We start from the raw sequence: 72,089 nt of genomic DNA, 5'->3' as shown, positions 1-72,089 counted from the left end.
CCATTGCTACGCGTAGCCTATCAGGATAGGCTACGTGTCCTGGTGGCACCGCGCCATGAACACTGGCGAACAACCCCGGAAAATCAGTAGCTATAACCATCGGCATACAAATCAAAGGATGCCTGAACGGCATTCAGCGCGGAAGAGAGGGTATTGCTAGCATCCTTGTTCTGCCAGGTTATCTTACTATTTGAGAAGAATAATTCTGGCCTAAGGTAAAAAAAAGGACACCGCTTGCACAACTTTTTGTGTATTTTTGGATCAAACTTTTATTGCAAAAAAGGAGGCCGGAAAGGATGGTGGGTGGGGTCCTCAGTCCATAACTCCACTAGCTTCCGCTAACTCTGGCGATGGCGACTAGCGCCTCCTCGTCTCCCAGGGTACCGCTGGCCGGCGTCACCTCCCACAGCTCCAGCGCCGCATTGGGCGGCTTTAAGTGGTTGGGTTTAAGTTGTTGGGCCGTGCATGTCCTTGTAATGTATGTGAATGTAGGAATATCACCACACCAGGGACATGTATCTGCGTATAGTATTGGGTCTTAGGTGGTAAGAGTCCGCCCGGGAAAGTTGCTTGTGTGGTGGGAGGTAGAGACAGCGATTTAGGCGGAAGGTCTCTAGGCGGGTGGAGAAAATGTGTTGAGAGAGGGTATAGGGTAGAATAGGTGTGAAAATGCTCGGTAGCTATATTCTCGAGCTAAGGCGTCGGCCCTGTTATTGCCATCGATACCTGCATGTCCTGGGACCCAGGTGATGGCTTGGTCAGAGTGCAAATGAGACCAGGTGCAAAGGACCGCTAGTCGGAAATGAGAGAGGAGGAAGGAAAAACAGTATAAGTTAGCATTGCCTACAAAGAGAAAAAGAGAGAGAATGATGAACAGAAAGGCAGGGAGGTTGACTAGCTCTCAGACGCCTACAAACAAAGGCCATTCTTAGGCCCTACCGATTATGTTTAATCACAAACGGTGAATATGACCCGGCATGCCCCCACTGCGGAGATAGGATTCACGCCACCCAAGACCATATATTATGGGAATGCGCTAGAATAGCCCCTCCGACCACACTTTCGCCAGCTCCCTCGGCGGAGGAATGGGACAAGCTCTTGGCCAGTTCAAGAAAAACAACGCATCTGGCCCTCATCACGCGAGCTCAAGAGGTCGCCCCCAACTGGAGGCCACCCTGGACTCGCCCCAACCCCAACTAATACCTTCCATTTTGGGACAATAAAGTTGTAAGCACCACCGCCGGGTGTGCACAGTTATATCTGAGATAGTTACTGCGCCATTTCCTTTCCTCCAAAACCAATTTTCAATTTTTATTCCGAAGCCCTCCACTACGCAGCTCTTTCTTCTTTCACTCGCTCCTTTATCCCTTCCCTTACGGCGCGGTTCGGGTGTGCACCGATACATCTGAGACATTTACTACGCCATTTCCTTTCCTAGGCGACGCCCAGTATGCACTGCCTACAGACCTTTCCATTGGGCGAGGGGAATGCCAACCTACCTCCTTTTTAGGCTGTTGCAAACCGTTTCCGCTGTTGCTTCCACTGTGCTGACGTCAAGTGCACACAAAAGCCCAGCGAGCAATATGGCGACGCTCACGGAGCACTTACTGGACCCTATAGAGCCCCCTGAATTCTTAAAACCTTTGTCCGTAAAATTCCGAGACTGCGTCTATTAAAAAATGCGTTTAGCTTTTGAAATCATTTTGCAGCACCCCTTCGAAATAGTCTCCCTTGCAGTCTATACACAGCTTCCAACGCTTCTTGAGGACTTGGAAACAGTTGGAAAACGCTTTTTTTGGCAGGGCTGTCAGCTCCTTTGTCGTGGCTCTCTTCATACAAGGAAACAGGAAAAAATCGCATGGGGAGAGGTCGGGCGAGTATGGCGTATGGGGAAGTACAGAAATTCTGGGCTTGGCGAGAAATTTTGTCACACTGAGAGCAGTGTGCAGCCTTGCGTTATCGTGGACAAGTCTCCATTGTCCAGGTGCCCATAAGTCAGGGCGACGGCGTCGCAGTGCATCACGCATGTGTTGGAGCACGCGGATATAAAACTCCTGATTCACCGTCTGCCCTTGTGGGACAAACTCGAGGTGTATGACACCTCTGGCATCGAAAAAAACTATGAGCATCGCCTTTCTTTTGGTCTTCTGTCGCCGCACCTTTCTCGACGCCGGAGAGCTTGTGGACCGCCGTTCGGCGCTCTGCCTCTTTGTTTGAGGATCGTATTGAAAACACCATGTTCCGTCTTCAGCAATGATGCTGCCGACGAATGCAGCATCCTTTTCTGCCTCGGAGAGCAAATCAGCGCTCACTGATGACCGCGTGTCCTTATGGTGGTGTGTGAGGGAGTGCGGCACAATTAAGTCTGGCATTCAGCTTTGATTTCCCGAAGTTCTCACGCAAAATTTAGTGGCATGTTCTCCTACTAATGTCGAGAGCATCTGATAGCCTTCGGACTGTAAGGGTGCGGTCGTGCTGTACGATTTCCGTGATCCGAGCCACGTAGTTTTCATTCCGTGAGGTTGAAGGGCGCCCCTGCCTTGTGTTGTCTTCCACCGACGTTCTCCCTGAAACGAACCTCTTGTGCCACTAGAAAACTCGCGCCCGCGATAATGTTTCGTTACCTTAAGCGTCACGAAAAAGCCCATACGTCTTTGTGGCTGTCTTGCCAAGCTTCTCAAAGTGTTTTATGCTTACACGCTGTTCGAGGTGGACTTCCATCTCTCCACATTCACGAACAGTAGCATGCGCAGACGATTAGTGACAACGTATTTTTATACAAGTAGTGCCACCTAGAGGCTGCCACAGCAATTAAGATAAATAGCACAGGTTAGCCAGAAAGGATGGCGCTACACATATGCACCAACATTTCTTTCGGGGAGTCATTTCTAGAGAACAGAATGAATCACTCTCGAAACTTTACGGACAAAGGTAGTATTACATCTCGAGATAACCGCCAAAATTCATGCCGCCTTTAACCATCGCAATGCTATTCTCGCCTTGTCAAAGGGTGGCTTACTGCCGTAGATAGTCCAATAAAGTGGCAGTTTGGGCGTGTTCGTAACATGTGACATAAAAAAAAAGTGCTGCACCACACAAGGACATGTGGGTTCTTTCTCATCCTTGTGTGGTACCGTGCTATTTTGTATGCCTTAGACAGTGTCCCTTACTATCCTCTCGACTTCCACAGAAAATTCATCTTGCCGCTGACTTGCCATTATGCCACAATAGACAACTGGCCGGCGTCAGATCATGAATAGAGGCAACGAGATGCGATACGGATCGAAAAGAAACAAGGGGACCAGACACTTCTGGAGCAAAAAAAAAAAAAAGCTGAAAGCGCTATGCCTGGCGGGCAGCACTTTTTGGTTATGCTTTGGCTGTTCTTCTTCACACATGTGTCACTGCGGGAAGTTTGACGCAGACTGAGCCGTCATTGCTTTCTGGGGTAAACAACCTTATTACGAGCCCCGTACCATCGTGATGGAAAGAAACGCGTACAACGCGGCGCATACGCACTGCACTGTTAGAATTTATTTTGATCGAGCTTTTACCTGGGCGGTAAGAGAAAGACGTTAGAATCGTCCTAGAATGCATCACGGACGACTCTAATGTCTTTTTACTACCACCGAAGTAAAAGCGTTATGAAAAGAAATCCAGACAGCGGAGCGCCTAGGCTCCGCTCTGTTCGCGTTTCTTTCCATCGCCTCTGTACGAAGGCTGTGCTGTGTTCAAGTGCAGCTCTGCAGCTGTAGTTGTGTCTGAACCACTCATAAAAATAGAGTCGAAAGTAAGTTTTTTTTTCCAAAAACAACAACCGACAAAAAATCCGCACTGTTTTCGTGTCCTCGTGCGCTCAAGAATCTTGGGGTCTTCTGGCGATCAGTGAGCATGCGACAGTAGCAGCCAAAGCTGTTCGGCCGGTTTCTAACTACATTCGAGCTTCAGCGAGCCTCCATTGTGATTTAGTTGAAATTGGCACTTGTACGCATAAAGTAGTGAGTTGGACGGCACAGAGCAGATCGCTAGGGGCGTATGAATGTAACGTTATCTCGCGTCGTTGATTCGGTTTTTCATTTTCCGGCAGAATACTAGCGTTCTTTGCATAAATGCAATAGAAGTGCACAGCACCTCCTCAACGCCTTCGTGTAAACTGCGAAATTTCGCTGGAATATTACATTCCACTCATCCCGCTGCATTGGGGTAGATCAGGATTGATAATGTGCCTTCGACTTGGTGCGTAATATACTGAGCACGACCGTGGAACGATAGACGCTTCCATAACACATTCCCACGACATCCAGGCACAAGGGCCAAGACCTCGGCAGTTCTGTAGTCATAGCTTCCTGTTCGATATTTAGAAAGGGACACTGAACTATTTTGGGCCAACGTAAACACTTTCCGTTTATTCTGTGAAACATAGCACATCATTTGCGCATACACCACGCGTATACTCTAATACCCACTCTCTTGGTTAGGTTCTAAACCATCCTCTTGTGAAGAAGAAGAAAAAACTAATGTGTTGTTGTTTTGAGTTTTACTTCATCAATCAATCGCTTGCGGCAAATCATCTACAGGTCAGTGCCGCAAAGTCACAGGGTCCTCGGTTGTCTCCGAATCACAATGACGCTGATGTCGAAGAAGCAAACCATTAATAACAAAGCTCACAGCAATGAATGAATGTGGACCGCTACGTGGTTTATGGGGGTTTAACGTCCCAACGCCACTCAGGCTATGAGGGAAGCTGTAGTGAAGGGCTCCGGAAATTTCGACCACCTGGGGTTCTTTAACGTGCACTGGCATCTCACAGCACACGGGCCTCTAGAATTTTGTCTCCATCGAAATTTGACCGCCGCGGCCGGGATCGAACGCGCGTCTTTTGGGTCAGCAGACGAGCGCCATAAACATTGAGTCACCGCGACGGCTGCTGTTACGTGGGTTTTGGATTCTGTTTTTCATTGTTCACGGGCTTTCTTTTCAACGCTGAAAAAACTGACCTGAAGCATATATCAAAACAAACAGTGATGACTTAAATGTTTTTTTTCCACGCTGTGAAAATTGACACTGCAATTTACGTCTGAAACGCAAAAGCAAATTTTCATTTATTCAATTTTTAATTTCTACAAGCAATGAAAACACTCGTTCTTAATATATACACGAGCGAACGACAAGGTTCAAGTTTCATTCTGTCACATATAATAGGGAGTCTAAAATAAAATTAAGAAAGAGGTGTGAAGAAGACGAAGAGGTTGGCGATAAGGATGACGTGGATTAACCTAAGACTAAAGAAGATGAAGAAGAAGCATTCGGTGAGGTGGAGAGAGATGATTGGTGGAGAAGAGAAGAAGGAGAAGACGACGACAAGGCTTACGTGGACTAACGTGGCGCTGCGGGGTAGTGTCTAATTGCCTGGTGGTGTTGCGCTAGCTTGCTAAATTTCTCCTTTTTGTCTGTGCCTGCTTGCTCCTGTTCTGGGGTGATTGGGCGCGGGAAGAGAGCTTAATGTCTACTTCCTCTCCCTGCCAGGGATTTTCCCCTTGGTCGGCATCTCTTTCCCAAGACCAGCTCCCGATTGACCTCTTTTTCCGCAGTGGAGTTTTGAGCATTCCGGTCGCTTTAGTGCCTTCCGATGGAGGCGCTATCCGACTGAACAAACCGGAGGCAGTCCAGGCGGCTCTTCAATGCACATCGAAGCACTTAATGCGCATTACTGATGTCCGGCAGTTCGGCAGGGGTGGTATTTTGTGCAGGTCACCGGATAAGACCTGTACTGAAGACCTGCTGAAGTGTACGTCCCTCGCCAACCACCAGGTGAGCGCATTCATTCAGCCTCATCTAGCGTGTTCCAAGGGCTTGGTCCGAGGGGTCGACTCTCGATTGAGCCCTATGGAAACGCTTCAGAACCTCTCGCCTGCAGGAGTGATTGCTGTCCATCGATGCTGCAGGATGGTTGACGGAGTAAAAATTCCTACGGAGTCCGTCATTGCTACATTTGCAGGAATATTCCGTCCGTCAGAGATTAAGGTGTCGCCATTGGTATTTCGAGTAGATGCCTTTAACTCTAGGCCCCTTCAGTGTCAAAACTGCTGACGATTTGGCCACAGCGGCAGAGCCTGCAAATCACCCTTGCGCTGCTGTGCTTGTGGGGAAGGTCATTGCAGAGAGGAATGTCCCGAGCAGCAAGAGAAATTTTGTTTGTGTAGTGGTGCTCACCCTGCTGATTTGCCTGACTGTCCTGCATGAGCACAAGAAGTTCAGGTGCTCGATCTTATGGACAAGCGCAGATGCACGCGAAGAGAAGCTTTTGCCGCAGTCAAGGAAAGAGCCTCAGGCTACTCTAGTGTGGCCGCCAAATGCCCACCCATAATGGATTCTAGTTGGTCCCAGGCTATTACAGCGGTAGTTGAGAAATCTGTGGCAGATGTAATGAATCGCATTATGGAAACCGTTTCCACGTGCATTTCACAGGTCATAGCTGCCCAGATGACCGATATGCTGCAGGTGCCCACCGCTCAGCTCTTGCCTTCATTGGCTTCAGAAGCTGTTCCTCCTTACGTGGTAATCAATTCCGCTCCACGGGGCCAAAAACAATATGAGCAACAAAAGACCTCTCAATCCTCTCCGAACAGCGTTATGAACGCATCCTTTATGGACTGTGTGGATATAGAGTCTGATCTCCGCGCCCAGAAACGAAGTGGTCTGCTTTGAATATTGCTGGTTCATCTTGCCCCCAGTCAAAGACAAAGAAAAGTAACACAAGTCAAGATCCTAAGACCAAGATTCTAGAAAATACAGTCGCGGCCGCGGCACTCCCGCCAAGATAAGGTTCTTAAGTGTACTCCAGTGGAATTGCCGATCTATATTCTCAGCTTGAACAGATTTAAATTGCCTATGCAATCAGCTTCTGCCAGATTTAGTTGCATTACAGGAAACATGGCTAACTACAAATTTCAATTATCATCTCAAGAATTACCGTTCGTTCCGGCTTGACCGGTCATCACGAGGGGGAGGGTTGTTAGTGCTCATCTCTGCAAATTTTTGCCACAGGGCATGCATTTCTTTCCAATATGCGGACAATGAATGTGAAATCCTTGCGGTTGACCTCAGTGTCCCTGGTCAACAGCCCTTTACGGTAGCTAATGCATATTTCCCGTCTGGTGTGCATGATACTCGGCCCCTTGAGTCACTCATGTCTAGTAGCCGTACTCAGGTTTTATTACTTGGAGACTTCAATTCGCACCATGTGACGTGGGGGTTTAAAACAGACAGCTTTGGTTCTAGACTATTTGATTGGGCTTCTGACAACTGCTTGATCTGCAACAATTCTAGATTGCCTACATTTGTTCGGAGTCAATGCCGCTCTTCCTTGGATTTAACTTTTTCCTCCTAAGGAGTCTCTGTTATGTCTTGGGCGCCTGTTGACTGTGCAACAAACAGTGATCATCTACCAATCAGTTGCAAGTTTGCGAGCAAATTAACTCTGCCTGAGCGACATCAGCGCACGTTAATAAATTACAGTTGCTTTAAAGATAAAATCAGTTGTCCAAATCACTTCCGACCTTTGCGCTGAGACAGATGCCGAAAGCAAGGCTACACATCTATGTTCAGTACTGGACCATGCAAGGCAAAAGTTTGAATTTTTGGTTAAGGGAACCAAGGGTGCAATCGCGAACAGTTGGTCGAATGCTGAATGCACGCGTGCTTATAGACGACGGAAAGCAGCTTGGAAGCAACTTCTGATCAATCAATGCCCAAAAAATTGGTTGGATTATAAGCATGTTGGAGCAACATTTAAGCGCACTGTCGCCCGTGCAAAGGAGGAGTATAATACAAATCATTATGATTTCCTTTCACAATCAGGAAATAAACGAGCTTTATTTAATTTCCTGAGGCGCAACAATGTGATTCCACCAGCTGTCAACATAGAATCCTTCGTTCAGTCCCCTGCTGGCATCGCAAAGGCCTTAGAGGATATCGCGTGTGGCCCAGAGCTTCGCTCTACATCTGCTCTACCTTCTTCTGCTATATTCACATGCACCTCAAGTGATTTCACTGAAGTTTCTATGCCTGAGCTGTCACAAATTGTTCTGCGTTTATCCCCAGCGGCTCCTGGCCCCAATAAGGTCACTTCATGTATGATCAAAATTTTGTTCAATGAATCTCCTGAAGACCTGTTGGCTGTAGTTAACCATTCCATTAAAGGTCCTTGGATACCTCATGAGTGACGTCTTGCTGAAATAGTTCCATTGCATAAAAAGTAAGGGGAGGGCTTAACTCTAGACAACATACTCCCTATTTCATTAACATCGAACCTAGTGAAATTGGTGGAAAGGGTCCTTCTCAGCCGTGTCATGACAATCATTTCGAAAAATGCTCTCTTGAATCCCTGTAAAATTGGTTTCAGGCCGGGTTGTTCAATTTGGTGTGCTCATACTGACCTAGAGAGTCGCATTAAATTAGCACGCAATAGAAAACAGTTTGCTGCGCTTGTCACCTTGGATGTCAGTAAAGCATACGACATCGTTGAGCACTCGACTCTGTTACTCAGATTACAGGAACTCAACTTGCCAAGCTAATTTGTAGCCTGGATTTCTGATTTTTCGGAAAATAGAGAATTTTATTGCTGCCAAAATGGTGTTTCCTCAAGGAGATTTCCACAGACAAGATGTGTTCCGCAAGGATCAGTTCTCTCACCTGTTCTTTTTAACATTTTTCTAAGCTCAATTCCATGCATTCAAAATGTGAAAACTTGTGTGTACGCCGGCGATATTGCATTTTTTGCATCAACAGGCGACATTCAAACTCTTTATCGAACCCTGCAAAATTACCTCAATGTTGTTGACAACTGGTTAGGAAGAATTCATCTGTCCCTCAATGTGAAGAAATGCGCATTGTTGGTATTTCTGGTTTATTTTGCTGTAAATATCTGCCTGGTTAATAGAAATAACATAATTCCTCAAGTTCAGGCGGTGAAGTATCTCGGAGTAATATACGACTCTACTCTTTCCTGGCGGCCACACATTGAGCAACTTTCTGCAAAAGGAGTTCGGGCCATTGGTATCCTGCGTAGGCTTTGTAGTGCTAGCCCAGGCATGAGAAGGCACACACTTCTGATGATTTATAAAATGTACGTCCGCCCAATTTTGGAATTCGGGTGTGTTTTATTCTCAGGAGCTCCTGCCTATAAACTTCGTACTCTTGTGCTCTTGGAGCGTGAGGCGTTGCGCCTCTGTCTTGGGCTTCCAAAATATGTCGCCAATGCTGTTCTGCACATTGAGGCGCGAATCCCATCGTTATCAGCTAGGTTTCGCCTTTTAACAGTTAAAACATTTTTAAAATTGTGCGACTCACCTCTTCACGCTTCCAGTACAATATTTCTTAGTCAACCTGCCGACTTTTTTAGTGCTGCCTGGTCTCGATTTCATACCCCGCAGATATGTTACGTGCAGTCCCTCCTTGATCGCATAAATATTCATTTCACAGATGTCCGCCAAGTATATAACAACTCATCATCTGTCCAGATTGAATTCGATGACATTTTTCCATCGAATGCAAAGCTACAGCCCTTACAGCTTCTTCAGGGTCTGTTGCAAGACCACCTAAGATCCTTTTTCTCTCATATTCTTATTGCTACTGATGCCTCGCAGGATCGCGAAAAGGCAGGTGTGGGAATTTTTTCGCCTTCACTGGGTTGGTCTTTTTCTCTCCGTCTTCCTGACTTCACTCCAAATTGTCTGGCTGAATTATTAGCAGTAATCTTAGCCTTACGAAAATTAGAATCTACCGTTTCCCAGGTCGTGGTTATGACGGACTCTCTGTCCATTTGCTCTTCATTATGCTCACCCACTGAGTATCGGACATTACGCTTCTAAGTTCCTGAGTCTGCTCCATCTAAATTCGGTAAGGTTGCTTTGGGTACCAGGTCACATGGGTTTTCACTTAAATGAGGTGGCAGATTCCTTAGCAAGAGCCTCTCTCTGCGGTCCAATTGTTGCTGTCCTGCCAACGTGTGCATATACAGCTGCGGGGAGGTTTCGCAGCTACACAATGTTTCCGGAATTTGCTGCCTCGGCTCTTACATCATCTCCCCAATATCAGCATCTTCTGCATCCTTGGAGTAGCAAAGACTGGCGCTCGCGCAGTCTAGAGGTCTCTTTCACGCGTTTACATTGCCGGGTCCCCCTTCTAAATTTCTACCCTCACAGATCTGGCCTGGCGGCTTCCCCATTGTGCCCTTTTTGTGCCGAACCGTAGACAATAGATCACTTCCTGCTGTTCTGCCGCCGCTTCTCTCATTTTAGGAACCGTGTTTTGCAAATTGCATTTCATCAACTGGGTTTGCCTGTGTCCTTCGCGGTTGTTCTTTCCATTGGCGCTTCTTTGCTTGGACGAAGCGACAAGAGTGTGCGCTCTGCTGTGCGAAATTTCCTTCAAGAAACGCAGCGCCTCCCATTCTAATTTCCTTTTCCCGCTCTCAGTCAGTACGACATTGGAACATTACAGGCATTGTATGCTATTATGCGCATTAAGCCATTGTCCCGTCTTCGATCTCAAAGTTAACAGGACCCCTGTTCTTGCGTCTTCCAATCTATCAGCCTACATACAATAATCACTCCTTTTCCCGTCAAAACTTTCCTGTATCCAGCAATTAACCGCCTGTGTCTTGGCCATTCCCCCGCAGTGGGTATGCGCCAGCAATGTCTGAGGCCTACCTACCTACCTACTGACGCCAAGGCTATAAAAAGGCGAGGGAGATCGAGGCACGGGGGGGAAGAACAGAGAAGCGGAGGCTCCGGAGGGTCAGGGACGCTTCGGCTGGAATAGAGCGACGCCGGCTACCGCTCCGGTGAGCTCGCGTTCTACGGCTTCGCATCGTGGACCTCCTGCCGTTCCTGAGCCCGTTCCGGGGAGTTAACTGAGGAGGCTACCACCTGCTACGGCCAGGGGTGTCTCCAGCGCTGTTGCCAACCACCCGGGTGGTGCCCCCAACGCCAACAACACCGGCATCACCTCCACGGGCGCTTGGACCTGGAGCTTATACGACGCAGCCAGCGACGCCGCCAGCGACGCCAGCCCAAGCACGTCGAACGCCGCCTCGACGCCGGCTACTGGATCCATACAACGCCGCAGCCGCACAGAACCAACCGTGAGCTCGAACGCCGACCGACCGCTAAGAGTATAACGCTAGTAGTAGACGCTGGTAGCAGTGTTCCCGGGTCGTGTGTATGCATAATCTTTGTGTTTTGTGTTAGCTTTGTTAGTTTTGTGTGCTTGTGTGTGTGTCACGTAGGGTGTATTAAATGTGCGTCTGTGTGGGTACACCTGTCGCCTAGTCCATTCTTTCGGTCCGGGTATTCTCCCGGGAGATCCGGGACAGATTCCTATATTTTACCCTGGTATAATCTTATTTATTTATTTATTTATTTATTTATTTATCCGCAGGGCCCAACGACATTGCACTGGGGACCGGGGCTTATTAAGACACAGAAAGCAGAAAGAATTTTAATGCAAACTGAGTGTCCTTAAGAGAACAATATCCACAGGTGTGCGAAGACTTAATCGCAAGAACGAAACCAGCAGCAATGATAACATTTTTTTTCCGACCAAACAATCTAACATAGGGCAATAAAAATAGTTCAGACATACCTCAGTTTCGGATAGAGTAGTTAGATTCAGAAAAACAGTAGCAGCAGCAAATAATAATAATAATAATAATAATTGGTTTTTTGGGGAAAGGAAATGGCGCAGTATCTGTCTCATATATCGTTGGACACCTGAACCGCGCCGTAAGGGAAGGGTAAAGGAGGGAGTGAAAGAAGAAAGGTAGAAAGAGGCGCCGTAGTGGAGGGCTCCGGAATAATTTCGACCACCTGGGGATCTTTAACGTGCACTGACATCGCACAGCAAACGGGCGCCTTAGAGTTTTTCCTCCATAAAAACGCAGCCGCCGCGGTCGGGTTCGAACCCGGGAACTCCGGATCAGTAGTCGAGCGCCCTAACCACTGAGCCACCGCGGCGTGGAAGCAGCAAAGCCTGGAAACCTCTTACAAAAATATTACAAAGAAGATTAGTTATTGCTGCGCGAAAAGCAGTGTCGTCCATGGCACGCCGAAGGTGATTCCAAATGTCGGAAGTGTTGGGTATGAGAGAGCCATGAAGACAATTCCAGCGAGTTGAAAAATTCCTACCTTTTCACAGTGACCAATGCGTGATGAACTGTAGGATCGTCGTGTTAAATGTTTCTGTCGGTGATGTAGATTATGGCGAACTGTTTTATGAAATAAGCATAGACGAAATGCAGTTCGGCGTTGGGGTAGAGGAGGAAATAATAGGCTGGCTTTCATGGCTGTTACGCTAGAAGTGCGATGATGGACTAAGTAAAGCAACATGAACAATTTTGCACTGTGTCCAGTTCGGTGATGAATGAAACGGCGCCTGGGTTCAAGACAGAGGCCGCATATTCCAGTTTTTATTATTATTTTATTTATTTATCAGTGTACCCACAGCGCCTGTACTGCATTACAGTGGGGGTGGGGGGAGGAAAATACAGGGCAAGACCGTAAATGCGGGAATTACATCAACAATCAGAAATATGCAGCAATAGAATCAATTCGGCATAGAAACAAAATAGCCATTTGATACGACAGTTGCAACAGCACTATCAAGTCGATTCCATTCCCTGATACTCCGGGGAAAAAATTACATTTTGAAGAGGTCTGTTCTACAGTATATTTCTTTCACCTTGTTCCTGTGATCTGTGCCCGACGAAATGTAGCTGGGACTCAGCATGTACCGACCGGGTTCTATACCTGTTTTGGAATGAAAGATATTGAATTTCAGACGAAGGATTTTCCTTCGTTTTTCAAGCGTTTCCCAGCCATGACTGTCTTTTGCAGTTGTTACACTGAAGTTCTTTGAGTAGTTCGAAGGACCAGCGCACAAAAACAACGAACAGAGTAGAAGAAGGACGACGTACGGACAGAAGCGCTTCTGTCTACGTCGTCCTTCTTCTACTCTGTCCGTTGTTTTTGTGCGCTGGTCCTTCGAACTTCATGGATAACCAACTAGCCCAACAGCAAGTGTTGAGTAGTTGTTGAAGACAAAGCGAACTGCCATGTTCTGTACTCTTTCTAATTTACGAATATTAGTCACTGTCCACGGATCCCACACTGTGCACCCATACTCAAGTACAGACCGGACGGACGTCTTGCATAACAGTGGTTTTGTTTCAGCAGGCAGCCGTTTCGTGTTTCTGCGGATGAACCCTAAAACTCTGCAGGCTTTAGCTGCAGTAAAATCAATATGTCGATTCCATGTGAGATTGGCTGTTATGTAGACGCCTAGATATTTGTGCTCTGTCAATGATTTTAAATTTGTTCCATTAATATTATAAGCATAATCATGAGATGTCTTTTTTTAGTGAATCACGTGTACTGTTTTGTTTAGGTTAATTTGCATGTCCCATGTATCGCACCATACGGCAACCCTATTTAAGTTTTCCTGTAATTGGATACAGTCCTTTGGATTAGTAATTTGCCTGTACATCCCACAGTTGTCCCCGAATAGTCGTACACAAGAGGAAATACAATCACAAATGTCATATATATAAATTAAAAACAACAGTGGGCCCAGAACGGACCCTTGCGGTACACCAGAAGATACACCTACACCATTCGACTGTTCTCCATTTATAATAACCGTTTGACTTCTTAAATTAAGATACTCGTTTATCTATTTAACAACTGCTTCATTTATGTTACACCAGGACAGCTTTTCAATCAACAGCGAGTGGGAAACAACGTCAAAAGCTTTTTTTTAAGTCCAAGAACACACAGTAAACAACAATCCCTTCATCTAAAGCATCTGCTATATCATAGGTTAATTCCGTAAGTTGGGTAATACAAGAAAAGCCGCTACGGAAACCGTGCTGTTCAGAATTCAACAGAGAGTATTTATTCAAACGTTGCACGATGCTAGTGTAAAACACATGCTCGAGAACTTTACAAGCGACACTTGTTAAAGAGACTGGTCGGTTATTGCTAACGAGATTCCGAGGTCCTGATTTGTGCACTGGTACAACATTTGTTACTTTACAGTCTAGAGGCAAAGCGCTCTCTTGCAGTGGTTTACAAAGCATAATGTACAAGAATTTGGGAAAAGAATTCGCGCAAGCGGAAAGCAAGGCAGATGGCAATTAATCAGGGCCGGTGCCTTTGGACTTATCGAGCCGTTGTAATATTGTCTCAATGTCGTGTTTATTGATAACAATATCATCCATTGGCTCACCGAATACTATACCGGAATGAACTAGTGTTCGGTTTTTGTTCCCATGGGCAGTAAACACAGACTTAAAGAACAAGTTAAAGCATTCGGCTTTATCTAGATTTTCATCAATAATGTCACCGTTCACGGCAAGTGGTGGAATGAAAACATCATCTTTACCATTTCTTTTGATAAGCTGCCACAGTTCTTTGGGGTGTTCTCTGACGCATAAATGAAAAGAGTCAAAGTATGTATCCTTCGCACGTTTAAGAACAGTGTTCAATTCTTCACTTATGGCTTCCAATTTTTGCTTTTGCTTTATTGAAGCACTTTTTTTTAAACCAGCATAAGCGCTTTTTTGTTTTTGGATTACTCTCTGTACCTCTCTTGCACACCAAGGTTTACTTTTGCAGCGCCACTGCGTCATTACCCAAGACGCCATATACAGGTCACGCAGCTCAAAAAACCTTTGTTTTGAATGTGTTCCACAATTCCTGCACGCTTTGAGATTCGGCTAATGTTTCAAAGACATCCAAGTACCTATCTAGTGAAAACTAGAGCTCTGCCGTGCGTGCTTTCGCTTACTTAGGGTAGGGCGGGGTAAAACGAGACGAAAATTTGCAAACTCATACTGTTTTTACACTTTTATATCAAAAACCGGAAAAGTTGTACAGGAGCCTTCCGTGGAATCTTATATAAGTGGTAAGCAAAACACAGAAAGCTTGCAACATCACAACTATGAATATTCATCAATTATAAAAAAGTCCCATTTGTGTCATTTTGCCCCAACCGACGGGGCAAAACGAGACAGAAGGTGGGGCAAAACGAGACACTTTGTCAAAACCAAACAAAATCAGTTCTTGCAATCGGCGCACTTGCAGTGCAATCCATGGGGCCCTGCGCACTCTTCGTGAGCCCACTCGTGACACATCGTGCATTGGATCCACACAGAACGAGGTTCTGTGTTGCTCCATAATTATTTGCACACGAGGCACTCCCAGTCACATTTGTCGCTTGTTAATCGCCTCGCAGAACGTTTTCTTTTCAGTGGGATATCCTCAGATTGAACTCTGCCACCAACAGCCCTTTCGTTCGATTTCCCGCTTCGTTTTCTTGAGGCCATACCTGACTCCTTGGGAGGTTTTGCTGCAACTAGCTTCGCCTTGCAAGGCGATGAGGTCAAAACGGTGCTTGTCTCCGACTTCCCTCTTTTTGATTTTTTTATAGCAGGCACAGGAGAAAGAACTTGAAAGGTCGTGTCACTATGAGCGGGCTCTGCATTGTCTTCGATAGAAGTAGGCGGGAAGCAGCTAGCGCGGGATTCTTGGCGTTGACCGCTAGTCTGATGTCCCGCTGTGCTTCCCAATGGCGTTTCATCGAACACAGGATCATCCAGCGGCGCACGAGAAAATGGCCAAACACCACACTTCTGAAATCCATTGGTTATGTTACTGATGTTTCCTGATCGTTCAAACGCTTTGCTTGCCAGCTCATCTACATTCGCCATCGTGATGCGACTCCCAATGTTGCTCAGCAGCCAATCCCGGCATGCGTGGTTGTAGGCAGCTTTGAAGGCTTCGAAAAAGCTTGCGTCAAGTGGCTGTAGCTTCTTTGTTTGATCCAAGCTGCTTCTTGCAAAGCACGTATGGACCATGCGTCTCCAGTCGTTTTGCTCGCCATCGAAGGGCACCCTTAGTCACAGAGAAGGCTTTCGGTGCAGCGCGAGCAGAACGTTTTCGCTGGCGCACGCTTTCTAGAACGTTCTTCATATTGGCCTCACTTTATGCAGCCCTCGTCGTCTTTCATTTGTACGTGCGGACCATTCTATAAAACGAAATAAAAAATCCGAGTGAAGAGGGCACTTTGCGCGAGCAGAGGCTGCAATTGCTTGCTCCGAGCGACGAACTGTCGCGTTTCGCCCCTTCCATAGGCTCCTACTCAATCAATTTATATTGATGAAGATTACCACATAGGAAACTGTAATTGTTTCCACAGCTAGCCAAGGGGATGCAGTAACAACACACATACATACCTTGTCGCTGTAGTTCACGGCTACGCTGCTGCACATGTCCAAAGAAAAGGGACGTCCGAATTTCGCACCGTTTTGGCGGGACAGCCACTCCACGAAAGTCGCTCCAAAATATTTTCCGGAAGTGAGCAACTCAAAATACCCGCCGTTTTTAACATGCATTTATTGGACAGTTAGCGGCACCTAATCGTGGTTTAAGAAACCTACTTAATCTAAAATGTTCTACGCTAGATGTCGCTAGACGAGACATGTCTCATTTTGCCCCATGTCTCATTTTACCCCGCTCTACCCTATATATGCTCCGCTCTTTCCGTTTAGCGAACCTTACATGCTGTAAATTCATTTCGCGCATAACCACCATATGATCGATTATACCCGGTAGTACTAGGGTAGACCGTGCTGCCGCGGGTTCTTCGGTCAGCACCAGGTCTAAAATATTGTTCCCCCTTTGTGGGCTCCTGGACCAATTGGGTTAGTGAAAAGGAACTGCAAATCTACATCATTTCTTTTCCGGACCCACTGTTTATATTAGTTAACGGGGTCTGCTGTGACCAATTTATTTCTGGCAGATTGAAATCGCCACCGATGATCAAACAGTCACTATTAATAGTTTCCACCGATTCTTTGAATTTGCAGAGGACATTTGTGTGACTTCATGGGAGTCTATGGAATGAGCATACCGACACCGTTTTTTCCGTTTTTCAATCTGATTTGTACCCACACTGCCTCAATTTCACCAACATCAAAATCAATGTTGCGGGAATATATGTGTTTACCGACTAGAATAAAAACGCCTCCGCCACGACCATCGCGGTGTTTTCGTTAGCATGTGTACCCAACCGAAAATACTTCACTGTCAGCTATATCAGCATCCAACCATGACTCCGAGCCTAAAATTACAGAAGGCTTCACCATGTCAACCAAATTTGCAAATTCATTAATTTTTTTAATACTTTGGCAGTTCACAATCAAGAATGAAAGTCTACATTGGTTTGATGGTTGCTGTCATTGGTCCCTGACGACCTGCAAGAGCGCTTCGTTGTAAACATATCTTTGTTCAAATACAGCGCGTCATACTTTAGATGCACTTTATCAGTGGGCTTTTTTTGCTCTTTGTCGTATTCCCACAAATACTATCTTTTTCTTCTCACGTTTTCAGAGTAATCCTTAGAAATGCCAACCCTCTTGCCCTTTAACTTCTTAGAATTTGTAATTACAGCTTGCTTATCTTTGTATGTCGTGAAGGAAACAACCATTGGTTGATTTTTTTCTTCGCTGAACTTCTCAAGGCGGTGAGCCCTTTCTAGCTGGGCCTTACCAACGCCTAAATCTTTTCTGCAGATTTCCAAGACGCTGTTTTCAGCCACATCAAATGTTTCATGTTCTTCGTCATCGTCAATGCCAAAAAAAAAAAGATTGCATCGTCTGCTCCTGTTTTCGAGATCGTCGACTTTAGTGATTAACGACTGAAGTTCGGACTGATTAATTTCGCACTGCGTCCTGCAGTCCGCAACATTTTGAATTTCTTCAAGTTTGGCCCCGCCGCGGTGGCTCAGTGGTTAGGGCGCTCGACTACTGATCCGGAGTTCCCGGTTTCGAACCCGACCGCGGCGGCTGCGTTTTTATGGAGGAAAAACGCTAAGGCGCCCGTGTGCTGTGCGATGTCAGTGCACGTTAAAGATCCCCATGTGGTCGAAATTATTCCGGAGCCCTCCACTACGGCACCTCTCCCTTTCTTCTTTCACTCCCTCCTTTACCGTTCCCTTACGGCGCGGTTCAGGTGTCCAACGATATATGAGACAGATACTGCGCCATTTCCTTCCCCCCCCCCCCAAAAAAAACAATTAGTAGGCCGTTCTAGACTCTAGTGTAGTTAATCGTGTATTGAGCAACACCATGGATGTCTTATTTTCTGCTTGGTGCGCTTCCATGGCAACTAATTTATCTTTAATTTTGTTTTGCCCAGACAACAGCTGCTGCAGAATAATATCATTAGGGACCGGGTTCAACTCTACGTCTCCACAAATGAACAATAACAAGTAAAAAGCGAGTCGACGCAAAAGCACAAAACGACGCCGTTGTCGACTCAAAAGAGTGCCGCGAACTGCGTGAGAGCGAACAGTAGCAAAAATCACAGGGGGTGGAACCGGCAGAGTGAAAACTGGATAGGCGCTACAGAAATTTGTGTAACTGACCTGCGTGAACAGCAAGAAGTGCGTGAATGCATCCCCGCCCCATCGATGCTCTGAAGCTTCGCGCCTTTTGTACACTGTAGTCCTCGTCAGCAGCCCATGGTTTTTTGACCGGAAGCTCGCAGCGTCCAAAGGCAGCGGCGTTGCACTGTCCCCAGTCAATATCTTGTTTCAGGTTCCAAGGCGGTCGGAGGAGTGATGCATTTGCCACCGTCGTAACTTCAGAGCCGGCTGGCCGATTGCCACAGAAATATTGGCATGAAGCGTTGCAAGAAATCATCTGCGTGAACAGTAAGAAGTGCGTGAATGACACCGCCATCGCAGAGCCGGTTCCACGCCAAAGAACCAAGGTTTTGTTAAGTTTTAGTGAGTAGTGAGTTTTAGTTTGTACTGGTAACCGCATCAATCGTACAGTTAGCATTACTGCATCGTCAACATGCGGTTTCTAGGACAAATTATTAAGCACATGAATACCGAAATATTCATAAGAAGACACAGGTTCAAGAGAAATATTGTTAAGATAGTAACTAGGAGCTGTTGTGCCAACTCGCGTGACAAGCAGATGCTTACAATTGTTAACGTAAAGCTTCATATTGCACAGTTCACGCGACTGGAACATGTTGCGACTGTCAAACTAAGATAGAGACGTCACATTCATTGATATTTTTGCAATAAATAACACAATAAACCACAAAAAAGACTGACTGATAATTAAGGTTTGTAAGTAAATTATTGAACCATGTGCAGAAAACTGAAAATCAATATCATTTTCTGCTACGAACTGTGGTCGATTGGTTAGAAATTATTGCAGCCACGAAAGTACATTAGCGTCTAATTTCAGTTTCCTCAGCTTAATGAAAAGTAGTTGATGCAGAACTTTAAAGAAATCTTTAGGAAAATCCAAGGACACGCAGTATGTCAGAGACGCTTCATCAAGAATGTAATGGAGGTCATAAGTGAAACATAAAAACTGAATATCAGGGACAGAGGGTGCATACTTAAAGCTTTAGGTTTATAGTTGGGAAATCAACGCCGAGTCCTTTAAGAACTTCAGGAGCCTTTTTTTTTTCCCTATGTTCCCCTCCCCACGTGCAGGGTAGCCTACTGGGAATCGCCTGGTTAACCTCCCTGCCTTTCTGTTCTTCTGTTTCTTTCTTTCTCTCTCTGAGTGTCAGGTGAGAATGTTTTTCGGAAATCTTGCTGAAAATTACTGAAAAAAAATTCCTTTCTGAAAACCTTGCAAGATGAGAGCAAATTGACGAATTCCACTATCTTACATGAAATACTAGTGAGCGATACCGGACGATAGTTATTAGCAGAGTGTTTCGCGTCAGTCTTGTGCCGAAGAATTACCTTGGCTACCTTCCAGTCCTAAGATACAGAACCTGTATCAAGGGACTGCACAAAAAGTTTAGTCAGGATCACAGTGGAAAACTATTACTCCAAAATTGTTTTCCGTTGTTAAAAATTAGTACTTTGCACTTTTAGGCTGTTCTGTAAGCTGCCGCTGCAATAAAATACACTTTTTCATTGACGGTGAGAATTCATTCGCTAGAAAATGTATAGTTCAACACCCTGGTTAAAGTTAGCGGGGACACCTGGTACAAAATTTCGTTCCCTAGCACGCCATTAGCTTGAAAAATCGATGCACGTAAAGTTCCCTTAGGAAGACGTTCATTTAGATTGCAGTAGGGAGGTTTCAGTTGTTGTAAACGGCTTCACAGTGCAGCGGAAGCCTCCTGCTGATGAACTGCAAGACGAAAAACGAAAGCTAAAATTTAGGTAGATGAATGCTTCTTTACATACGTGATCGAGTTCACAGCGCAAAAAAAAAAAAATGGACTGGAAAATGTAGCTTGAGCAAAAAGCGCAGGCATGACATGTTTGCATATTCCCACCTACTGAACTCATAAATTGGTGGTCAGTAATTTGTTAAGCTCTGAATGCGAACATCCTGCAACACGAACTATCCTAAGCTAATGCGTAACCTCGATTTTGTATAACCGGAATCTGACGCTATGAAACATTTGCAAACATATCCGAGAAAAAAAAAACGATATTCCGAAAATAGGGAGATGTAAACAGTGACAGATAATTATTATAAACATTTACTCTCACTGCAGACTGCCTCTTAAGAAGCCAAGCTGGTCTCGAAGTTCCTTCTCTGCTAATTATTTTTTTCGTATACAGCAGTCCGAATCGAAACGTAATCTGCGCATAGAGGCATCAGGAGTGTAAGCGGCGCGCCGACTTGGACTTGCTGTGAAGAAATTGGCTGCCTCAAGGCCGTACAAGCCATCGCTGGAAGCTAAAAGGCTACAGTAGATCACGAATGTTGACCTAAGGAGCGGCACAGCACAGAGAAATATACCGACCGTCTACTGTTGCCCTTTCCGGCGCCAGATAATCTGCTCCTTATTAAGCTTCACATTTATAATGTGCCCTATCAAACCCAATCAAAGCATTTCGGGGAAATCCCTGCGTACGCAGCCACTGCCACACATGCCGCCATGGTGAAGCCGCCTTGCGCCGGCGAATGCGGCTTTTTCCTACCATCACAGCCAGGGGCCGCGAGAGCCCAGGCAGATTGGAAGACTTACTGCAGGCGATGCTCGCCTCCTTTGTGCACTTGTTACTCCGCACCGCGACAGTCGCGTGGCCACGCTAATGGCGCTGCGCGCCTGCAGTTATCCTGATTACAGGACACGCGTCTACCGCACTGTACGTGCAGAGGCACGCGTGGCACGACGCACCTCGAGTTAAGCGACCACGTTCGTTTCCTCTGGCTTCTGAAGCAGCCGTGTTAAGGCATCTGGTTCCCGATTAAAGGCTAAGGATTGCAAGTTCCCGGCTGGCTTGTTAGGCAGGCTGTTGGTCTCCCACGAGGGCGCACTGTGAGGACACTCCTGCATTGTTTTCGGTTGAGGATTGAGTGTGTATAGAAACGGCGAAATCAAGCTCCAGGCTGCACACTATTACCTGTCAGATGTAACAAAAAAGGGCATAAAAAGCAGCCCGCAGCTGCACCTTGCTGTTATATTCTCTCCGTCTGTGAAGGATGAGAACAGCGTCAGAATAGAGGTCAAATGTGTAACTGGCGCCATTTAATCGCGACGGCAAGTGCATGTGCAGTTTTTTTTCTCTCATATCCCGCACAAACACGAAGTGTATGACCTTTGGCTTCCTGAGCTAAATTTTTTCTTTATATTGAATGCAAGTCTGTGGAAAAGATGTGGAGCCTCCGATATTGCGCATGGCAGCCTTCAGAAAACAACAGTGCTAGGTTGAAAAGAAAAATATTTACTCGGAGATTAGCAAAACGCAGACGTTTAGTTTTTTTATTATTTCGCAAACTTGCAAAGGCATAATTTGGGTTCGCTGTATAGTAAAGCAAATCATGTAAGGTGTTTTCATTCTGAAACCGGAAAAGACTCTCTTATTGTTGTCGGTTAGCCACTTGGAGAAATCGTTCTTCCTTGTCGCCGTTTGTCCATTTCCTGTAAAATTTGTGTCCTTAAAGCCCTTGTGCCTGCACAAGTCTGCAGCAGGTGGCGAACATCCACCTCTGCAGCCGGTGTGGAACAGGCTTGGGCAGGTGATGGGTCCTGCGTCTTCTTGTGAGTCCCATCGGCACGTGACCAACGGGGTAAGGGCCGCCCCAGTCCTGATCCAAGTGATACCTCTTCCAGTCTCGATAAGTTATGAGGGAGGGGGAAAGTTCACGTGGGGGGATTGAGAGCGCGCGTACTTTTCCTTAAAGAGGATGCTGAGATGAGGAGAGAGTGGAGCAGGCGTCAAAAGGGAGCCTGGTGAGGGATGCATTAGTGTTTGGAACTTGATGTGTAAGGTTGTCTACTTTTCTCAGCTCAGCGTTATCAGCATCGTCTTGTGTACTACGTAACTGGATGCGTATCTTTGTTTTCTTATTTAGTGTATGGATCTCCTGAGTTGCACCCAGTGTCTTTAACAATCTTTTGAATTGATTTATGGCTGCTAAGGAATATTTATAGACTCCTTACTTTTACCGCATTTACTAACATAATGAGCGCACTTCTTTTCCCCAAAAATAACTTCAAATTTGGGGGGTGCGTTCATTACGAGGGGCAGAATGTTCAGAAAGACAATTAAAGCGGTGAGAACCGGAAAAAAGAGTAGGCTGGTGAAGTAAATACTTCATCCGGTACGACTCACCGTCAAAATGACACAAAACGCTCTCTGCCCTTGAACGCGGTTTGCGTGTTCGGCAGCATAGTAAACAACTTTTATTTTAAAAGGACACTTAAGCTTCGCCTTAAGATTACACGCGATAGCGCCTTCTCCTCCTCTTTTTCTGTTTTTATTCCTTTTCTTTCTCATTTCTCACCGATTACCAATCCACCTTCACATTACCGACCACGGTAATTGATTAGAATCACAATTGCCGATCACATTATCGATTACCAGTCACCAATCACAATTATAACCCCAAAGTAGCATACCTCACAGTACTTAGCGCAAAGCCCTACCACAAAATTAAGCTGCACTCCTCAGTGAGGCTCATCAAACAGTGGCGAGGCGTGGTTTCTACTGGCTTTCGGATTCCTCGCGGGACATTCTTATAAGCTGTTTGTCTGGTAGCGTGAGGTATAGTAGATTTGACATTCGACAGATGCTGCTTTATAGTATTGCGCAGTTGTTTCGGCGTTCAAAAAAGGGCGCCTCTTATTGTTCACTACCGCCATCAGGAGACTGTGCCCCATAAGAAGGGGTGTGTTTATTAGGTGCAGAGAAATAGAAATCCACCTTCTGATAGCCAAGCTATTGGGTTGCGCTTATTATGCGAGTCCGTTCATTACGCGAATAAATACGGTTTTATAACGCTGTGTCTCTGCAGCACTGCGCTTCCTGCCTCTGCATCCATTACGGCATGGCAAGATGTCATTTCCAACTATCGTCAACCTGCCTTCTGAAATTGGACTGTCATCGATTCTATGCGCAATCTAGCAAAGAAAGCGATAGTACTTCCTTATAAAATGTAATTATCCTCCAGGTGATGTAGCGTGCAAGTTTTTACACTAGAATTTGTATGCCATTTTGTTCGTTCAAAAAATGCACAAACTGGCTTCATTGACATTATAGTGGGGCAGTTTTCTATTGCTCGAACATTTCTAAATACATGAACATCTCTTATTCGATGACGCTACGGCGTGAACGTTCAGTCCATGTTTTTTTTTCAATAATCCGCTGACAGTGCACGCTAGCGCCTGGTTGTAATTCGGTTCCTTTCATCAGCGGCATGAATTTCTGATACGTTACATCGGAAAGACACCATATACAGATTTTGACAGGATTAACGCCATCATAACCACCATCAACAATATTCTGCGCGAGCGCTTTATTACACTTTTGGCAGCATAACTAGCTCTATCACTGCTGCCGCCTTTTTCTTGAAAGGACCTGCTATGAGCCAGCACGGGAGGCAAAGCTATATGTCAGTGCTTTTATAAGATATTAACTATAAGGGGAACAAATGGGACCGCGATCGAAGAGCGTACTCACATAATTGTAGATTAGGAGGTTGCGGTACTGTGCTGCACTGATATGCTATGTGGTTGCTACGAATCCTGATCAAATTACTTTGGAATGCATGCTGTGTAGAAAATTCTTTATGAAGGCAAAGCGGTATATGGAAAGGACGATGGTTATGTGCATTATAAAACATTTAGAACGGCGTACCAGTCTGCCATGTTCTCCCCTAATGAATTCGTGCTCTATGTAAGCACGACTAGTACAGAATATACCAAGCTCAGCTGAGCCAATGAGGTGCAGGCACTGCCGGCGCCACGTTGTGCCATTTTAAGCGGCCGTTGTTTCTTGGGTAAATGTGAGCACAGTGCAACATTGTGAACCATGTGTGCATTGTTCATGGATGAAGCAGAAAGTGTGCGGGCATCTAGAAATAGGTGAAAACAATCGTTAGATGCGGGTAAGGGCAGCAATTTTTTTTTCGAAATTTCGGCTGGGTGTGGCCCCTGCCCAAGAGCGGAATTTTTAAGTTCAGTTTTCAAGCTGCATTCTGGGGAAACTATTTTATTGTCCATTACAGTTTGACGCTAAATATAGCCCGCAGTATAGCCCATCTCTACCTACTGCTTAATTCCACGGGACGCCTTCCTGCATTTGTTTCTTGCGGTGAGGTTTTATTTCTTACCACAGTACCGGTGCACGCACTTGTCGACGCCAAAGTTCCGGCCGGCTGCCCGCTTCCGTGTAATTCGACGTATGAGACAACTCAAAGCTTAAAAGTTGTATCGTACGGGGTTAAGCACCTATTTCCTAGCTAACGAAACGGACGGTTCAAGATGCAGCATAAATGAAATTGATGTCTAACTGCGCGGACGAAACTTGAAAATTCCCACAGATAGGACTCAGCAACACAGCTGTGTATGATCGAAATGATAACACTGATAAAAGCAGGCAGCTGTCATCATCTGGCAACTCCTCCGTGAACGCGAGCGCTCGTATAGAGCAGTTGATTTCAGCCGATTTTTTTTAAGATTATCAAATGCCAAGTTTGGGAGAGCGGCAGATACACGAGTGCGGCTCTTAGCCGCATATATACGGTTATTCAGCGCGCTGCGTATGTCACGTTCTAACAAGGAGGGAACGCGCAAGCCTATGCTGTTGACCTTGTGGGCTTTGCTGACGATATGGCAGCACTGTTGTCGGGTAGCACAGAGCCAAACTATTTTCGCGAGCCATTAAGTTCTTGGAGTATCTTCACGAGTGGTCAAGAAAAATAACAATCTCAAAGTGAATTCTGATAAGACGAAGACCGTTTTATTCCGAACAAGAAACAAAACTGTTCACACCAACTTCACCCTACCACTAGGCGGCAAAACAATTGCAATCGTGCCAAGCATAAAATGCTTAGGAGTAATCTTTTCAGAGTGTCTCACCTGGGACAAGCAGGTCAATCATGTTCGGAAACAAATGTATCGCTTCAACGGTCCTTTTTGCCAACATAGGGACACCCTTCCGTCTCAAGTAAAAGTCCTCATTTCTCAAACATTCTTTCTCCCATCACTGACTTACTGTCTCACAGTTTGGGAAACGATGACGCAGCACAACATATACAAATTAATAACAGCCCAAAATCTTGCAATTAGACTAATAGCAAACGTATCGGGGCATATCCGCGCACAACCATACTTCATTAAATTTGGCATTCTAAAGATCACTTCTTTGTTTCCTTCCAGACTGCTATCAATGTACAAAACTGCGGTTATTATTAACAATGAAACCACTCTCTCACTTCTAAAAAGACCTCGCTAGTCAACCGTTTATGATACCCGCTCTCATTTTTCTTGGTCATTGTCTCTGTCGCAACAAATACGGTATGCAGTCATTTTTTATTCTGCCAATATACCTGAACATTATATAAAATAACAACATATGGCTAAGAGGCATCAAAGTGAAGAGCCTAAAAGCCATTTTGTACCTTTTTGAAGACGTTTAGCTGGAACTTGCTCTGAACTGTGAATAAAACTGTAAAGCGGGTGAATTCTACTTATGTTCTACACTTGGATGATGTGATAATTTTGTTTTGAGTATCTATATCGCTTTTTGTTGTGATTGTGATGGTAAATTTTGAAATGCTACTGTACATATTCCATTCATGTTGATGCTTTAGTTTGTTTTTTTCAACTGCCTCACCTGCAGCTATCCTGTGAACAACTGAGGCAATACGTTGCCTCAGCAATGTGGGAGTAGGGTGCCTCTCAAGCTGCATTCAAGCAGCTTTTTCCCTGCGTCCTCCCTCTCGCAGTGACACTTGTACCACTAAGAGCGAGAAATAAACTTCAACTTAACTATGCTTGAAATGGGTAGAAGAGTATGATGAATGTCAGCACTCGCTGACGAATTTTTGAGCAAGCCTCAGTAGCTGTGGCACGGCGGTGGTGTAGTGTTGGCGATTTTTCACAGGCATGACATTTTTCACCGAGGAGGGAAAAAAAAGCCAGAAGGCTCCTTTTTTTTCAATTCAAAGGTTGACTGTTGAAGGACGAACGTAGTGACGGACGGCCACACGCTGATCGTTCTCTGGAGTCTGCATACGCGAATAGCTTAGTTCATAGTAAGGAAGCATTTGTGAAAACCTACACAGTCCAGAGAGGAGGTGCGTGAAACAAAATTGGTAAAATTGGTAAAATCTAAGGAAACTTGGCTATTTCCAGACTTTATATGCACAATACATAGACAACCAATTGGAGCTTCTGTAAGAAATGTTACTAGGCAGCGTAGTTTAGATTCTCGACAAAAAATGCAACAGTATCTATTTTTCGTGCTATCTATTTCATATTCTTCTGGTTTATACTTATGGTGGTCCTTATTTACAACTAAAACACTTACTTTCCGAAGTTGCATTTTGGCGCCAAGAAGCAGCCAAAAGAAGCACATCTTTAAGTGCTTGCAATGAATTATTTGGGTTACTGCCGCGAAATCTCAGCATAGACGCTCACTTACGCAGTTTACATGCAAGAAACTCGTTCCACATTTTACCGCCTACATTCAAAAATAATCGTATATGTTTCCCCGTTTCTCCCAATTAAACTCTTCTTATTTTTATTGTTTTGACACAAGCTGAACAAGAATGTCTCACTAACAGCGCGAACTATCCCGGTCTCATTGCTGTTTGTGAAACCAAACGAATGCAATATCAGTCTGCTGAGTCGGCCTTTCCAATGACAACCAAACAAAGGACTGCTCGACATGACTCTTTCAAAAGCGCACCCACCTGTGATATTGAGAACTCCTTTGAGACTCGCAGACAGACATCGCCAACGATAGCACAGTGAATAAGAGGCACAAACCAAGCGTCGTTTCTCACATTGCGTCGTACCCACCGCGAGAGAATGTACCGCCCTATTACGCAGCAAAATCAGGTGCAGCATCGTTTCGGCCCCGGCAATTGATGACCGGACGAGATTGGGGCGCCGCGGCGATGCGACCGCGACAACACCATTAAAAAGGGGCGCATTAGCTCCGAAATAAAGGGTCACGAGCAGGGCACGTAATTGTTCCAAGCTCGTCCTCATGTTCTGAATGATATCAGTAAGGCGTCGCCGAGCTCCTTTCCATTCCACAGTAAAGGGGAGCACTCACACGTAGTTGGTTGTTCCGGGCTGTGATTACGCTGCATTGATCACTGAAGGTAAGCGAATTGAAATGTATCGTGGCAGGTATATGAGGCATCATTGTAAAGGTCGGTAATTGAGAGCGTAAGAAAATCGCGGTAGTCAAATTATTACCTACGAAAGCATTCAAACCTAAATAAAGCAAAATAAGAAAAGGGTGTAAATAAATCATGGTACGCCGACAAGTTGAGAGGAAACAGCGCGCATGTGGAGGCTACGGTTCTGCTCTCGGAGGAAAAAGGAAAGAAAAAAACATACGCGGGCTTACAGAATACGGACAACAAAAGCGAGAAGCCGAAGGTGGACAACGTACAACCAATAACGAACATACAACAAACGCAGCGTCAATGAAGGTAAGCAGTGCTCGGAGCAAAAGTACTCGGCATTGTGCCAGTCGGCATTCAGTGGAAAATTGCTCGTTGAAAGTTCCCAGTCATCTTTATTGCCTGCAGGGCGGCTGTTTCTGGCTTTACCCCGACCATACGCGCTTATTTCGCTGCGCGTTGCATCTACGCTGTAGTGTATACTTTTTGGCATCTACTGACATGCGCTGTATACTTACTGACATCGGCTTCGCCAGCTTTATCTACACGTTTTGCAATCCTGTAACTTTTGCTGTGCAGTCGAGCAATTAGACAATTCTAACTTTTCACTATATTTCAAAACTCATGACCCGAGCAAAATTAAACAGAGCACTCACATTTTGTGCTATCTGTGATGAACCATGGCCGAATCGGCAAACAGTAAGAATGTATTCTCTACATTGCTGTGTACTTAGGGAACGGCAAGTAGGTGAAGCGCGCCTAATTCTTAAAGCTTTTTAGAAAGAAACAGTACGATGCGCATTAAAAAAAACGAACGAAATCATATGAATGAGAAGCTATATGCATTCAGCGCGAAGGTGTTCTCTCCAATGCCGTGAAAACTAAAACATTTTAAATGCGGAACACTGCCAACCTATATGTAAGTGATCTCGAAGGTGAATGAAGCATGTCGCAAGTATTAATATTTTTTTCGTTTATAGCGCAATGATAGTGTCTTTGTCAGCGGCATCGGTACACGGCCAGGAATGTGCTTTAAGCGTGCCCATTCCACTTTCAAACGTTGGCATTCTAGCTGCCGGCATTACTGAGCGCGGCATCAGTCATGCTTTGAATGCACTTTAGTCGAGGCAGTTATGAAGCTGTTAAGTGAAAATTGCTTGAGTATGCTAAGCTTTCTATAATATCTAGCAATTAACATCGTTCACAGTTATATTCAAAGACTTTCTGAATTACTTCTTGGTTTCTTCCTTTTGTTTCATAATATGTAAATAGCGAAAACCAATCTGTGTAGTTTGTGCGTATCCTCCGCATGCGTTTACACTTCATAAACCACCAAGCTTTCAACGAGGTATTCGCAAGAACAACATTTCGAAACCGCATTCGTTGTGCAACAATTGCGGGATTAGCTATGTTGGTCTTTTTTTTTAGCGTTATGCATAACTCAGAATACGGGAATACTTCTTGTACACATGATAATTCAAGAACCATCGTTCAAGTCGTCTGAAATGTGGGAAGCGCTATGCTGAAAAACGCATTGAAAAAAAAAAACAAATATCGCAGTGTCACCGAAGCTTAACGATGACCGAAAGAGGCAATGAACATTATTTCTGGAGTCAGAGAGTCTATGCTCCACGGTTCATGCATTATTTCCATCATCTATCAGTCCTCTAAACAAATTAATATCAGCGTAACAAAAATACAGCTTTCTGCTCTATGCAGTACGCAGCAATAATAAAGTCACTGAGAAGTCAGATGACGAAAAACGAAGCCTCTTTGCATTTAATGGTGCTTACGAATGTAAAGTCAAATTCATGGCAGACCACTCGCGGCAGCCTTATATTTATTTGTCGAGTAACTACCTGTTGACATGCCATGCGCACCGGACCATGTAGTAGCGATCTCTTCGAAGCGTGAACGGAACCCACGCTGACATGTCCATGGGAACTGCAAGATGGAGATCTGTCAAGCGCATGTCGCGACGGGGGGTACCTTCTCGCGAGCGAACAGACCGGCACCCTGTGGTCACCCTCTGTGCAAAAGCGCGGAAAATGCCAGCAATGCACCAGCCAAGTTCTTTCTTTCGCTGATTCGCCTCACAGAGATTTCATCGCAAAAAGACCACTGCCAGATGGCGATGGCGATAATGGCGATAAAAGAGAAAGCAGAGGAGGACCTGTAATCCAGGACGGCATCTTGTTGCCCTCTCACTGTTTTTCCTTTCCTCTCGCTCTTCTACACGCGCCAAAAAGAAGTGCGCTCTAAGAGGGAGAAAGAGACTCCGTAAATACAGGTAGCCAGGTTATAGAATTAAAAGAGTAAGGCAGAAACTACAAGAGAGAGGAGGCTACCTGGCAAGGGTGGACGGGTGACGCGCCCGGTGAAACAAAAGGCAGAGCGGATGGAGCCCGACCGGGCCATGCTCATTGGCCGCTGTGGGCACTTCCCCTCTCCCAAGGGTGGTGGTGCTGTTCCGCTGCCGGCGGCAAAGGTACCCGCGGGTCCTCTGCAAAAGGCGCCAGAAGCCAGACGGCTCCCGACGAGACGCGCCGCTCGCCCAAGCCCCGCATCTCGCATCACGCGGCGCGGCCAGTCCGGAGGAAACGGGCGCTCAACTAGTTCAGGGGAGTCGGCGCCTCGCTGAAACAGCCTCCTTGCCCGACAGTTACGCCGGGCCATTCACGGACTGGCGGCCGTTTCGCAATACCGCTTCTTTCGGCGACGGCGGCTTGTTTGAAAGCCCTTCCGCTGACAGGCCCACAGCTGACAGCAGCTTCCGCCAACCCGAGTCACACAGAGCTGCCGATCCAAGGCTTGTCGCCAGGACACATGGAAGGCCTGACGAACGTGGATATTGCCATGACCGTCAGCTTCCGCACGGACATGAACCTTTACGGACAGCAGCAGCTTCACCATGGCTTCGATTCATACTCATCGACAAAACATCACCACGGTCATCTCGAGGTCTTCTCCTGCGGCGTGCCGCTGTCGGACGGCTGCCCAACCCCTGTCTCAACTCTTTCGTCTCTCTCGCCCTGCTCAGCACTCTCCGAGAACTCCGCGACTCTCACAGAGATTTGCCCCGCACCTCGAGGCGGCTCTGAAGGACATTTCGACGCAGTGCTTCCCTTTCCGAAGACAGCGAGGGAAGAAGGCCGGTGCGAAGAATTTGACTCTGACGCTGAGAACGGCTGCCAGCTATTGTCACCTGACAGGAAGCGCTCTTTATGCGAGGGCGCAGTCAGTAAGCGGAAAAGCTCGGAGAAAACTCCGCCGTCGCAAGTTGTCATGAAGAAGCGACGGGTCGCCGCAAACGCCCGCGAGCGGCGCCGAATGCATTCTCTGAACGAGGCCTTCGACAGACTGCGGGAAGTGGTGCCTTCGTTAGGAAACGACCGCAAGCTCTCCAAATTTGAATCGCTGCAGATGGCCCAGAGTTACATTCAAGCGCTCAGCGAACTACTCCTTAGGCAGTGACAGCTCAAACTCCCGACGCTTGCCTGGCCACTTCAAAGTACTCGTTTCTACCAGCGCACGTGTAGCGCAACAGTGTCTGTGATGGTGTTGAGATCGTCGCGAGTGGAAGCTTATGCCGCCAACGCTCGGCGTTCGGAAAATGCCCTAAGTGATTCTGTGCATTCCTATGTGAGCGTACATAATACATGATGTTCGGAAGGACAGCTGACGGGTGATTGACCTCTCGTCATGCAAACGCTTGGGACAGCTTTCCTATTTGAGGGCAGTGATGATCCATGCTCAAAGGCAGTGAGAATTTCTGTCAATAATCTAGCTACCTGTTTCATGAAAGGGAATTAAGTCTACATAACCTTGGTAAGAATAGCGTGTTACTAGGCTATGAAATTAGAGCAAAACTTTGCCACGCGGCAGGGAATCGATCATGTTTTTTGTGTTACACAGTATAGCTCGCTAACAGTTCATTAATTGAATAGGACAAATTGCCGGGCTAGTTGGTAATGATCCATTCTTGTTGACAGCGCGTTAAAGCACAGGGACAGAAGAAACACAGAGGACGACGTCGTCCTCTGTGTTTCTTTTGTCCCTGTGCTTTAACGCGCTGTCAACAAGAATGGATTAATTGAAACTTTTAAGAAATACTGGCAATTGTTTATATATTTTCTTATTACGTAACGGTACCTTGATTTACAATGCGCATGTGTATTTAACGTTGCACAGCTATTAATGTAGCCAGTAGTTGTGGTTTTGCTGAGTGTCCCATTATCAATGTTTATCGACTGCCCTATCTAGTGTCTTTAGTTCAACATTGAACGTGTGCCTCTCGAACAGGTCTGAAAACATATTTTTAAATGTGCTAAGCGAGATGGGGATTAAAAAGAACACGCGCACTTAAACTGTGAGCAAGAAAACAGACGCGCTTTCACTCTCTCTCTCTTGCATCTCAGTATCAGCGAGGCTTTGCAGACTACAAAGTGGAAACTACATTCGGCTTTTGCACATAGCCGGTGAATTTATGCACAGGTTCATATTATTTTGCCCCACTGAAAATGTTAATGTTATTTCCGCGCGGCATTATACGAATTCATATTTTGCTAACACTTTTTTACGCGTACAGATCACAAAGCCCGAACAAGAAACCACATCGTTGGTTCTCTAGGCTTGAGCGGCTCATACTAGTCTCAAGATTACTTACGTGTCATGCCTATCTTTCAAGCCATGATAAAATACTCGTCTTGGAGATGAAGACTTCGTAGGATTCCCATCAGGTGCAAAATTTCGCTCAAGGGTCTCGCGTCTGGTGTTTTTTTTTGTCCTTTTCTCAGTGCCAAAGTAATCATATCATTCATGTAAAGAATTGAGAGCACTCGGTACATGTCGCACAAGCCGTCCATTTGATACTTTGTTTTGTTGTTTTGTTTTAGCGTAAGGGGGCGCTTGCACGCCATTACGTGCTTCGTGTATTTGATACCTTGTACGCATTTTCAGCGTTGAAAATAAATGTTACGTTGTACGACCGTTCTCGAGTACGCTTCCTAAGTTTTCACCTTATTGAATTCAACAACGGGACACGACATCACTAATGAGAAGATTGCTAGCATGGAATGCAGATTTAGGTATTTATTTCCTCCAAGTTTTATTGACATCGAACCCTGAAAAACTGAGAACTCCCGAGTAACATAGGCACTCAAACAGCTCTAAACCATTTCAGCCGTGCGTAACATAACTGTGTACCCGATGCGCAGGGTACTTTTACCATTACCATTCCATTTGGCGAAGCCTCCAAAACTACAGCTGTCTTTGATGTTGAATGGTCTGAAAAAACATTGCTAAAGTTATCAAGTTCTTTTTTCTTTTGAAAGCGTCCCTGCAAATGCTGAACTCATCGGCGAACTATATATTTAAGGCTGCCATTCGTCAAGCCGTCATGTTGTACCCGATATTATCACTGAAAGACTAGGCAAAGTGCCTCCACTGGCGCCGTACCCAACTGATGATTTGGCGTCTTCTTTGGCACGAGACGAGGACTGCCGTCATTATCGGCGTTGTCGTACCACAACATATGCTAACATATCAGGCTAAGCGTTCTCTCCTCTTGTAATCAGATAGGATTTGTGTAGTTAAACGCAGAGCTTAAGAAAATGTCAGCAATGAGCAGCTACACAAAATAAATTGGCCACCTTCTCCGCAGTCAGAAGGGTTAAAGCCCCGTGTATAAAAGAGGCCTCTCCTTGGGCTTTCTACCATTTCTACCTACCCGGTTACGCACCTGCATCTGCCATGCAACGGGAGCGCATTTTTGAAACGTTACCTCAGTCCGCCAGTTCCCCCTATCCCACTCTTGATGGTGCTTCTCTTTCTTCAGTATCCACACTGTCAATTTTGAAAATCACCGATTATTTATTTTATCACTTCCGCGCACTAGCTGATTTTAAATCTGCCTTTCAACTTCACTTGCAATGACGTCAAATCCAGAGTGATCTTTGTCTGTTAACGTCACTATTATCATTTTTCCTTTGCTCGTTGCGGTATCCTAAGTCTCTTTCGAGCGCAGCTTGATATTCCTCTCTTAGGTACACTTCTTTTGCCTCCCTCACACGCCTACATGTGAGTGCGAGTGAAAGTGTTAGGGAAACCCTGTTAGTGGATGTTAGTGGACGTGAGCTCCTGTGAGTGCGAGTACCATCGGCGTCACATTAAAGGTGAACAGCTGGGCACGTTACTTTTGGACAGGTTGCGTCGCACGGCGGAGCTATCGAGAACCATAGTATTCCAGGCAATGAGTGCGAGCCTGCTTCGTCATGAAGACGTACGGATTTCGGGTTCAGAGGCTATTTGCAGCCGCCTGCAGGAAATGGGCGGACAAGGGCCGACTACTTGTTTTAGGAGTAAATTCTGGTTCGGTAACAATCTTAATTATATAAATACTCAGTAATAGTTAATTATTTTTCCAATGGACATCAAATCTAACATTATCCCGGGACTGACGTAAACTACACGCCATAATATTATTATTTTTTTTTTTTTGCAAAGGCGCCGTTTGGTGGAAAAAATTCTCTACCCAGCATGCATGGTTAGTCAGACAATACACTCAAGATAATTGCGGGTTAGTGCTTATCAAATCGAGTTTTAGATATAGCATATAACGTCATATACCAATAATGGCAGATGTCGGTAAATTTTGAGAAAACTTTTTACGTTTATTACTCACCAAAAAATAAGCTTAATTTTAATTACTTGCATAACAATTTTCTTTTACTTAAAATAACAGAATACTACCTTGGGCTGTGAATATCCAAAAACCTCAAATGGCGTCAACACCTTGATAAAGTAGCCACTAATGCCTGTCGTGAATTGTTTTTTTTTTCTCAGGAGAGCCTAAAAACAGTGCACATGTCCCTTCGACTTACTAGCATAAAACACAATAATACGACCGGTACTACTTTATGCAGCCGTTATCAGGGATCCTTTTGCGCAAACAAACATCAAGAAGCTAGAACAGGTGCAGCAGAAGGTGGTTCAGTTCATTTATAATAGCTTCTCTTGCACCTTAGTAGCAAAACTTTTAAAGTCAGCTAACTTGCCTGCATTAACACAGCATAATTGAGTTTCCTTACTAAAATTCACGTATCGAGTTGTAAATCAACACTACTCTGTTAACTTCTCTTATATAATTATATTGTCCTCTGAATTTGCCACAAGGCAGAAGCGCAAGCTAACGATGACATCATTCTGCGTAAAAAACAATTGTTTAAAATATTCATTTTTTTCTAGGAGCGTAGCTGAAGAGAATAACTTGACTAACATTGAAGTTACTCCACCTTCCTTGTCCATATTTGCTGCTAATCTCGGTTAATTTTGTCACAGCTTAAATGTCTTTTTTTCTCTTTCGTGCCGCCTTTTATTGAATGACGACATTTTTGTGATGTCATTTGAAGTAATGTAGTTTGCATTCATTTTGTTTCGTTGCCTGCATTGATGTTCTGATATGTTCTATTTCCACTCTGCTAAAATTCATTTAATGGATTGCAGTTTCTGTGAATTAAAAAATAAAAACCACCGAAGCCTCGGAAAAACTCGGGAAATATCGGGGGAGCTCGGATAAGGTCGGAGGAGCGTCGCGCCAGCTGCAGCCGAGTGTAGAAAGGGAGGGAAGATGAAGAGCGGTAAACTCGGTTGCGTGCACGTGCAGATGCCAGAAAGAAGAGGCGGATGATGAAGTCTCCGGAGGACCCACCCGATTCTTGGCCGATCCCCCAGTGTGGGAATGCGCCATCTTTTGATAGGCTAACAACAACAACAACCTGGTAGAGAAGAAGAAGAAGGACCTGCTCGGCAGCAAACGGTAAATCATGAATGAAGCCGGTCCTTGAAAAGATTCCGAAGCCGAATGACGTGCACGGCGAGCTGAACAGCAACGCATAAGAGAGCGCCAACGTGAGTCAACCGATCCAGTGGATATGGCGAGGTGGCAAGCCGAAGCATAGCGGCGAAGAAGGTATAACCTTGCTAAAATGGATGCAGAATCAGATAATTGCGAGAAACACGAAGAGTGAGAAATTATTGTAGTAGGTGTTAAATTGAACAGCTGTGAATATCATGATCGCGAGCGTGGTGTAGGTAATCAAAGCGCGTCGCTGACAAATTCACATGACATGACTGTAATATAAGGGTGAATTGGCATATCTTCGGCCCTTTCTTGCGGGGCATAAAACTTAGCGATTCTGAATATGCTACTGGACAGTCGTAATCTGATGATGTGAATGTCATAAAATGAGATTGTTTCCTTCATGACGTCAAGTATGGCACCGGAATATTCAGAATCAGTTAGTACATTGGGAAAATCTATGTTGGGTGTCAAAGCGAACCAGTATTAATGCTATAACAGACTGATACGATGTATACTCACGCAGTTACATCACTGATGATATCACTTGTCGTGACTTAAATTACCGAATGACTCGTGTCTCTGCATATTATGAATCCTCTCATTTTGTGTATCAAACTGATTGGTTCCAAGTATTCTGTCAGACACCTTGTAGGCGGTCATTAGATTACGTCACTGATGATGTCACAGGATTGCTGAACACAGAGGGTGATGTCAAGTTGTTTCAATTTCCTTTCCGCATATATCGATAGGCTCTCTTATGACAGACTCTCTTATGAGCCCATCAACATATTTGAATGGATACCTGGGAGTATGAGCCTGAATTAACGTGACTGTGAGATTTATTCTGCTGCCTGGCACAAAATATCGGGTGGCCGGATGCTTGGGCCCTATAAGCATTTGGAATGAAGGTTATTTTCATACGTCTACCAACAACTACATATTAGGGCAAACGGATTAAAAGCTGCTGTTGACCATCATAACAATTATCTTTTCGAATAAAAGAAGCAAACGACAACAAGAAGAGCTAATTTACCACGTCAGCAGCAGAACGACTCCGCACTAATCCGAAAATATTTTGCAAAAATGTGATGGCTTCTCATATCGTTTAAGAAAAATTTAAGAAGAAATTGATTTCTAGTTTTCGCTTTTTTCTCATAATTCTTACATTATTTGCAAAATCTCCATAGTACTGCGCGTCACTTCGTGCAATGGCTGCTAGATTTCTTTTTTTACCTTTTTCCAACGCCAATACAATGAAGTAGGTAGAAGTTGCTTGCAGCGCTTACGTTCCGGGTTGCCGTTAATTCCGGCGCGCACAAAGCCTTCTTTGCTGCGCTGCCGTATACCTTACTATTGGGACCAATGTCTTCGAATATTTCTTTTGACCACGTAGGTTTTGGAGAAGCAAAATAAAAATTGATAGGATGTCCCGGACCTTCACACGTAGCTCAGTCCTATTTACACGTCGCAAGAAGTTTCCACTTGAAGTTGCCACGTAAATTTCTTCGGAATAAAACATGTAAAGCATGGAATAGAACGAAAAATATTGGCGCTTGATCGTGTACAACTCAGGGCTGCGTTTTTAGCGCTCATGCTCGCGCTCGGTTTTCTCAATAGCGTCCTCCGTCCGGAATCGTCCTCACCACACCTTTGTTCCCCTTCCCTCTTTGAGAAAGGGTGAGAAGAACGAACACGCTTCTAGTGAATCATTCTGCCTTTCCCCTTTTTTATTCTTTCCGACCTGTGGTTTAAGCCCAAAACTGCTGCTATGTGTGTTTTGTAAGACAATATTGGGGCCGGTGAGAGTAGGGGGAAACCGATGATAAAACTAGGCTTCGAAGCGGCATTTTCTATTTCATTTCTGGCTGCTTCTAAATGAACTTGGAACCCTCTGCGCTTTTAAGTACGCCCTATTCATTCACGGCTTGAACGCTGCCGGTGTAGAGATGTCCAAATATATATCATAAGAGTTTTGAGGCGCTAAAGTTGCAATGAATCATTTTTAATATGCCCATAGGTGTCTGTAGATGTCATGACAGCGGAGCTTTCTCGGTCAGTATTGTTCCTCTTTTTTAGGCAGCAAAATGTCTCAGCAAGCTCACATGTAACTCGCGTGTCATTAAACGAATATCAGTTTTGGACCCAAATGGGCGTCTTCACACAAATGCGCACTGTAACAAAAGAAGATAAGGTTAGGCTGCGCCTTGCAGCCTTAAAATTATGTTTCGCTGAGGGCCTCGTTTTCAAAATGCTAAGCACGTTCGCCCACATGGTCTAAGCGCCACATCTTAACAGCCTGTACGCATGGGCATGGCACGAACGACAACATTGGCACGCCGCGCATAGCTGAGACCACGGCCTGAATGCATGGCGTTCAAGCAGCCATAAGAGTGCCCTTGTGATGACCACAAATTGTTCGCGGTAGACGGATACACGCATAGACGTACGACGACGCCGCATCAGATGCAGTGACGTGTTAACAAGGGGCGTCATCGCTGAGACGGCTAGCATCGCACTCAGCGGACGCTCGCCACTGTAGCGATTCGCCGGATTCACGCGTCAGTCACGAGGGAAGAAAGAGGGGCGAAGCCGGAGCGCCACATGGCAGGCATGACGCCGGCGCCACTGTGGAATGAAGTGGGTCTGGGCGCGTCCTGTGTCGTGAGCATAATATAAAGTGCAAGCCCATTCTCCTTCGTCTTCCGCATTGCTCCGCAGAGAAGGGCCCATTGATTGACGAACAACACCCGAAAGAAGGCGCACGGCCGCCTCTTCAGACTGCGGCCAGGTCGCCCCAGAGGTCGGGGGTGCGTGCGGGGCGTGACGCATTGCCGCTCTTGGACAACCTTGTTCACACCCTGCTCCGTTCCTCTTTTCTTATCTTTGCACTGTGCGTCCATTTTTTTTTCTTCATGTACGGTGTTTGATTCCCCGCAGAAAGCGGGGCTATGGTGATGCCGAAGCTATACTCCATCTCGACACTTACTTGCAGCACTATGGAAGCTACAGAGCTCTTCAACCAATCAGGAAAGCGCACAGATCTTAAAGGTGTTCGTGCACGCCTCGTATTCTGCTTGTCTGCCCGCAGCTTTCGCTGGAACGCTGCGAGTGGAAATGGACAGAACAACGCTGTCTAGGGCCCACAGAGAAACACCAAAATAGTGGTAGCACGACTTACTGCCGGGAACACCTACCAACGCTGAGCCACTACAACGGAGATCAGATGCTGCGATTGAAGTATGTGTCGGTACGAAAGCAGCGGTGTGTTGCAGAAACCGGAACGCTACGCTAAGCATTGGTGCTTTCAGTCTTCTTATCGCCGAAAAAAGTGAACTCGATCACTCACGTGTTAAAGGTGTCCTGTGGAACGAGTCCGGTGAGATTCGTAAAAGAGACAACGGGAGCCATTTGGCGAAAGGCATAGCGTTAGTCTCTCTCATTAATCCATCCGCTTCAGGAATTCACGAGCCATTTTAAATTTAACTAATACATGCACAAAATTTTTGTCAAATGGTGCATAAACAATAGGCAGAGCATATGAAAGAATATATATTTTAGGACTTCGTCTAATAGCATATAAGGAAGAATGAAGAAAACTACATTTTATTGTTGCTGCTGAGGAACGAAAAAAAATTTTTGAAAATTATAGTTACGTCGCAAAACACTTTGTTACCGTGCCAAACATAGAAGCTTATAAACGCCTTTTCAAACACCCTTTGTAGGTCTCATGATTGCGCTATAACGGAAAATCCTTTTCATTCTGGCACTATATCTCGAACGTAATGGCCGCCTCCTCTGCACGCTTCGTTGCTTTTGCAACGCTCCAGGGAACTACTGAGCTGGAGTATACGATCCGAAGCTGCACAGCCTTAGTAGAACCAGAGGCCATACACTTACAGACTGCCACACGCTTGAAAACGTAACAAACTTTACTAAAATTTCGACTGGGGACCATTCATTATGAGTGTGCGGAATGATTGCTCAGGCCAGTATTTATAGGAGTTGGAAGGGGGCTGCTATCATTCTGCTGAGTTAGGACACTAGGAGAAGCGAAAAAATTGGTACAAAACAGGTACAAACACGCGAACGCGCGCCACGCGCATAGTTAGTCTTGAAGGGTGTTCAGTGACCACACTCAGTGCAAACACAAACGTCGGAACACACACACCCGCACACGACACGCACGCACGCCCACACACGCACACCCGCACACACACGCACGCGCGCACGCACGTGCGTGTGCGTGCGTGTGTGTGTGCGGGTGAGCGTGTGTGTGTATGTGTGCGTGCGTGCGTGCGTGTGGGCGTATGCGTGTGTTCCGACGTTAGCATTGTGCCCCGAGCGTGGCCACATCCTTCTGCACTGGAGCTATTCGCGCGCTTTTGTACCAGTTTTATATCAATTTCACCTCATCGTTCTGCCCTAACTTAGGTGCACAGTAACAGCTTCTTTCTATCCCCTATAAATGCTGGTCTGGAGCAAAAATTCTACACTCTGAATGAAAACTGGCCCCCAGTCGAAACGTCAGTAAAGCCCTGTGATAATTGTAAGCGGCGTGAGTTATATACATAGATATACCCATATATGTATATATACATATATAGTTATGTACATATATATCGTTCGCGGTGACTCTGCTCGCCCGCTGGCTCGAAAGACGCGTTCAATCCCGGCCGCGGCTGTTGCATTTCGATGGAGACGAAATGCAAGAGACCGGTGCACTGTGTGTTGTCGGTGCAGGTTAAAAGGGCCCAGGTGATCGAAACTATCCGCAATCCACCACTCCGGCGTCCCTGTAGCCTCCGTTGCTTTTGGGGGTTAAATCTCCCCCCCCCCCTTCCCCAACTCGAAAAAAAAACATACATAGCGTTAAAACCTTTCGTAGCTTACATCAAGGAAATGCTTGCCACAAAACCGCATGCGCTGGTATTGCGATTATTTACATGTAAACGAAGAAATGCAAACGATACACATAAAGGTCCGCAGAAAACCAATCTTGTGCAGTTCTCTCTGCGTCTATATAAGCAGCAAGCACGTGAGAATATCATGGACACCTGTGTGGAAAGTTTTGCGTTTACTCAAGGAATATATCGCTGTCTCAACAGCAACAGTAACGACTGACGCCAAAGATACTGCTTTTTCGAGCGCAAGGCGAGTTCTGAGCCTCGTTGCCTACGTGGCGTCGAGAAATATCTGCAATATGCTTGGAAATTGCTTACAGAATAATATGCGTGTTTAAAAACCATCCGCTCGTTAAATCCCCAAAGGATTCCCTACCTATTGTTTTTTTTTTCTTCTAATAACACCTTGCCTGAAATGTGAATTTGTTGGTATTACTAGCGACAATAACCGCTTTGTTCTGCGAATCATTTTACAATGTTATTTTTCTTTATGATGGTTCAGTTTTCACGTGCGCATTACAGTGCTAAGAAAAAAAGACCATTTCCGCTTTTTTTCGTAACCCCTAACACCCCGAGAAGCATTATGCTATTCGAAATTCCGTCTGTTGAAAATGGTCCTCCAACAGAGCTAAGAAGACGCAGAGACGCCAAAGCGCGTTGAATCCTGCGCGATATCATTTTTGCCCTTTTTTACCTCTCACTCACTCAATCACTCACTCACTCACTCACTCACTCACTCACTCACTCACTCCCTCACTCACTCACTGATTTCGGCCAGGCAAAAATCCTAGAGAACTCCAGTGACACCACAGCTTTGATAGTTATACGCATTCATATTCAGTTTGTTTTCTTTCTAAGAGTGGAATTAGCCGGGCCATTTGGTTCATTACACATAAATAACAGCGCGACAGACGGGGCAATAAGGAAGCGACACAGTAAGGTATGAGCCATGAGTAAGCAGGCAAGTAGTACAGACGCGCCTTTCTACCGACACAGTGTTCTCGAAAGTCATATCATGCTAATCAGAAATTATGAATCAGCGACAAAAATCTGCCAGGGCACATAATGCATCTGTGTCTTGATGGAATAATCACAGCATGAAAAAAAAACAATCTACCGGTGGCTCTGTGCACCCACGAGAACACGAACCAAAAACGAAAGAATAACCGCACGAGGGCGCTTCCTGCGTGTCATTTCGAGTGGAATGACCTAGCGGTGGTATAACTCGTGAAGGCGCATTTACAAAAACATGCGAGAAAAAAAAACATAAGTTCTTGCGATGATAGGCGGGGCTCAGGGATGGGCCGTGGGGAATGACCACTGGCTATAGATCAGCTATGGATTCCTTTTATGCTGTAACCTCGTGTACAACATTGTGCGCCAAAGGCACAGCCGTCGGCTTGTCTAACAGTGATTATGTTAACCCAGGCGCCCTCTTCTCTCGCTTACCGGAGCTTTTCTCGCTATCGGGTCATGTTCTCTTAGCTGCACGCTGCACGGCGCCACCTGTAGTTTTCGGTCGTCGCTCCGTCATTTCAGGTTAGTCTGTCCACTAATGTACCTTAAACGTCCACCCAACCTATATTTTTTGCAGTCAATTCATGCCGTCGTTCGTCCTTCAATCAGTGGCCTAATAAATCACCTTCGAAAAGCCGGCTATCAAGTAACAACAACGAGGCTTGCCGCCGCCCCCGGAGAACGTCATTGGATGACTTTCAACAGCCCACAGTTGAATGAACATTCTCTTGCGTAGTGCCGATACCCGCGTGGCGCGTCGTTCGATGCACGAGTCCTGTCGAGGGAGGAACCGGTCCCCAGCGGGACGAGGAAGCCGGTGATCAGTTCGGTGGCGGTGGAGTGTACGCACGGCTCGATCTAAAGCGCTTCCTTCTGCGTCTGCAGGAATCACCTGTCGGCTAAACCACGGCGCGACCAGCGGAAGAGATAACAACGGATAAAGCCGGCCAGCAAAGACAACGTCAGGAAACCAAGAGGGCGCTGGCGGGAAGCACCGGAGGATATAAGGAAGACCGGGCGACGAGTTGGCTCATCAGTTCGGTGGCGGTGCACTGTACGTACGGCTCGATCTAAAGCGCTTCCTTCTGCTTCTGCAGATGAGCGATTTCAGTAATTCTTTTTCGAGTTGTAATTTCCTTGCACCGCTACCGAACCGCTTGTGTTTTTTTTTTCGCTTGGATTACTGTGGTTTGACTGTGTCCAGAATGGGTGGGAAAGATGATGCCAAGGAGATAAAGGAACTGTCTAAAGAGCTTGAAGCCTTCAAACGGCACATGCGCACTGAGTTGAGAGAACTTGAAGACAGTGTAAAATATTGTGCTGATACGTGTGATGAAGTGAGCGAATTCAGAAAAGAATTTCAATCCTTGAGGGGTGAGATAAAACATCTACTCAAAGAAAATGGCACCCTGAAGGATGAAAATCAAAACCTGTCACAAAAGATCGAAGAACTTGAGTAGTACCAAAGAATGAACAACCTTGAAATCAAGGAGATTCCAAAAACACGTGAAACAGATGACGCCTTGAACATAGTTGAAAAATAGGTGAAGCCCTTCATGAAAGTATTCAAGAAAGTGACATTGATACATGTGACTAAGTCCCGACACAGAAAGCAGATGTTCACAACATTGTGGTTCGCTTCGTTCGACGAACGAAGCGCGATGACGTCCTCGCCAAGGCCAGAAAAAAATGGCTGACATTTAAAGAGCTCGGTGTGGATTCGAACAACTCTGTGTATGTAAATGAACACTTGACACAGAAAAAGAAGAAACTGCTCGCGGCTGCGCGCAAGAAAAAATACGCGGTAAACTGGCAGTTCGCCTGGACTTCAAAAGGGCGGGCGTTGGCACGGAAAAAGGAGACTTCAATGATCATCCGTATAGCTTCCCAAAATGACTTGGCAAAGATGACATTCGAGAGGGAATAGGCACTTAGGCACTTTTTCAATGCTTTGAAAATTATTCATTATGACAGTACCATCAATCAGCGACTCTTATTATGACATATCTCGCCTCAGTGAAGAAACTACAGGTTTAAATCTTTCTCGACCATGCATATTAACGCCAGGAGTATAAAGAACAAAGTTGATGAGATAGAGAACCTGATGGCATCAATAAAAAATAAATTTGACATTGTACTTTTCACAGAAACGTGGCTATCTCTAAATGACCCCATGCCTTTTTTTTTTAATGGTTCTCGCTCGCAGCACTTCACTAGAACCAACCAAAGAGGAAGAGGTGTGGATATTGTACATGAAAGAAGGAATACGTTTTACCGTAGTGGATAAATTCTCTGTAGTTACTGACGACGTGGAATGCCTTACAGTACATGTAGGGAAGGCCACAATATCGGTCATCTATAGACCTCCTACTGGCGACAAAGAAAAATTTTGCAGTTTTCTAGATACAGTGCTTTCGCACGCCTGCGTTAGTAATGAACCTGTGATAATCGTGGGAGATGTGAACACAGACATGAGCTCACCGGATACATGGGCGTGGGAACTGAAATCGCTTCTAGCTTGTCACGCCTGCACCAACCATGTTACATTACCAAACCGAGTCACAAAGAACAGTGGCACTTCAATTGACATTTGCGTTACAAACATAAATGATGAGGATATAATTACAGGTGTGCTTCCAATTGACAAAAGCGGCTATTTACCGTCATTTTGTATTACGAATTTCACATCATACAACCGTGCTTCCCGTGTGCCTTTTTACAGCCGAATGATAAACGAGTGTTCGCCAGAACACTTTCGGGAATTAATTGCAGCGATAGACTGGCAGGCGGTCTACAATGAACGCGATGTTAATATAGCTTTTGACACCTTTCTTGCAAACATAAAAAGCTCCTACGACGCGGCTTTCCCGTTACGGAGCGAACGAAGTAGAAATAAGAAGGTAAGAAAACCTTGGATAAACTGTCACCTGTATAATGACATAAAAACAAGAAAACTGCGATGTACCACCTTTCTGTAAAAACAAAGGATCAAGAACAGTGTGCAGCTTTTTAAAAATTCAAGAACCAACTTTAAAGCAAACTAAAAAAGCTAAAGAAAGTACTACGAACAGCTGTTCTCAGAGATACGCAATGAACTGAAACTGATATGGGATGCTGTGAATAAAATAACAAGTAGAAAGTCAAGTATCAGGTCACAAACACCGTATCTGAACAAAAGCCAAGTAACAAGCATGAACGAAAGTCTCCTGCAAGCTGGATCATGTGCTTCAATAGCAGGCAATGAAAGCGTGGCTCATGCAATCGATATCACACCTGTGACTAGCACTATCTTCATGCAGCCCACAGATAGTGCAGAGATACGGAATTTAATAGACAAACTGAAAAGTACTGCCTCGCCCGGACCCGACGGAGTTCGGTCGGAGCCGATTAAGTGCGTCTAAAACGAGATAAGTGAAGTTCTAGCTTCAATTTCCGGACGCCTTAAAAACTGCACGAGTGATACCAATCCACAAAGGCAGCACGAAAAATCTAGTCTCCAATTACCGACGAATATCTGACTCAAATATATTCTCAAATCTTTTTGAAAGTGTGGTATTTGACAGGCTGTGGTCATTTTTCATTAAACACGATGTGATCTCAAACTGCCAATATGGCTATCAAAAAAATAAGTCGGCCGAACAAGGCCTTCTTAGTACTAAAGACGAAATAGTTGAAAACATTGAAAAACAACACGTTACACTCAGACTTTTTTTATACTTAAGAAAAGCTTTCGACTCGATTGATCATAAAATCCTATTAAAAAAAATAGAAATCTACGGGATATGTGGCATTGCTGGTGATTTAATAAGAAGTTATTTAACGAATCAAAGCCAATTTGTTCAGGTAAACTCTACTTCTTCTGACATTTTGCCTTTAACAAAAGGTGTACCTCAGACCTCAAAACTGGGCCCACTATTGTTCTTTATATACGTAAATGACATTGTACTAATACCTGACTCACCAGACATGACAATGTATGCCGATGATACCAATGTATTTTTACATCCAATGACGCTTCCGAACTTGCTTTCAGCGCAAATACTTATCTAAATCGTCTTTCAGAATGGCTGAGCAAAAACAGCCTAGAACTCAATACAGAAAAAACAACATACATTTTATTCAGGCCTCGTAACAAAAACATACATAGCGACATTAACTTATATTTTAATGACACGGAAATTACCCGCGTTAAGGAACAAAAATTTTTGGGTGTATGGTTTGATGAACATTTATAGTGCAGTTCACATATAAGCAGGTTATGCAATGATCTTTCTAAATCCGTAGGTATTATTGAAAGAATCGCCCACCTAATTCCTCTTTGGCTCAAACATCAGTTATAAAATGCCCTTTTTTATTCAAAGCTCTGCTGTGGGATCTTGGTATCTGGAACAACAACAACAACAACGAACTACAACAAGGTAATTCTTTTACAAAAACGCGCTTCTTCGTATATACAGCAATTACTATGGCCGTTATGCAGATCTTGCAACCGCTCCATTATTCCAGCGTTATTCACTTCTTCGCGCAGACAAAATTTATTATAAGAAGCTTCTGCTTACAGTATACACAAATCGAAATTATTCTCTAAAACATTCAATCCAGATACATCTCGGCACCTTCTACGGCGAAACATCCGACACAAGCCGAAAACAGGAACAAATTATGGAAAGCAGACATTTTTATATCAGTTAACTGAAATATTAAACAAGGTTGAGGAAAAATTAGACTTAAGCGCTCCATTGGGTACTTTCAAAAAAGAGTTAACCGCATTGCTACTAGCTGATTTTGTTTCCTTTTCTTGATCAATGTCATTCTGTTCCATTTCTGTTTGTATGTACGTACATCCGTTCACAAAATGAATACATACGGTGCAGTTGTACTATGTGTGCATTGTGGTTGTGTAGTGCGTATTACAAGTGTAATATGTTTGTACGTGTGTAAATTCTGTACTTTTGCCTTTTATATGTATTTCCTTCTCTTATCACTGCTGCCGAAACTGTTTACTGTAGTGTGCTGGGACCTTTCGTCAGGTCATTGGTACCTTTAGTCCCAGTCTCCACTCCCTATGACGAGGAAATAAAGTTCATTCATTCATTCATTCATTCATTCATTCATTCATTCATTCATTCATTCATTCATTCATTCATTCATTCATTCATTCATTCATTGCCTAGGGGCCGAGTTCCTCTCCGCTCCGCTAGATGTTTGCTGCGCTGTCATATCTTTACTTCCTGGCTGCCCGTCTCCAAAGCGGAGGACGTATCGGTACGAGTCTTCGGAGTGTGCGCAATGGCATTTCACGCCAAAGACGGTTGCGTTGCTTCCATTCCTGGCATCGCCTCGTAAAGCGAAAATGCGGATGGGTGCTGTGGCAGGATCTGTGGCATTGCAAGCGATATTTCTTTTTAGCGGAGATGCGGGGCGTTCTTTCCTCTGCAACCGAGGCAAGCGAATCGATAAGTGACGTGGGTGGCAGAAATTGTTTTTGTACGGCTTGTGTCGAGCTCGAGCGCCGCTGCGCATTTACTGACGCTGTCGCGTCTCCGTTCTGCATTCCGTAAACCTGCAACACGACCTCTGAAACATTGAGTGCAGGGACAATCGAAATCATGAGCGTGCTTTTGGAGGGTAACGTTATGGACATGAGCACCAAAATGAGAAACACAGTAAAAAGAAGCTGCGCGAAACTTTTTTTTTTTTGGTGCAAGAAGCAGCTTGTTCCTTGAGCACAATCTAATTTCGCGGAAGACAGCTTCATGTGTTATTTTATTGTTATTTTTGCGCTTTCACTCATGATCATGCTTCCGCCACTGGAATTGCAGAAGTATGGCTCCTACCATAAAACTGGTGACGTCGAGCTTTTATGCAGAATCCTGAACTCCGATATTCAGCTACTTCACACTTTTACCTATTTATATTGGCGTTCACCTGGATTCTCCCTGTGCCACTAATTGAGTGAGAGTGCTCTTATTTCTTCTGTGACATGTCCAACATTCTCGGACAAAAATATTGAATATTAAAAAATTGTACGATGTTGTTATGGAAATAGTGAAGGTTCCTCTCATGTGAAAAAAAATCTTTCTTTTAACATGTTTCCACCGATCGCATCCATAGAAAACTGATGGAGGTTGCTTTTGACGATAGCAAAACGCTAATAGCAAAAAAAAGTCAAGACTGCTGTCAGGTTGTTGGCGGATATATTGATGGTTATACTGAAATCTTACATTATAGGAAAAAAATTACGTTCATGAACTGTTTCCTGCTCAAAAATGATTTTGTGCAGATGTTGGGTATGGTAGTTAATGGGGCTGGCGAGAGAAAAAAAACACACCTAGGTTGTTTCGCGCTCTAACTGTTATGTGCTCTGATACGAATATAAAACGGCAATGTGAAAAAAAAATAAACTTAAGAACAGATTAGCCTCGTACACCATTGCTTGCACGATATTTACAGAGATAGTGGTTAATAGGCCTAGTCCAACGCTGTACTATACAGTCAACCAAGGGAAAAGGCCGGTTTCCGGAAACCGTACTCGTCTGTCGATTCTATATATACATGCCATTAATCAGCTTATTGGGAAATCTGCACAATGCAGCAAAAGGTAACGTTTAACTCGTAATTGATTACAAAAAGTTGTGTATTTATTTAAACATCCATAATATTGCACGTATTACTTAACTAGGGCGCAGACATCAATGACCAGGAGAAAAAGATTAAGTTAGAGTCTGTTTAGCAGACGCTCCCAAGTTATGAAATGCAGCGTAGCTATAACCCCAAAGAAAAGTATAAAGCAGTTGTACCATGCCAGGACCCTCCTATGGGGTCGAAACATGGAGGGTTATTGAAATTAGGCTTGAAATTCGAAAAGGCTTGAAATTAGATTCAGCACAGCGATAACATGCACGGCGCGAGCAATGTTCACGGGATCAAATCGTGGAAGCTGGCTTCCGCACGGTGTTGACAGCTATGACGAGCGGGCTCCCAGGCGTCTGGGTAGACGGCTGAAAGCGCATTTTTTTTACATTGAGACAGGCCGTGACAGAATCGCATACGCCCCGCTGCGGCGCATTATTAGCGTTGCAGTTGACCGAATAAGCCGAGCAGATAACCGAAACGTCCCCAGCCTCGTTCATTCGGCGGAGCTTTCGATCATGGTCGAAGTGGAGCTAAGGTCTCCATGAGGTGAGGATCATTATCGCCAACCGGCAAAACCAATGTCCGCGGACGTCAATCTTGCAGCTTGCAGCGGTCAGAGTTGGGATCGTGACCTCTGACTCGCGTTGTGCGGAAGTGTATACGTGGGCGCGGCATCCAAACGTGCAATTATTCACGACATTGCGTTGACAGTTTATGAAGTTCGGCTTGGTTGTGGTACTGCGATGCTTTCGGGGGCGCTCGCAAGGCGGGTGCTGCTGTCAAGAGCCCAATCAAAATATAAGCGAAGTTTGCCGGAGTTACTGAAATGCTGGCTTGGGCAGTGAAAAGGACACAGACAAAAATTGAACTACGCCTTCGCAATCACGCGAAGAAAAGCAAATACTTTCAAATACTTTTCGACGGTATGTCCTCCTTCTCCATTCGATGCTTTTTCTCGGTGCCATGCTCATGAACAGAAAGAATTAAAAATACAGGGGCAAAGTGGCACGCCCTTCAGCAGTACAGCCCCGCCACACAAGGTAGCACATGCCGCAAAGCACTGCCGGAAGAAAGGGGCGGCACGCTGCTGTGATTGCGCGCGCCTCAATGAGAGTTCTCACCCCCAACGAGAGATGGCGCCAGGGGTGCCATAAAAAAAAAGGGGGGGGGGGGGGGGGGGGGCTTGCACGCACACGGCCTGGCAGGGCAGGCGCTCCTCTGTTGGTAGGAGCATAGCCTCCACGAGGATGCCCATCCTGCTTTGGAGATGTACCCAGTCTTGTGCACGTTACAGAAAAAAAAATTCTGAGGGCACTTAAGTCTTCTTACGCGGAGGAAAGCAAAAGCATTTGTTTTGAGAAAAAGAAACGTTTTTGACGAAAGAAAGGAAAGGGCGCAGTAGCCCTCGGATCTCAACATCTCGGTGGGTACCGCAACCCCGCCTTTACATTTTTGCTTCAACATTTTGTGGACACTTTTTCCGAACATGTTTTCGCCTACACAGCCTAGCAATGCTTTCGTATTAATAAGCAACTAGCTACAGTTACAGTTACTTCATCTGAAATGTTGATGACTTCAGCGCTCAGTTACTGCCCCGAAAAAGTAACTGAACAATTACAGAAAAGTAACCGATTACTGCTGCGTTGTTATCCTTCCAAAATTTGTACCACTACATACAAGCGCTCCTGCTCCAATTAACTGGTGTGGCTTCCTTTATATGTTACTGAGCAGACAAGCGTAGGGAAACGAGGGGCTCGTTATGAGATACAAATGAAGGAAGCCAACAGTCACCGAAACCAAGGAAAGTACATTGGAAAGTTTCTATTTATTTAATTTTTTTGTGGTGCTCATCAATGGCAAATTAATCGTGCAATCATTTCATGGCTGAAAGGTAATTGATTCGAAAGTACAATAAAAAACAAACAACATGCCGCCAGTGGGAGCCGAACCCACTACCTCCGAATCCACGACCTTTGACCTCCGAGTTCATGGTTTCGGATCCCACCTGCGGCATGCTCGTGGATGTTTTTTCTTCTACTTTCTACTCAATTATCTTTCAGGGATGAAATAATTACACGACTAATTTGTCGTTGATAAAATCTACAACCCAGTGAAACACCATATCCCAGGGATATCCGAATCTGGGCTGAATATCCTAGTCCCTGGTCGTACCTCCTTGGGATATACGCCGGATATCCTCACTTTAAATGTCCCGCAGGTGATGTCCGCTGGATAGAGCATTTGGACTTTCTAGTGCATATTTGAAAAAAAAGAACATTTATTTCACAGGCTGCTTGGTATACACACTAACGGCCTTCAAATCTGCGCGGTTTTAAATAGACCATATCATCACCTGGAAGAATCACTGCGATTAAATAGTTTGTGCGATACAAAATACTGCATCACACTGCAAATTCATTCGGCATAATTATGCGCTAGCTTCTAATTTCTCAGGCAGTTCCATAAAGAAAACGGCATGGTTCCGCATGCACGAGCCCTCAACTACCTATGTATCACGGCGGACACGCGTCTGCATTAAAAAGATATCCTTCCAGTGTCAACTGGAACTCAACTTGAGTACCGCATCGCTTTACCGTGACAACATTAGCTGACGGCAGCAGCACATTAATACGCTTGCTGCACAATTTCGTGGTTGGTACAATTGTCTGGTGCCCTCAAGTACAGCCAGTCGTATTCAGTCGCACGGCAGTCGCTATTTTTCCTTCCGCCATGGCCAGTTTCCACATATTGGCTCGGCTAGGCTTCGTTCTTTGCTTCGAATTACGCTCTGTTCGAGCCAAGTATGCCAAGTATGTCGCGTTATGCATGTTCTGTGCAACGCAACGTCGAAGATCTAATTCAGAGTTGAAAACTGTACAAAAACAAGTAGTTACTTGTCTATACACTACTGAAATGCGAGAAAATTTATTTCCCATGTACCATGAATGTGTAGCCGTTGGTCGTAGTAGCTCGCTTAACTTAACCAGCTAGTCGCGCCCTTTCACTCACTGTGCTACTTGCGCTGTCATGGCCACGGCTTTTTTAATGTGTGGGTAGTTTTCGCGCCCTTTGTGTATGCGTCACGCGTCATTACCACCGTTGAGACCGTTGCGCCGTTGCGTCGTATGTTAGCGCCAATTTCGGACTTCCTTTGATCGTGTTCTCCGCAAGCATGGACAGGAGTGTACCTTCAGGTAAGCGTTTTTCCTTTGCTATTGTAAGCGCTGACGTTCCTTGCTAATACGCAGGGCATGACGCTGCTCTCTCGAAGCGGACTTTTCGGCGTCGCTTAAAAGATCCGGTTTCGGACAGTATTGCAGCGGCTGCCGCGTGGAGCTAGTAAATTTCAACCACCTGGGATTCTAAACTACGCACTGACATTGCGCGATACACAGGGCTCTAACATTTCACCTTCATAGAAATGAGGCTGCCACAGCCGGGATTGAACCCGTGTCTTTCGGGTCAGCAGCCGGGCACAGTAACCACTGCACCCTCGGTTAATGGAGCAGTGATTTAACGCTACTGAGTTAGCTGTTGAGGGCCAAGCTTTATGATTTCTTGGAGCTATGCTCCTGAGGTACCAACGCCAACTTTTCTTTTTTTTATATTGTAGCAAAACCATTTGCTGTTGTAAAATTTCCTGATGAAGGAGATGCGGTTGCTGTGGTTAGAGTAGATAAAGCATGGCATGTGTCTCTGGCCACCAAAATTGCAAAACGTTGCAGAGCTGGTGAAAAACGGAGCTGAGACAAGGCCTGGATGGATCTCAAGTTGTGTGGTCCATGGCTCATTTGGTAAGCTGAGCACGTTTTGGATATTCCATAGTTTTGTTGCATGTTGTGACTTCTTGTTCAGAAAGTAATTTCTCATATTTCCTTTCATTAGAAATGGCTGAAATTTTCCTAAATTATTACAGCTTAATAACAGCTTTCATCATTGAAATCTTGAATCCTATCATACGCGCGCCATAATGAACGAAAAAGGTGCCATTATTTTGGAAGCTTGGAGTCTTTTTCACTGTATTTAGCAGTAGGTGATGTCACAGAGATAAAACATACAGACAAAGCGAGTACAAACTGATAACTGTTCATTTCAGAGGAAACAATTTTGCGACGAGCTAATAGTAGTCAGATATGTATTTCGTTGAAATATTTGCATCTCAAACCTTGCTAAACTGTTGAGTTCTTGGGACATGTGGCTCATTCTTCACCAAACGTCGTAGACCTCAAAAGCGACCACCACAGATTCTTTTTTTAAAAAAAATGGGCTAGTTGGGGATTATAAGAATGGAGTTTCATTGAAGTATTTTTCTGGAAAAAAAAATTATTTGCTTGCGCGAGCGCTTTGTGAGGTTTCCGTGGAGAAGCATAAGTTGGTTGGAGTAAAAAAATTTTAAATGAAACATGAAACAAAGTATTATGACAAATTTTATTTTAAATAATTTCACTTCCTTTTTTCTTTCATCTGACTTCTTTCATCTCACACACCTAGAATACCTTTATGATGTCATCTTTCTAGAGAACTATCATGAAGCAAGCTGACCAGAGCAGAGATGACGTCATCTTTCGAAATGGAGATAGATGAGCCAAAGAGGAAAAGAAAAAAGCGGCATTTCATTTATACCAGCTCCGACTCTAATGAACAGGCCAGCCTTATGCATGCAGCATTCGTCCGCCACCTACACCACCCAACGCTGGCAGACTCATGAATGGTAATGATGTGCAGCTTGTCTGCATTGTAACATTAGTTGAATGTTCAGCAATTCATGGCAAGCACTGTATTTAGCCTGATAATCTCTGTAAATATCAATCTTCTGAGATGAAACAGTTTGTCAGAATTTCGCCCTATAACTCGCATGTGTATGATGCCCGGACTGCTCAACTTAATTCATGAGATCTTTAGTAAGTTTCCCTATTGACTGAAGTATAGTAGGTATTTTGGAGAAGTTTTCTCATAATTTTTTAATAGGAAATATGTTTTTCTACTGCTGTTTTCTGTAAAACATTTCTAAATCTTTCATATACTAGCTAGGCAACTACTCAAAATTCAGTAGTTGCCCTTTTATTAATACAGGGTATAACAATTGCCCACTGTAATGTGCCCACTTGATAAATTATAAATTTTAATAGCAGTATTACTAGGAATGACTGGATTGTTATGGGATTTCTACACTGTATTTTCTAGGTTCTGAAGACGAGCTGGCAGTGCCAGTGCTTGGTGGCCACTGTTCACAAGTCATGAGGGGTATGTTTATTTCATTGCTCTGTCATTTTATTTTATTATTGCCAGCCAACTAGCAGCCCTGTGCTATGTTGGTACGGCTTGAAGGAACATTGGTGCATGTTCGAAGATTACAGTTGTGACCAACATGAAGTAACTAATTGGAAGCTGGCATCTTTGCAGGCAAAGCAGCCACCAGTACTTCAGTTCAGGAAAACAGCAAAGAGGCAGCAGACCGACGACTCGTTCAGTGCTAAAGGTAATAGAAATTTTGCTTGTCAACTGAAGCCTGCGCTTGTCAGTTTCTTTGCTTACGAAGCTCTGTTACAATGATCTGTGTGAGCTGTATGCAAAATTAGTGCAAGTCATTTTTAAAGAGGAATTCCCATGCCACTATTCGTAGGAAGCAGGCCCCATCGTTGTAGCAGTGGCGCTTGTCCACAAGCATCGTATGACAGCCAAGACAGCTCGGTTTGTGCTGCTTGTTAAAAAATCGTTCATATTACGGCATGCACTACATGCAGTTGTATTATAGCAACGTGGCCAAAATGCAACATGAAATTATTTTCCTTAGGATGGTTAGTTATGTGTGTTCATGTATGTTTGAGGGAAGAACTACAAAAATTTAACCATAACATTATGACATATTTTCACGTTAATTGAGAAGGGAATAACTGGAGCTTTGAACTACGCTTTGTCTTTCATTTTCACCCCAGATGATCTTTTTCGGTAGTTTGTGACTGGTATACAAAAGGTTAAATATTTATGTGGTTATAACAAAAAGTGCAACTTGGGTATAAGTGAGAATATGCTTTTGCCAAATAACATATTTGCATGTTATAATTTTATCTAAGCCTAATTGTTCTTCAGACAAACAGACTGCTAGCCATTATGCCTCCTGGGCACACAGTTGTCAATCTGTATCAAGTAAGCTGTGTTTTTCTATCTTTTTTTTACAGGTTAGCAGGCAGTCTAGGCAAACAGGAACGAGCCATACAGTTCGAGCACCTGGATATGGCCCCAGTCAGTAATCCGCAAATCTACCATAGAGTCTAACGCAGTTATAGTAGTCCTGATCAGATCAGTTTATTAAGTGCGTGTATACCTTCTGGAGAGAGTACTATTTACTCATAAACTTGCCCACAGTTCTTTGTGTTCCAGGCTCATCTCGGCATGCATGCTGGATTGAAACTTCTTCTCAAGGATTTGTGATAGCTAATAAGGAGCAAAAGAAATTACTGATGTGGCCTTACTGTAGAGAGATTGTTTGCTACTGTGAAATCCTAATGAAAATTTGAATTTCTTGAAATGCAAATTTGAAATGTGTTCACAACGTAATGTAAATGCAACAGTTGTCAAGCCCGAATGCCCATACGGATTTCAACTTGTTAAATATCTTGAAATTCACAGCACTGCCTTGTAAATTATGAAACTGCTCCACTTCAACGCCTGTTCTGTATATGTGTCATCCATTCAGATCCACCTCACGCTGAAGTGTTGAAGCTGCTACACTTCATTCGCATGAGAAAGCTGGAGCACTCATCTCAGCTGAACTATTTGACTTCGTGGGTGAAAGCGAAAATGACTTTCCTGAATGATGATGATGAAGATGACATCATTGAGGTGCGACACGGATTTGAAGAATTCTTGGTGTTCGACAAGAAACTGCCAACCTCAGCAGCCATGAAAACGCTACTGGTAATTTTTTGTTTTATTGCTTTGAACGTATTCTGGTACTTCAAAATTTTAAGCATGACAATTTGGCATTTGCTCGTGAGAGTGCACTTTCGGGTGTTTGAATCACTTCTTTCTCAATCTCTAGTAAACGTGCCCAAAACACCCTACGTTATCCGTAATGGCCTTACAGCTTGCGCATCGATCCGGTATAGCTTAAGCATCAAATGCTGTACATTGTGTTAATTCCTTTTAATCAGCCGCACGTGCACTTCTTCGGTATGCTGCTTATAATGCAAAAGTATTTGGTTGGCGACTTTCTGCGCTTTTTTAAGATTCAACTAAAATTGCAAGTTAGGTGGATTTGTAATGCGTGAGAATGTTTAGGACAGAAAAAAATTGTCAGAAGAGTGACGGGATAACACAAGGGGCTGACTTTCGAGATTTTTCTGGAAACATTGCCCTTATATCGAGAAGCACTATTCAAGAAAAAAGTATATTCAAAGCAGCAAAATACCTTGAAAAAAGTGCCAGATAAATGGCAGCAGGAAACAAACTGCACATCAGTCCACAGATGGAAGTCGTCAATAACAGAACAAGTGACTTTACACCTGCTCCTGCTGCTTGGGGTATTGATGTGGTGTTTATTTTGCACCAAGTTTAACTGGCCATTGTAATGCCAGCTGTGTGTCCAAACAAATCTTGTTGAATCAGCACTTTTGTGTCATGTCAGCCTTCTCATTCTTTATTGAAAGCTTTTTTTTTATGCTGCAGACAACCACAGAGGTTATCTTGGTGATGTGTGGTGTTATGTGGGCATAAGTGCAACTCGTAATAACCATGCCCATAGAGCTTGGCACAAGGAATGTTTGGTGCGTTTTAATGTGCAACGTTATCTTATGACCCAGGTTCTTAGTATTGTGTGGGTGCAAAAGCTGTGTCTCTGAATGTGTATGGTTTGATTTTTAGCAAGCTTGTCATGTGATGTAGGCAGCCATGCAAGTAGCTGTCTTTTGCCTTTGTTTCTTTATCTGCAGTGTTGCTTACTAGTCTAGCAAGTTACCTGCAGTTACACTTTTACATTATCCTGTTTACAGAAAATGCATTGTATGGTGGTACAAGTCATGGCGATGCAACTAGATTTATACTAAAAGACATGTTCTCGAATGAAACCGCCAGCCACTTCAGTTGGCAAAGGGGCACAGGAAAACTACAATTCCAGACAACAGCTTGTTGTGAAGTCATGTTTTGTATGAACACTTGCATGTTATGGCTTTCTTTTATTCATAGATGGAAACATTGACTTACGCACAATGTAGTAACACTTCATGGCATGGCCAGTAAAGAAACTAGGCAAGCAGGTCTGAATCGATCAATGGGCCTTGGTTTCTAGCTTTAGGTGGCTATAGTGTGTCACTACTAATAGTTACATGCTCAAATCAAACATTGGTCATGCTTCGTTTTATGTATAGTTTCTAACCAAGTTGCAGGGCTGCTGGAAGGGAACACATGACTTTTCTTTTTGCTTTTTATACTGCCTTGTTAATGGGTGCTGTCCTGCTTGGCATGTGACCTTCACAAGGCTGCTTTACCATATAGCACAGCACAATAAAAAAGAGTTACAATTGTTTTGAAAGTACAGCACATTATAAAAGAAAAAAAAGGGCAAGGACAGTCTGATTAAAAAAATAACAAGCATGGATGTTTTAATTTTAGTGCAGCACATGTCACACTCCTACAAAATGTGGTAACACATTTTTTCATCATTTAATTGTGCATTTCTAATACTTGTCACATGGCAGTGAATAAGTGGTAACTGCAAACCGTTATGTGTGAAGTTTAAACTACTTTACTTGTATGAATAATTGAATCAAGTTGGATTTTAAAGTACACTGAGTGCCTTATTTTTCTTGCTTTTTTGAAAACCTGTTCTTTCTTTTTTGCTCTGCAGTTTTTATGGAAAACTATTTTTGCATTGGGGGTTTGATAAGAATTCATTTGACATAGTGCTAAAAATTATGTCTGTTGTAGCTGCACAAGTATGTCATTTTTTGCAGATGTTTTGACTACCAGTTTCTTATATCAAGACGGCACTGTAGCTCAAATTGAGCAGCTTATCAAATCATGGCTTCCACACGCAAAAGAGCCTTTTGAAAGAAAGACAAACAATGATGCAGTAAATGACAAGCAATAGCATCCTTTTTATCTGTGCATGCACTGATAGTAGTTGTATGTTCATTAAAAACAATCAGAGAAGCATAATAAGCAAAAAGTGGTGGCGCCAGCATTTACATGGGTGCTGCCAAGTAGCCTTAAGATGGTGGTTTCAGTTAACAGCAAAGGTTTCTTGTTTCACCAAAGCAGCAATGACAACGCTAAAGTATTCACCTCAAAGGTTGAACCGCTGGACTTCAATGCTCCCACCATTGCATAAGGCAGAAGTGGAGCTTTAAAACTGGGGTGGAGATTTTACTCATCCTATGGGCTTATAAATTTGTTTTATGATGTTCCCTTCATAAAAGAACCACTGATAGCTTCTCTCGTCAGCAGCAGCAGGTTTTGTTTATCGCCCCCTGGCCACCACTTAAGCTCTGTGTTGCTGCTGCATTTGTACTGTCTTGGGATCTTTACATAACATAGACGCATACAAAACTACATTCAGCCAATTTTTATTTATATATCTGATATGTTTTCAAACATATTTAACTGCATAGGTTTTCTCTTTGCCTTTAGTTTACTATGCCGGGTGGTGCTGCAATCGCAGCTTCTTGAATGCTGCTTGCTTCAAATGTCTGTGATTGCCGTTTTCGCTTCTAAGGCCTTTTGAGGCAACAGTGTGTTACGCATGCTGCGTAGATGCGCACCGTGAGCTTTTTAACAGAAGGGTCCAATTTTCAAAGGCCTTTGCCATGCCCATGTGGCAGGCGTAAAGCCGTGAATCTTTGTACCTTTGTTCATTCATCAAAGCTGTCGGCACTCCGCTTTATCATTTGTTTGTTTTTGTGATGCAAGACGCGCCCAGATTTATCTCGACTTAGCGCATCGAGGCGGAGCCGATTCTACAACGTATCTCGAAAGTTTGCTGCCAGCTTTAAGTTTAGCATGGCCGAGAGCGGCGGGCATTCTGTTCAATGACCACTGAGTCGTTCATTTCTTTGCGGGTGCTAGTCGGCACAAATAAAGACTTTCATTTGAAAGCCCTTTTCACTGCCTTCCTGCTTGATAGACTGCTGGCGCCACTATGTAATATTATTAATGCCGTTTAAAATATAACAGTGCTAGGGCAGTGGTCGAGTCTCATGTCAGATTCTCACATTGTGCACTCAGGTCAGGTATCATTCCTGAATGTAAAATAAAGTGATCTTTTCCCAACTCTCAAAAACCTTATTGCAACAGCTTTTGTTTTCCGGTTTTCATTTACATAGCTAATATTCAACTGCAGGACGAGACTACAGACATCAACACTGCCTGCTGAGCCGGCAGCCTCTGAATTCATGACGACAGCCTCGAGAGTTATGGCATCAGCCCCTGCTTCTGATGACAGCCCCGGAGATGAGTCTGATGTGTAGCTCCTAAAGTTTATTGCACTTGTTTCTTAAGGGGAAGGTAGTCTTGAACTAAAAATTATTAACGAAGTTTCAGTTGTGAAGTCGAAAACATTTTTGTGTGTCTATTTTAAATACGTCATTTAATCTCATGGAAAATGTGCTCGTGCACTTGGGTAATATGTTGTGCTGGTTTTGTTTGTGTTTTCAAGAACTATTGGTGTAAGGAAATTACTAAAATGCTTGCCATTCATCTTTGTTGACAGCAAAAAAAAACATTTAGGGTAACATCATCATCCCCCTTCAGCAATTAAATTTTAGGGGTTTTTATGATAGACAGGATGATTGTAACCTTATTTCAATTCCTGATAATAATACTAATAATAATTGGTTTTTGCGGAAAGGAAATGGCGCAGTATCTGTCTCATATATCGTTGGACACCTGAACCGCGCCGTAAGGGAAGGGACAAGGGAGGGGGTGAAAGAAGAAGGGAAGAAGGAGGTGCCGTAGTGGAGGGCTCCGGAATAATTTCGACCACCTGGGGATTTTTAACGTGCACTGACATCGCACAGCACACGGGCGCCTTAGCGTTTTTCCTCCATAAAAACGCAGCCACCGCGGTCGGGTTCGAACCCGGGAACTCTATTCCTGATGTCAAGAAAAACAAATAGCCTGCATTTGAGCTAGTTTCCTGTAGCAAAATTGCTTGAAAATTTGACAGGAACTAGAGACAAGTGCACAAGGCATTTTACATGAAATTAAATGGTGTATTTGGAATATGGACACAAAAATAATTCCTAAAAATTTCATAGCAATGACTTCGTTAATGAATTTTTTCCATTGAAGACCTTTCTAGTAAGAGGAGGCATGCTATCTACGGTGCTTCTCTGGTAATGTGTCAGATGTGGTGCTGTCAACACTCTTTTGGGGCACTTTCCTGCTGTGCCTGACAGATTTGTCTGCTCCATGCCACTGAAAAGTCTTCTGTCTTCATCGTCATTGCTGCATTCATGCTAGGCTGAACATGCTACAAGCTTTTATAGCATTGAGTCAAAATTTCTTTACTGTGCATATTTTTTGCGATATCTAGTGTATTTATTATAATGTGTGCATATTATGCTATTTCTAGTCTGCGGGGCTTGAGCAAGGTTTGCAAAAACTGTTCCACTTCTTTATGCTGAACATGGTGCAAGCTCTTACAGTGCGAAATTTCCTCACAGTGTATATTTTTTTGTGACAGAGTCATAGGTGATAAAGCACATATACTACGTGATTTCTAGTCTGCAATGCACAAGCAAGGTTAGCAAAAAAATTTATTTCACTTCTGCAGGCAGAACATACAAGCTTTTGTAGAATTTAGTCGAAAATTCCATAGTGTATTTTTCTGTGAGCTCTAGTCTCTAGCATATAATGGGGGCATATTAAGTGATTTCTAGACTGCAATTTGCAAGCAAGGTTTCTGTCTGCTAAAAAGGGTACAGGTTTTTACAATTTGATATTTCCTTATACTTTATTTTTCTCTGACTTCTGGTCTTTAGGTTACAAGTGCATATTATGCAATTTCTAGTCTGTGCAAGGTACAAGAAAGATTTGCCAAATACTCTGTTCCACTTCTGTATGGTTAACATTTCACAAACTTTTACCATTAAGCCAAAGGCTACTGCTGGTAAGCTCGACCATGTGGTTGAGTTTAGTATTCCCTTTTCCTACTGTAGGAAGTATTTTGTAACATCTAACATGGTTCTCGCATTGTGAAGAGTATAAACTGTAAAACACCGTAAACTGTAATGAATATTTTTACGAAATCTGCGGAATGTTCCACTTCTGCACATTGAACATGCTGGTCACAAGTTTTGATAGGTTTCAATGTGGGCATTTTTTTTTTATAGTAGCAGTGTTCATTAGTTCTCTGCTACTCATTTTGTGTCATACTGTTTGTAATGTATGGTTTCTTTCTAAGATGTTCTTTTGGGTGCCTTAACTGAGGAAGTGCTCATTTTTGTATCACTGTATTCAGTGAAATAACTTTCGGGATGTTGGAGCTACTCTGCGCAATTCATGTCTGTACTTATAGCAGAATATCTATTGGACACCTCTCACGGGCTTCCGGTGCATCCCTTCAAGCACACTGTGAGGTGTATAAATGCAGACATGATAAAGAAAGTTGGGCTAGTTGGTTTAAAGTCACACAGGGTGTAATGCGGCGAGGAACAACAGAAGATATAAAACATTGTGGCCACTGACATCGAATAAAAGAGGACCGCAGGGGGAACAGTAGGTGAGGCCGTCTTAACCCTCTCCGCCGCGTAGAATGTGACGCGCCTGGAATCAAAAGCTGTTCGATATCCGCCGCGGAGGCTCAGTGCCCATAATCGCGGGATCGAATCCCGACCGTGGCGGCCGCGTTTCGATGGAGGCGAAATGCCAAAATGCCCGTGTGCTGTGCAATATCGTTAGTGCACGCTTATAAAGAAACTCCAGCTGGTTGAAGTGGATTCAGAGCCCGTCCATTGGCGACCCTCAGAGCCCATGTACAGCTACATATCTAGGTGCTGTTTTATATATCTGCGCTGTTAAAGAAAGGAGGCGAAGCATGCCTTTCTTAAAGACAAGACATTGCAACTTATATCAGTTTGCCGATAAATTTTGCAGTTTGCTGTTGGCAGCTCACGCGTATAGAGAACGTGGCCACAGCTGCTGCTTTGAATATCTAGCATGTATGTGCCGGCATTTTTTTTTTAAACAGCGTGGCCGCAGTGTTGTCGCAAGCATAACTTCTGTTCGGCTTTTGTGTTATAATCACCTTTTCAAGCTTTAATATTCATGGAAAAAAAATTTCACACAATTGATTCGAATAATCACTAGATGACAATATATCGGCTTGAGGAGAAGTTAGCAGCCGTTGTAGGCATGCTGTAGTATATCACGTCTGTGATTCATAACATTTTATGAAGCAATAAATTCCGCATAAAAAGCACCTAAATGGGCTGGAATCAGAAAAGCTGTTTGCTTCGAACTCTATTCACAACTGGTCGTCGCTAATTAGCTCACCTTTCATGATAGCCAACTACGTAAGGGCGAAGCCCCTAGCATAACAGTAACACATCTTAGGTATACGCGAATCTCCTCGGGCCCAGGCTGCAAGTCCACGAGCACCTCCATGCCTGTCCTGGGAGTGCTACGTTTGTCACATACGTAAAAGAAGACTCCAGTTTCATTAAACTCCATTTCTCAAAAAAGATGCGATCGGTGACATTGAGGCCCTGGTCTGGGCTTTGCGTAACGTCCAACATCTGTGGTTGTCAGGTTGTTTCAATACATCAAGTGTAATTGTCAGCTCGTTTGCAGAAGGGCAGAAAAACAAGGACCGCTATTGCATGCGCATCAGTGGAAACCGAACATATATATTACGTGTCATGTGCCGCATTACGGCCGAAAGTTAGACGTTGAGCTATGGGAAGTACGGCAGTAGCAGAGATTTATTTTCTGTGCGTATAAAAAGTCCGTAATGTCCCGCCTGGAACAAGAGCCTTTCACTCATCTCGAACTGAACTTCTCCCGAAGAAAAGAAGCCGTACTTGCAGTTTCAGTCGTGGTGTTCGTGAGTTTTGTTGGCATTTTTTTCTGGAACTGTTGACCTACATAATAAAATACATAAATTCACATGACATTTAACAAACAAGTAGACGCTCACTCTGTTTCACCGTTGGTCAAGTTCTGCTCATCGACTCGGGAGCGCGCACGGCGTTCACAACGCGAGGTGAGAGTCTTCGCGCGTCAAAGAAAGAAGTGATGTGACATCCTCAGCTTTAATTTTTGCCCTTCCGGGCATTGTTGTCAAGTCCTGTCTCTTTAACACTCACAGTCCAGGGCCTGCAGCGAGCTAGTTCAAGTGAGCCGCACTTTGTAGACCGTTAACCAAGCGCAGCTGGTTCGAAACATTCACCCAAACCATACACACCAAAATGAAAACGCTAACCTGGGACGGGTTGAGTAGGGCAGTGCGCTGACCTTGACGACTGCGCCACACTTAAATCTACTGCGACTCCTTGTATATGAAAAATAAAAAATAACAGCAACAAGGCGATAAAATCTTTAGGACTTGAAAGAAAAGCAGAAACGGCGCTTCATTTCTATCGTTTCCTCTCAGTGGTAGGAAACGCGCTAAGAGATTGATCGTGAGCCGCAGATTGCCGTGGCCCACGAGCTGACGAGCTGCCCTTCAGCTTCGTTCAACGGGTGGCAAATGTAGCGGAATCACGACCACCGCTGATGGGCGCACAGCGAGCACGCAAGCAGGCTTCGAAACTCTCCGAGCAGCCTCTCATCCATTTCTGTGCCGCATGGACGGCATGCGGAATGGAAGCGGAAAAGGAAGCCCCACTCGCAACCAAGGGTACACGTGCCAGGAGAGCGGGCAGTGCTCTCAAGCGGCAACTCAAGAAAGGGTAGACGGGTTCGGTCGCGACGGCGCGCTTCGCTCGTAGCAGCATGCCATTTAGCTTCACGTGAGTACAAAAATGGAGCAGTGAATCAGCTCTCTAGAGCACTTCATGAGCTTAAACCAGTAATGGACCGATAGAAGCTTAGCATGGGCTAGGTGGTGCATTTTTGGGACAACCCGAGGGCATGCGTTGTGCCGTTTGTGTTCCTCTCTTTACGTTCTGCCTTTGGTTGTTGCCTTGGAAATTAACTGATATTGACGTGACACAACAACGCCTTGGCTGAAGGGCGCAGCACAGTTAGGTGTTCTGAACTGTTGTTTACCATGCGGGGGAAGGAAAACGTAGTGGGTTGGGGGCAGCAGAGAGCTAGATGTTCAGAGGAACTTGAGAAATTCGCGGAACTCGCGGAATACAGGGCTAATTGGAGGTCAATAGGCGCGTCGTTTATTGTGGTGTAGGTGCAACCGGCCTGATGATGATATTCCCAAATCCAAACAGCAGTTTCTATGTAACTTTGAGCATTTGCCTTCACGCTCCTAGCATTGCAGTATTTGACCATTTCGTTTGTTATTATTTTCATGCGGTTGTATTTTTGATACATGTATTTCTGCTTCGTGATGCAACATCTAACATCTATTGCTGGGTCTTAAATGACCTTTTTATTACGACCCCCCCCCCCCCCCCCCCCACTGCGCTTGTGCAATACCTTGTAAAGGGTCTTTAAGGGTTACCTCAACAATGAGTGGTGGTAGTGGCGGTGATTTAGAAGTGTTCTTTAACTTGCACGGCCATATCGGTATCTTGAACTCTTTACTCTCCAGTATTGAAATGCTAGCGCAGTGGCCGGAAATCGAAGCAGCGAATGCTTGTTGAAACACCAAATCACAGAGCCACTGAGCCACTTGTTAATTTTTTTTTTGCCTAATTTGTGGGTTCTTTAATAAGCCACAAAACGCTTGTCATTACTCGGTACATTATATCCGCTAGGATTACGAACGCCCTGTCATGGCCGTTGACTCAACTCTGCAGTGGTTAGTGTTAGTTTCCGATGCCCTTGCAGAGTTCAACTGCATGGCGAAATTATTGCTGAGTAGTAATTGTAAGACTCTTCGACGAAGCCAGTTTCGCCACACGTGAAGAAGCGTCCTTACAGACTGCTAGTGCGAGAAGGGAGCTACAAATGTGCACAATATGTCTAAAAAACGTGGCGGTGAAATGGAAAGAGTCTGACATTACCCAAACCTTGAAACGTTATCCATGACATTGCGCAACAACCTTTATGCGTAACAAATAAATTGCTTACCAATCGTAGCCTATGCGCACATTACATTGGTTGCAAAGCACACGACCCACTGATTCGAATAAGAGATGCTCACTTTTGTTGTGTAAAAATTAAAAAAAAAACTCGAAGCATTAGGATTCATGCCTTTCAGAAATAAAGCAGAATGCCATTGAAGGTGTTAAAGCAGAAAAGTATGCAGCCTGTCTAATGCAAAACAAATGTCGTATTGAACAACGGCCTGTAATCGGCAATACTATCAAACTTGTGCAGTGGTATTATAGCAGGATGGCTCGCAGCGCAATTAAAAAACACGGACATAGAAAGAACGCGACGAACGCAGCGCTGACTATCTACTTGTTAATTCATTGCGAGACAATTCGCGACACGAAAAAAAAAGAGAAGTAAAGGATATGAAAGATCAGAAGGAAAAAACGCTAAAAGATCAGTACAAGAAAATAGACTGCAGGCCATGTGTCTGAGGTGAGCAAGAAATCTCTTGGATTAGTAATCTATTTCCATGTTTGTTAACGAAACCTATGGATCGCCGACCCCTGAATCTTTCTACATTGCTATGTGATGAACGTCACTTATTTCCCTGGTAAGTTGGGAATTGCGTCTGGCCACAATCTGGCACTTTAGGAACGGCTGCTGGTATTTTTCTTCAGTGCAGACGCGGCAGCGAGTAAAAAGGTTCGTCGACAGCGCTACATTTTTCACATTCCTTTTATGCAGTTGCAGAAGCACCTTTACGCATCTGCCTGCCTGGCCAACGTAGGTGCTGCCGCACGTGAGGGGCAAGGAATGGTAAACTTGATCGGCGCATGGAAGAAACCGTGCTTCATGATAAGCACTGCATCGAGAATTTGGAGTCCTTAGCACGTTCACAATTTCTGCACATTCTCTGTACCTAATTAGGATCAGAAAATAAAACATTGGCGTTGGCTCGTTTTGCGATTTTCTTGAGGCTGTGTGAAAAAAAAAACGTACAGATATCGTACAATAAATGTTTTCTTGTGTGTTTCACGTGTAGGATTTTAATAATTCGTTTGGTGCCAATTTTCTCCTCAGTTTCTCGGCAACCAATATTAACAAAGGGGTAACGTATCCAGCGCTTTTTAGGCGTTTCCCTTGCTCCTGGAAACTTACTTCAAAATAGCGAATACAACATCTTTGTGAGGAATTATGCGTGCACAAGTTAGCGATGGCTCTCTGTATTAACTTCGATTGCGACGAGTTGCATGCTGAAAGCGATTTGTTTGCCCGAGGCTCATAACTACAGCATATATGGGATGTTTCAAAGAAAAACCGGAGGACAAGGAATATTACTGTCTGTCATTGATTGGTACCCCCCATGATTCAAGGCCAAATGTTGCAGGCAGTAGCTAAAGGTGTCCAAGAGGACGAATGTAACATGTTGGAAGTGGAAAGACGCTGAAGAACTTCCCAGAAGAACCAAGAAGACCTACACGAACCAGAACACTTTCACCATTTTTGCGTCCGGAAGGCTGCTCAGTAACGTGCTGTCCCGTGAGGCAAAGAATAAAGCAGTGACAATGGGCGCTTCTGACCAGCATTGCAAATGCTTTGCTTCTGGATGTTGGTCTTTATTTTCCAGGCGGAAAATGTTGAACGTGAATAGAAACTTAAAGGTTCCAGGAAGTCGTCAATAGTCACACCTGACTCATCCTGAAAACGTCAAGTCCGGTATTGATCAATGCACTTTTAAACAGTCCCAAAAAGGACCGCGTGTGGAATCGAATGATATTTAATTTTGATGTCAAGTGGCAATGCAGACATCCGCATGCAGCCACTTCGCGCATGCTGTGCACAAAGTATAATAACTCCACCAACAAAAGGGTCATCCAGTTACTGTCAAGTGACAGCCGTTTATACATTTAGGCAATAACAACTGAAAAAAAAAACAATCCTCGTATTCTAGCGTTAAACGTTGCCAGGTTTAAACGTTGCCAGGTTAGCGTTAAACGTTACCAGGTTCAGATTCCAATGGAAATGGACAACTCCAATTCCATTGGAGTCTGAACTTGGCAACGTTTAAGGCTAAAACTATCTAGTGAGGCCAGCCTAACAGTGTTGTTCGAGGAACTAGGGGGAATTAAATGGGATATCATAGGGCTTAGTTAAGCGAGGACGACAGGTGAGGCGTATACAGTACTAAAGGACGAACACATACTGTGCTATCGCGGATTAGCGGATAGAGGAGAACTAGGTGTAGGATTCCTCATTAATCAGAATATAGCTGGCAACGTAGAGGAGTTCTATAGTATTAACGAGAGGGCGGCAGCTATTGTAATTAGGCTCAATAGGAGTTACAAGCTGAAAGTGGTGCAGGCCTACGCGCCTACATCCAGCCATGATGACCAGACCGTTGAAAGTTTCAATGAAGGCGTGGAATTGGCAATGAATAAATTAAAATCACAGTACACCGTACTAATCGGCGACTTCAATGCGAATGTGGGCAAGAAGCCGGCTGACGACCACGCGGTAGGCGACTATAGGATAGGTTCTAGAAAAAGCAGAGGAGAGTTATTAGTCGAATTCGCAGATAGAAATAATTTACGGATCATGAATACCTTCTTCTGCAAACGAGAGAACAGGAAGTGGACCTGGAAGAGCCCCAATGGTGAAACTAAAAATGAAATAGACTTCATACTATGCGCTCAACCTGGCATTGTTCAGGATGTGGGCGTCCTCGGAAAGGTGCGCTGTAGCGACCACAGAATGGTGAGGTCTCGAATTAGCTTAGACTTGAAGAGGGAACGGAAGGAGCTAGTGAAGAGGAAGTCCATTAACGAGTTAGCGGTAAGAGGGAAAGTACAGTAATTCAGGATATCGCTGCTAAACCTATATTCGGCTTTAACTGAGGAAGACGACCTTGATATTCATACAATGAACGATAATCAGATAGCCATCATTACAGAGTGTGCAGTAGAAGTAGGCAGTCGGACTGTTCGACAGAATACCGGCAAGCTATCTCAGCAGACGAAAGATCTGATTAAGAAACGCCAAAGAATGAGGGCGTCTAACTCTACCGACAGAATAGAAATGACAGAGCTATCGAAGTTGTGGGTTTCTCAGTAGGCACAGGCCACTACCCACCGCGGGTTCGAGCTTCGCGCGAGCCAAGGGCCCCGATCAGTTGTCACCACACGCACCCTGGGGCACCGCTGCGGCGGCGTTCAACCTCTGCAGAGAGGAGAGCGGCTCGCCGCAAGAAACAGGCCTCCGAGTTCACAAAGGAGACGTTTATTGACGCCGTCCTCCAGCGGTACACACATACACTCAACAGTCACCCCGTCCCGGGGCGCGCTCAGAGCAAGGCTCCGGTGCGCGCTCGGGACAACAAGAGAAATGCGCGCCGCTAGCACGCCGCTGCAGGAGATTGTCCCCGCGGCAGTGCTGTGATCTCTCTCGTGTCGGCCGTTGGGCCGTTTGCGAGAGAGAGTGGGCAGTCAACGCAAGGTGCGCCTGTCAGAGGTCGTTGGACCCCTGGACAGGCTCGAGCCGCGGCGGATCGAGGACCCACGCTGGCGAGCTCGAGTATCAACTGGTCCGAACGGCAGAGGCCGGCCCGGACGAACAGCAACGTACGCACATTACGCTGTCTCGGTCGGGTCTCTCTCTCTCTCTGGGCCCCGCTCGGACGGTCGCGCGCCGCGCTACCACCCAAAACGGGTCCCGAATTCCCGCCAAAAGTCACCAATGGCAAATGCCCTTGGGAAGCCGGGGGCGGAGCTGCGGCCGAATTACAGCGATTAGCCACCAGCCGTCTCCCCGCCGCCCGAGGCGGGAGAAAGGGAAAGAGAGCGACGCGGGATGCCGCGCAGACGCCACGGCGGGAACCTAGCAGGCTTCCCACAAAGTTAATAATGAAGCGCAAGGTAGCCGACATAAGGAAGTTTAATATGGAGAGAATCGAGCATGCTCTAAAGAACGCAGGTAGCCCAAAAGCGGTGAAGAGGAAACTAGGCAAAGGTAAAAGTCAGGTGTATGCGTTAAGAGAAAAGGAGGGCAATGTGATTAGCAATATGGATTAGATAGTTAACGTAGCCGAAGAGTTCTACAGGAAACTGTACAATAGCCAATGTAACTAGAGCGTAAATGAGAGAGACAGTAGCGCATAGCAATGCGTCATCCTGCCAGTAACAAAAGAGGAAAGAGAGCCTTGGGAGCAATGGAAAGGGGAAAATGAGCTGGGGAGGATCAGGTAACAGCAGATCTGTTGAAGGATGTGGAAGGGGAAGATCGTGCTAGAAAAACTAGCCACCCTTTATACGCAATGCATAACGACCTCGAGCGTGCCAGAAGCTTGTAAGAATGTAAATATTATGTTAATTCATAAGAAGTAGGGAGACGCCAAGAACTTGAAAAATTACAGACTAATCAGCTTACTATCCGTTGCCTACAAGGTATTTACTAAGGTAATCCCTTATAGAGTCAGGGCAACCTTAGACTTTAATCAACCAAATGATCAGGCTGGCTTTCGTAAAGGATATATATTCCACAATAGATCATATTCACACTATCAATCAGGTGATAGAGAAATGCGCCGAATGTAATACACCTCTATATATAGCCTTCATTGATTACGAGAAAGCATTCGACTCTGGAATCCTGAGGAGTCATACAGGCATTTCGTAATCAGGGTGTAGAAGAGCCATATGTAGAAATACTGGAAGATATATATAGCAACTCCACATCTACCATAGTCCTCCATAAAGTCAGCAAAAAAATTCCAATAAGGAAGGGCGTCAGGCAAGGAGACACTATCTCGCAAATGCTATTCACTGCCTGTTTACAGGAGGTATCCCGAGGCCTAAATTGTGAACAGTTGCGATTACCTTAGTAAATACCTTGTAGGCAATGGATAGTAAGCTGATCGGTCTGTAATTTTTCAAGTCCTTGGCGTCTCCATTTTTAAGAATTGAGATAATGTGTGCATTCTTCCAAGCTTCTGGCACGGTCGAGGTCATTAGGCATTGCGTATACAGGGTGGCTAGTTTTTCTAGCACGATCTCCCCCCCCCCCCCCCCACATCCTTCAACAGATCTGCTGTTACCTGATCCTCCCCAGCTCCTTTTCCCCTTTCCATTGCTCCCAAGGCTCTCTTTACTTCCTCTTTTGTTACTGGTGGGATGACGCATTGCTATGCCCTACTGTCTCTCTCATTAACGCTCTGGTTACATTGGCTACTGCACAGATTTGCGTAGAACTCTTTGGCTACGTTAACTATCTTATCCATATTGCTAATGACATTGCCATCCTTGTCTCTTAACGCATACATCTGGTTTTTACCTTTGCCTAGTTTCCTCTTCACCGCTTTTGGGCTACCTCCGTTCTTTAGAGCATGCTCGATTCTCTCCAGATTAAACTTCCTTATGTCGGCTACCTTGCGCTTATTCATTAACTTCGATAGCTCTGTCAGTTCTATTCTCTCAGTAGGGTTAGGCGCCCTCATACTTTGGCGTTTCTTATTCAGATCTTTCGTCACCTGAGATAGCTTTCAGGCACCCTGTCGAAGTGTCCTACCGCCTACCGCCTACTTCTACTGCGCACTCCCTAATGATGGGATAAAAAATCTCATCTTTAGGGAGTGCGCAGTATCGTTCATTGTATGAACATCAAGGTCGTCTTCCTCTGTTAAAGCCGAATCTATGTTTAGCAGCGATATCCTGAATTACTCTACTTTCCCTCTTACCGCGAACTCGTTAATGGACGTCCTCTTCACTAGCTCCTTCCGTTCCCTCTTCAAGTCTAAGCTAATTCGAGACTTACCATTCTGTGTTCGCTACAGCGCACCTTTCCGAGAACGGCAGATCCTGAACGATGCCAGGTTGAGCGCGTAGTATGACGTCGATATCATTTTTAGTCTCACCATTGGTTCTCTTCCAGGTCCACTTCCTGTTCTCTCGTTTGCGGAAGAAGGTATTCATGATCCGTAAATTATTTCTATCCGCGAATTCGACTAATAACTCTCCACTGCTATTTCTAGAGCCTAACCCATAGTCGCCGACCGCGTGGTCGCCAGCCTGCTTCTTGCCCACCTTAGCACAGAAGTCGCCCATCAATACAGTGTATTGTGATTTTACTTTATTCATGGCCGATACCACGCCTTCATAGAAACTTTCAACGGTCTGGTCATCATGACTGGATGTATGCGCGTAGGCCTGCACCACTTTCAGCTTGTACCTCCTATTGAGCCTAATTACAATACGTGCTACCCTCTCGTTAATACTGTCGAATTCCTCTACGTTCCCAGCTATATCCTTATTAATGAGGAATCCCACACCTAGTTCTCGTCTATCCTCTAATCCGCGATAGCACAGTATGTGTCCGTCCTTTAGTGCTGTATACGCCTCACTTGTCCTCCTCACTTCACTAAGCCCTATCATATCCCATTTAATTCCCGCTAGTTCCTCGAACAGCACTGCTAGGCTAGCCTCACTAGGTAAAGTTCTAGCGTGAAACGTTGCGCGGTTCAGATTCCAAAGGCGGCCTGTCCGGAGCCAGAAATTCTTAGCGCCCTCCGCTGCGTCACAGGTCTGACCGCCGCCGTGGTCAGTTGCTCCGCACCCGCTGGGGACTGAGGGCCGACGGTTAATTGGTTTGTTCATAGAAGGTTTTGACTAAGTATACTACACCAGGGTGGACAAATCCTGTTCTGGTGAGGGAGTGCGTTGTCGGTTCTGGTCACCGAGATCAGGCCGCACCCCAGGCTTGGTTATGCAATTCCTTCGACACGCGGATTTTTTTTTCAAACCCGGTGGATAATTGCGCGGCACCAGGATTTGAACCTCGGTTCTCTTGCACGCGAGGCGTACGCTCTACCTCTACGCCATCGATGCCACAAGCCTGGGTAAAAAAATTGTTGTGGTTTAGCTATGGTTAACCCTAGTTGAATTGCGAGAGCTTCGTTTCCTCGGCACGTCTTCTACGCAGCGTCTCATTCCGACGCTCTCGAGAACTCAAACCGGTCTCTTCCGCTGTTGAAGAGTCACTCCGGGGCGCGGCACTTCTTTTAGCCGCATCTTCGTTACGACGCTTCTCGAGTCGTGCGGCGCGCTCTTGTGGCGTCTCTTGAGCGCGTTGTCTCTTCCTCGCTTCGTTCTGTCGTTGCGTCTCTTTCGCGCTCACAATGTCGGGCAGCCGAAAAGCCGGACTAGCCCATGACCATAGTGATACTCTGAATCGCTGCTGACGAAGGACCATAGTGTTTGAACCTGACGCTGGTTAGAGCGTACAAGTCTGCAGTTGAACTCTTCACTGGGGAGTGAAACACGAACCATCTTTGCAGGATGAGTTCTTCGAAACTGGGTTTGCCCCCGAAGGGGCGCAGCGGGGTTTGCGGTGCCTCCTCCAAGCACACACCCCTGAAGAAGCCGGGCGCCGGGCCGGGGGTAGCTTGTACCCATTTTTACCGGTGGGTGTCCGGAGGTGGGTTTCGAAAAAACCACTAATATATATATATATATATATATATATATATATATATATATATATATATATATATATATATATATATACAGACAAGGTAAGGGAAATAAAGGGCTCGTTTGACAAGCACATGAAGGAAGCGAACAGTCACCGAAACCAAGATGCATTGGGGAATGTTTTTGTTTTTTTACTTTATAGTGCAGATTAGTGGGAGAAAAATACTTCAATTAAGCTTAGATTTAAAGAAAACTACTTATAAAGCAGCAGAAGAACAACCATGCCGCCGGTGGGATCCGAACCCATGACCTCCGAATATCGCGTCCGGTGCTCTTACCAACTGAGCTACGGCGTC

At 44.8% G+C, this 72,089-nt stretch overlaps 1 protein-coding gene and 1 long non-coding RNA gene across 4 annotated transcripts; both read left to right on the top strand.

The window, feature by feature from the left end:
* The first annotated feature begins 27,906 nt into the window (after positions 1–27,906).
* Positions 27,907–65,167, top strand: LOC144098366 (uncharacterized). Of its 3 annotated transcripts, none has more exons than XR_013307180.1 (3): positions 27,907–28,012; positions 42,368–42,536; positions 65,018–65,167. It is a non-coding gene; the product is annotated as an uncharacterized LOC144098366 (long non-coding RNA). The 3 variants fall into 3 exon arrangements; XR_013307177.1 differs by lacking the exon at positions 27,907–28,012 and adding an exon at positions 35,395–35,519; XR_013307178.1 differs by lacking the exon at positions 27,907–28,012 and adding an exon at positions 35,532–35,672.
* On the top strand, positions 30,530–31,177 carry LOC144116450 (uncharacterized). The gene has a single exon (XM_077651182.1). It carries the CDS (start codon positions 30,530–30,532, stop codon positions 31,175–31,177), a length of 648 nt encoding a protein of 215 aa, XP_077507308.1.
* Positions 65,168–72,089: the final 6,922 nt, after the last annotated feature.

Source organism: Amblyomma americanum, chromosome 1 (assembly GCF_052857255.1).
Source record: "Amblyomma americanum isolate KBUSLIRL-KWMA chromosome 1, ASM5285725v1, whole genome shotgun sequence".
NCBI classification, from domain to species: Eukaryota; Metazoa; Arthropoda; class Arachnida; order Ixodida; family Ixodidae; genus Amblyomma; species Amblyomma americanum.
This window is presented reverse-complemented; position numbering and strand designations above follow the sequence as displayed.

Coding starts and splice junctions, on each gene's coding strand:
- LOC144116450 (XM_077651182.1), top strand. CDS start 30,530: ATGGAAGGCCTGACGAACGTGGATATTGCCATGACCGTCAGCTTCCGC.